At 39.9% G+C, this 60,781-nt stretch overlaps 1 protein-coding gene across 2 annotated transcripts; it reads left to right on the forward strand.

Annotated features, from left to right (window-relative positions):
* The first annotated feature begins 10,405 nt into the window (after positions 1-10,405).
* nsmfa (NMDA receptor synaptonuclear signaling and neuronal migration factor a) lies at positions 10,406-53,117 on the forward strand. 2 transcript variants are annotated; one of them, XM_077248588.1, is made up of 14 exons: positions 10,406-10,683; positions 22,707-22,765; positions 22,993-23,817; positions 25,694-25,760; positions 35,047-35,099; positions 35,460-35,549; positions 37,790-37,917; positions 39,537-39,620; positions 40,043-40,076; positions 41,425-41,495; positions 41,751-41,830; positions 41,929-42,031; positions 49,959-50,034; positions 51,603-53,117. In XM_077248588.1, exons 1-14 carry the CDS (start codon positions 10,613-10,615, stop codon positions 51,698-51,700), a joined length of 1,839 nt encoding a protein of 612 aa, XP_077104703.1. In that variant the 5' UTR covers positions 10,406-10,612; the 3' UTR covers positions 51,701-53,117. The 2 variants fall into 2 exon arrangements, with proteins under 2 accessions (XP_077104703.1, XP_077104704.1); XM_077248589.1 differs by having other exon boundaries at positions 22,993-23,751.
* The last annotated feature ends 7,664 nt before the right edge of the window (positions 53,118-60,781 follow it).

Below are 60,781 nucleotides of genomic sequence, written 5' to 3' on the forward strand. Positions count from 1 at the left end.
TAAGAGAGGGTGACTTCAGTGTTTGAGTACTTTTTAGAACCACCTTAAATATAAATTGCTTGTTTTAGAAGCTATATATTCAACCTAGGCTCATTGGAAAAACGTACCTCTACATTTTTGCAAAACTCGGGAAAAAAAACATACCTATACTGTTCATACAAATCACTGCACTTTCCAGCTAAATGACCACTAGTGGCAGTAAAACACCAACAACTTTCATTCTTTTTGACACAAATTATTAACAAGGGGCAAATTATTGATAAATACAGACTTATTTTCAAGCCGTTCCGTGCACAATATTATGTTATGACCTCAAAACACTTACCACAGTGCATGGTTTGTAAACTAATACATAACTAGTACATTTTGGATTTTGCATCACATAACCAGCTCCATATGTATTGTATTTTTGATGTATTAAATTGGCTTTGTTGCTCATTAGGTAAAACATTGCACTTTTAATGTAGAATGTGAGTCTCATGAAACAAGCAAGCTGCAATGGCATGGTTGCTACAACAAATGCATTTTTACCTCATGTTTTCTTTTATTAACACTGTCGGTTAGGTTTTAGTGTAGGTGCTGAGCTATTTTCAAACGCAACTGACATTTCACTTTAAAAGAGTCACGAAACATGCAAGAAACTATGTAATATTATTTTGCAGAAATGTCGACATAGGCACACTTTTCCAATGAGCATGAGTTGTGTATAGATTGTTATTGAAGTAGGTATAGCATTGCTATGTTGCAAACTTCTAAATGGATGTTTACTTGGACTCTGTCACCCTAATATGAAGTGGATTCAAAGTATTTTATTGCCACTTTACATTTAAATTGCGCACAGCATTGTAAAAAGCATAGCATTGTTATGTAGCAAACCACTATGGGCTCTTCTAATTTTACAGTCATGTTAAAGAACGGAGAGGCTGGATGAAGAAAGTAGTAGTTGAGTAAGTTCTGCCCTTTTAGCTGAGAGATGAGTCGTGAAGTCAGATGTACTTAGTTTATCATGGCCTTTGTCAGCATCTTTTCCCTTCACTTGCTCTGGTGTCCTAACAAGGATACGGTTCATCACCATGGATGCACAATGTTTGCTTTCTCAGTAGACTGCTTGGGACATAAAACACAACCTACTGTACTGTTCTTAATCAGAGAACAGTCCCCTTTGCACATACAGTACACACTCCCACACAACTGGACATGAAAATAACACTATGATCCCAGCTGGCTCTGTGTGCATCAAAGCATGTGTGTTTGATGTGAATGTGTGAGCAGGAAAACTAGAAAGAGATGTTCACTTACCTATGTCTGTAGGTGTGTTAATTGGTGTCTGTAATACCCACATACAGTGGCCCCAAACAGCATTTGGATGTGTAAGCTGCCCTTTAAAATGAATGTCTCACAGCATTACATAACAAGATAGGTAAACCAAATAGCATTTATTTACAAAAATAACACATCATAGCTGTTTGTCAAACTTTAGAGTTTTGTAATGCAACACATTTTGCAATTCAATTTATTTTTAAGGGTGTTTTAAGTGTCCAGATACTTGGGGCCTTTGTATATGTGAAAAAGCATAACAAGCAAGAATCCAGCTGTTTGCTCTGAGGCATGTTTTTTGCCTCCCCCAGTCTCCTCCTGAATGTGCACCCCAAGGCTTCTCGTTTTGGTAAACAGAGCTCAATAATTCATCTGTCAGCATACGGGAGAGGTGGCAGGCTTTCATTCACTCCCAGAGCTCGGCTGAGGCAGCATGCTCATCTCCCGTCCCTACCTCACCTCACAAAGTCACATTTAGACAAATGAGTGCCAGCTTATTCCAGGGCTCTGATGGGGAACTGTAAAACGAGAGATGAAGCGGACAGAGTGACTAAAGATGAGTTAGAAAGGCATTGTCAACTCTAAAGGACAGAGAGGTCAAAGTTCAGAGCAGCCAACATATTCTACATACTCTAGAGCAGGGATGTCCAATCAAGCTCCTGATGGACCATCTTCCTGCTGAGATTAGCTCCAATCCGCCCCAAAACACCTGCCTAGAAGCTTCTAAGACCCTGTTTACTCCTGGTATTAAGATGTGATTTGGTTGATGGGATCAAAGGTAGACAAGGAAAACACATTTCTGAAATCAGGAGTGGAGAGAACATTATGCTCGGTACATTTTTCGTCGTCTTCTAACCAAACTTAGGTCTTCAGCTGACAAAGTTTAAATCCCATCTGGTTAGCGTGCTTCCCATAAGGTTTACACATTAGGTGGAGAGTAGGCCTTCTTTTGTGGTTGTTCAAAATTCAAATGCCTACGACCACATGAGCGTCCGGTTGAATGTGTTTTGAACTACTGTACCTCTGGAAGTTCTTGAAATTGGACAAGCTCAAAATATTTTAGACCCCGCTTACATCTGTATTTTACATCGTCCACTTGTGATTGGATTGGATTTTTGCTACATGCCTAGTAATTGTGAAGACTTTGAGTTGCACATTCAGGTGTGTCTAAGGTTAGAGGTAAACTCTCTAGGAAAGGACACCCTTGTCAACATTGTCACCATTAGGAGTACAATGGGCAGTACACTTAAAAGGACAACTTTGTGCCTTACTTTAATTCGTTACATTTAGATAGCGCTTTTTTGGGTACTCAAAGCGAATCACATGGAAGGGGGAATCTCCTCAACCACCACCAATGTGCAACATCCACCTGGAGGATGCGACGGCAGCCATATTGCGCCAGAACGCCCACCACACACTTTCCCCTAAAAGGTGCATAACTTAGAGCAGTGGTTCTCAAACTTTTTCGGTCATTCCCCACTTTGGACAAGTGGGAATTTTCAAGCCCCACCTGCCCCCATTGTCCCAACACAATGCTAATGAAATACGCAACAAGCTTAAAATGTTCCAATTTATTGAAGTAACAAGTATTATCAGTATAGTAACAAGTTGTATCTAAATACAAACTAACTGTCTACATCAAATAACAGCAAGTTCAAAAATAAAGAAAATAAAAGTGCATCTGTGTCATAACTTGCATGACATTCAAAAATAGAGAAAATAAAAGTGCAGTTGTGTCAAAATTTGTATCAAGTTCAAAATTAGAAAAGAAATAAAAGTGCCACTCGTCATAGCATCAGCACCCCCTAGTTGGGGGCTGTGTGGACTAACATAATATTGTACTTAAAACAAAACGTGAAAAAAAAAAAATTTAAAATAGACATAACATACTGTGTTTGATATGGGATTAAAATGATGGGCAGTGTATAAGATATAAACTAATGATTAATTAATTTAATATTCCTTTGTTCCGAATCCGATCCCAGCATGTGAGCGGAGAAAACATTTCTGAATATTCCTCCGCTCGCTCATTCCACTCAGTGTCGCTCGCTCAACACAGAATGGCCTGCTGGTTCGAAAATATGTGGAATATAGGGCACGCATAAAGCTTGCCACAAAGAACCGACAAAAGTAATGATTATGAATATGTAAAAAATAGCAAGGAGACATTTAAATGTTTATTAATAAACTGGTGTTTTCTGTGTCACTGCAAAGATTTAGTTGATGATACGGACTCACCATCAACGAATAAAGATATAAAGGCATAAAAAGGAAAATTTCCTCCCGTTTGGCGCGCCCCACCTGTAACGTCACTATTCCCCACCAGTGGCGTGCACCCCACACTTTGAGAACCGCTCACTTAGAGTATTAATATGTACCCTTATGTCTTGTCTACAATTCAACTTATTTTACCCACTTCAACAAGAAATAACCCATCTGACTGACATTTACTGTACATTGACCAATCACAGTTTTCCTCCTTATCCAGGACAAGATCATGGTTCCACAAGACCCACATTTTTGGAGGTCATGAAAGTGTGTGCCAGGAATCCTGGTATCCACCTTATTTTGGAAGTCTTGGAAATCATCTGTGCCCTGAGGCTTTGGAGGCCCCAGGCAGTCCAAGGCTCCAGGGCACTAATCACTCTGGTCTGCACCATGATTCAGCTCCGGGTAACTTATCAAATCAGACATAACAGAATATAGTTGTGTTCCAGGATATTTATATCTCAAAATGTTTACATATCTTTCAAAGATTTGATGCCATGGACCTAGCAAACCTCTCAAATCAAGCAACTATCTTCCTCTGAAGTGCTTAAAGTGTAGTGCACCCGTTACCTTGCTTGCGTGCACTATTTATCTGTTGGACCACGAGTGTGTGGACTTCTGAGGATTACTTGGCTTTTTATATATATAATTATTACAGCAGAGAATGCATAATTCATAAAACTGTATGCAATTACAATACATGTACATTAGTATTGAACACCTTGCCTGTACCCCTCTCCATCTGTCTCCCACATACTTTCATGTATCCACCTCTGTTCTATTGTTCCCTCTCTCCCTCCCAGCTGTTCCTTCCCATTTCCCTCCCTCCGTGGTAGGAATCAGGCCACGTGGTCGCAGCCAACAGCAGGCAAGGGTGAGAGAGTGTAAAGCAATAATCTCCCCGCAACATGCATCATTCTCCCAGAGCCTCATGTCAGGGTGAGATACAGGCAGCAGCCAGTGCGAATATTCACATGTGAATCAAACACACAAATCATGCCACTGTTCATCACCTTACTATAGTGCTCAGCTACTGCAGTATGTGCCAAGGTGAAACAAGGAGCTGATAGGCATGAGTCTCACGTATGGTGTGAGGGCTCCCTCTCTCTGGCAGGATAATCCGGCAGGCACTAATGGTGCCCGTCCCGGTGGTGCAGCACTGATGACTTTGCTTGAGTTGTTCAGAAGAGGCCGTGAGCCTCAGACACTTGTGGAGATTAACACATACAATACTAGATATTTTTGGAAAGGACATATTTGGCATGATGGGAATAGTTATTGTAAGAACTGTGTGGGTCAGTTCAGTTGTACCCTGTCGACCTGCTTTTGAAAAGAAGAATACTGACATTCATTTTGAAAGGAAGAAAGTATTGTTAAAGGAGTCATATAATGGCATTTTTGTACAAGTTAATATGAATCTTTAGGGTCCAAATGAAAACTTTGTAATATGCTTTTGCTGATATTTTCTGAAATAAGCTGACAGGACTTATATTTAACGTAACACACACATTTCTTAATTTTATTTATTTAGAGCCTGTGAAGTTTTAAAAGAGAGATTGATTTAAGGCTCAATACAATTATTTGACCGTATCAGTCGAGGCCGGTCGGGTCAGGCTAACACACACTCTCAGTTATAGAGCAGGTTTAGCTTCAAATTCATGCACTTGTAGACCTAATGCCATAAAGGAATTGGACACTTGGGTCACTTTTTTGGATGTCATTGCCTTGTACAAAATATCAAACCAACTTGGATTTTTAAAACAAATGCTGTAAGATTTTTTAGTTAGGCTGCTAACTTCCCTTAAAACATTTAAATGTTCATAGAGTTTAAGTTTGGCTAAAGTGCTCAAATACTTTTTGGGGCCACTATAAGTGTGTTCTGAAAGAAAAGAGAAGGCATGCCAACAGAGAAGTCATATTCTCCCTCTGTGGCCAAGAAGAATGACAGTGGCAATTTGGTCATTTAGCATAACTGATCTGTATAAAAAAAATCCCAATAACTGTAGCAATATTCTTGATGATATTGACTAGACGGGGCTGTTGATGCTGGGGTATGTGTGCGAGTATGTGAGCATTTACGTTATTTGCCTTTTGTTCGTTTGTCAGTCTGAATCAGCCTGGTAGAGTTTTGTAAATGTGAGCAGTTCGACCTTCTCTGAAGTAGTCATTGTACTGCTGTCTGAAGGGTTGTTTTTCATTCTCCATACGGCTCACTACTTAGCAAAAGGGCATGGAGGTGTTAGGGTAAAGGTTTCTAAACGGTCACCTGATTACTATGCTTAAGAAATAACAATTTTAAATGTTGTATTTTCACATTTCCTAGAACAAAGCAAGAGATTGCTTGACCATATTAAGTGGTTGGTAGGGGTTACTGGGTGGCCGTTGTCCTAGGCCATTTTTACGTGGTTGCTATTTTATTAAAAGAGCCCATCCTCAAGTCTTTATATATGCAGACATATATTTTCACTTGACAAATATTGTTTTAGTTGCCTTTTCAATATAAGCATACACTTCATATTCATCAGGCTCAAATTGTGAAAGAACGGTTGGGAGGAACATGAAGAATCATTTTCACACATGAATTGGCACCTCTGAGTCCAGACCTTAAATTCATTGAAAGTCTTTGGCATGTGCTGGAATAGACTTTACAGAGTAGTGGACACTTGCATGGTCAATACAAGATCTTGACCAAAAATTGTTTTTAAAACAGTTTTTTATTGTTTATATTTATTTATATTACAATTTTTGTAGTTAGAGTTTAAATCCCACAATTCTGAATCTATAACTCGCACTTACAAGAAAAAAAGTCAGAATTGTGAGATAAAAAGCTGCAATTACCTTTTTATTTTTTATTCTCTGGCGGAAACAAGCTTTCCATCATGCGGTTAACATCATCATTCAGTTTTTAACTGAATGAACATAAGCAGCTTTGACATTCTGCCTAACCTTTGTGTTTCAAGGTCGACAGAAAATAGTACAGGGTAGGAACAGCAGTTAATGACGACAGTTTTACTTTGGGGTCAACTATTACTTTTGATAGGGTTATAAATAACTGCAAGCAAACAGCACTAAACCATAAATAACAACATTGTTGTAATGATCCATTAAGATGTTTGCAAAGCCATGGCATGATGTTGTTAAAATTTGTGGTCCTTCCGTTTTCGTCATCCCTTGTGACTAAAAATGGTCTGTAGTGACAGGTTTCAGTGGAAAGGTGGAGAGTCTGGAGGGGGGTGTGTATGACTCAAAAGGTATCCGGGGGGATCTGCGCTGGAATTATCTGTTTAATGATGTGTACATCCAGGGTTTCTAAATAAATCAACACCACTGCCTCCTCACAGTGGTGTCATCTGGTGGATGATACAGCATGTGTGACTTTTCCTGTCTCAAAATAATCACTTACTTTACAGTAAAAGGATTTGTTTAAAAAAAATCTTCTGCATCATTACCTTTTCATTACTGGCAGGGCTAGGAGTAATGTTGAATCTAAATCAATGTGAGCTGACCTACATTGCTACCCAGACTTATCAGTGTTTCATTGTCTCTCCTCATACTAATGCAGACCCAATTTGTAAGGCTCTGTCCCAAATAGTACCCTAAACACTCGTGGTCCTCCTACAAGTCAGCAGTTTTGGGGGCAAAAAGGGGGCATCAAGAGCACCCTTCTGAAGCCTAAGTCCACTAGACCGTAAGTGCATGGGATAGGGCCTAAATGTAGTCTCTCACATTAACATTTGTTAATTTAGCAGGTTGTTAAGCTTAAATTAAGCCCATAATTTGGCATAATGTTGATTACCACAAAAATAATTTCGACTCTTTCCCTGTTTAAGTTTAAGATGAAGCACTTACCATGAAAGTAAATGGGCCAACATTTGGGGGATTGTTATAATGTTATAAATAAACATTGATTCTTCTGTCAAAACTTGTGTATTATTTTAGCTGTAAAGTTGTAATTTTTAAGATTGTTTTAGGAATTACATTGTCATGGCAAACGAATATGTAAAATTAGATTTAGCTTTACACAGAAAAGGTTAGTAAGACATTTTTTTCAAACTAAACTAATATTAGTACGCATATTGTTGACATCTTCTGTCTTTACTGAAACGGAATTTAAAGTGTAAATATTGGCCACAGAAAAGGAGAGAAAATAAAGTGGCAATACATTTAAGTAAAATAAAGTGAAAATACATTTTTGTTATAATTGACACCTTGTATTAAACCTTTTAATATTTATTTAGGGTGCAATACCGCATGCAGACTTTTACCGGAAACCAATGCAGGATGTAATTTTCTGTGGAATAATGTTATATATGTCAATTTAACATCAAAATTATTTAAACGACTTGAACAAAAATTGTGTACTTTGTGGAAATAATGTATAATTCCATCAGATATGTACTTATTTCTCTAGGACATTTGCTGAAACGCTATGCTAATCTGAATTAGATCACTTGCCTGGTGTACATGATTAACAATTATTGCATTATTCAAATTAAGTTTCAAATTATGTTAAGTGGCAAAGATTAAGGGTCTCTCTGTTGCAATTATCATAACAAGTTTTAAGGATGGCTCTCCTTGCTTGTGTCAGTGGGAGTTTATGAGATTTCATGTTGCAGGAGCTCCGGCACACAATGAGCCAGTGGAGTAATGGAATGCAAGTGTTTTGGCTGACCTTGTTAGGTTATTTGTGTTGGAACACACAGTGAGTGATGGGAACAGCAGTGCCCCCCTCCAGAAATGATCCAGGTGTGTGTGCGAGAGAAAAATAGAGACTTAGTCCTGAGTTCAAATGGATGAGGGCATCCTGTCAGGAAGACTGTTTCACCATTCCCTCTTAATCATCATCATCTAAAAGAATAAGACACAAAAGCACAAATGCAATGTCAAGCTCATTTTGTGTGCGAGCATCAGGTGATAAGTTTTTTTTTTACACTTCATTTAATATTTGTCTTCTCAGAGGATATTTCTTGCCGTTCACAATGTTGCCAATTTGTTTTATTTGGATGGAAAATAAGTCTATTATGCAGAGGTGGGGAATTGTTTTTACAACATATTCTAAATAATTAATCTGTAACGCTTAGCAGTGCATGATGTGAACATCCAGTGCCGTCTGTGTGGGGATAATTAACAAATTCTATTGGCTTTATCACCAGAACATGTTGTACACAGTGCTGCACTTCTTGGTGCTGTGTTAAAGAAAGGGCCTTTTGTTATTTTCATTTCTGCTTTTCCTCCCTTCATTTGCAGTCCCATCACGCACACCAAAGCCCAGAGCTACGGATTATTTACTTTAAAAAACGGCATTGGCCATGGGGAAAACCCAGAATTCAGCTATATATTGTTATTGAATCCATCTGACTTCTGTTTCTTTCCATCTGTCGCCCTGTATGACACAGATACCCCATGTGTTTGCCTAAACGTGAAACACAGAAGAATCAGGTTTTGTGACCTCTTCAGATGACTTGAAGATTCTACTGATGCTGCTAGACTAGGGCTGCCACTTTTCATTCGATATTCGAATATGCATTCGAACATGATGTGAAATATCCGTATTCGAACTATAAATAAACTATCCGGTTTTTAAAGATGCCATGTTTAGCGCATTTTTTACAGTCTATGATTAGACCGTTTTTTGTTTTTTATTATTGTTTGCCATCTCATCCAGGAGCAGGCGCTCTAAACGTATTGTAGCGTAAGCCCATGACCAAATCAAGCGAATAATAGCCTCCCCAGAACGACAGCCCGAGCGGAGAATTTACGACCTCAACTCATCTAAAAAGTCGAGTCTGGAAATATTTTGGGTTCTAAAGCTACACCGTAAACCACTTCTTTTGATAGTGATAACCTGATAGTGAAAATTGATAACCTGCTGTTTAAAACATTAAGTCAAAATGTTTTCAGGCAGGCCTGAGTCCTGTTTATGACTGTCAGACTGTTAATAAATTTGTGATTGAATCTCCGTTACTGTTTTTTTTTTTTTTGGTGGGGTGGGGGGTGGGGATCTCGTAGAAATGCGAATATATTCGAATACATTACTTGATATTCGATAACCGTTCGAATTTGATTTTTCTCAAAAGTGACAGCCCTATGCTAGACTAAAGCCCGTGTTTTTATGCACTTGCTTATAGCCATCCTACAGCAGAGGGACGGTTTGTCGGTTGTCTGTTACAGTAAGGCTAGAGGGGCACACTGCTATACTCCAGACCTGTGTGTGCATGAGCCTGTGTGAGTGTGCATGGCGCTACAGTCACATTCATAATGTTGAAACCATTTTAAGGGATGCATATGCAAATTTTTCTTTTTTAAATTGGACAATCAAATAATCTATTTCTACCTGATATAGTGTAACCTAATACAATAACATTGAATACATTGAATAATATTTGATAGATATGGACGGACAGACAGGAATATATTATAGATAGTTTTGGATAGATAGATAGATAGATAGATAGATAGATAGATAGATAGATAGATATGCACGGACAGTGAAATATTCCACAGATAAACATTACGCACAGCAAGTATTGAACCATTATTTAAATGCCTTTAAAGCGTTATGATTCAGGTAACATATGAGAAGTGCGGTATTTCTGCGTGTGTTCCGGTCACTCCAGCTTAGTACCTGGCATTTAGTGCTGGACGAGTGGGTGGAATTGGAGGAGTGGTCGCTCCATATATGGTCCCACTGGGTTTCCTGCCTGGACCCTCACACACTACCATAAACACTCTTCAAGCCATGGTGTCTTTCTCATTTCAATGAGGAGAGAGAGAATGAGGAGGGGAGGGACGTGCTCGTGCGTGTGTGTTTTCTTTAACTAGTTGACACTAGGCAGAGGAGACGGCAGCATCCTCTGTCCCGCATCATCTTCAAATTTTGCGTTATGATATAAACAGTCCTTCATGTGAACGCCAAAGGATCCGCATTCTTATAGCAACCTGTTCCATCCTTTTTTCCACGCGTTTTATTCAATGCTTTGACATCTGGAATGTGCCGTTTTCTTGCAAGCGTAGTTTCCATGCCAGCATGGGAACTGCAGTGTCCAAAAGGAAGAATCTGAGAAATGATGCGATTTCTTCGGTGGCAGCCAAAGTTAGGTGAGTGTCTGCTTTTGTCAAGTCGTTTTGGGTCATGCACTGCATGAAGCCCATCAGCTCAGCTCTGCATTCGTACGTGTGTCTTCAGAGCTTTGCGCGCACTGCAACTGAACTTACAAAACGGGGATCTGGATTCTCATTCATGTGCGAAAAGAAAATTCAGCCGTGATATTTGTTTGAGCAGACGGGCCATTTTGAAGATAGATGTTACAAATATGAGTGTATTTGTTAATGTTTCCATGTCATGTGAATATTGAATGGTAGGCTAATTCACCCAAGATCACGTTTCTGTCATTATTTACTTTCCCTCATGTTGTTCCAGCGCTGTATAATTATTACACAGGGGGGAAACATCTGAAGTATGTCTTTAAATGCAAAGGCTGGTTACTGAAGATGTCTAGCCTCATAAAAAAATCATATGTTCATAAAAGTATAATAAAAGTCTTCTAGAGCAATAACGATTATGTAAAGGAAAGTCAGAGTACATGACAGAATTTATGAAAGATTCGTTTGTGTTGAATCTTTCCATTAAATCATTCATACTTTAATGGCTCTAAAGTCTACAATTCGCTGAACCAGTAATCAGGTAAAGATTTATAGTGTATAATAATTTTGTTTGTTGTTTAGGCCTATTTAATTTGATAGTATTTTGATGATACTAATATGGGGCTTTTGCATTCTTGACATATTCAGTTAACAAGACAGGCAAAGAAAATCTTCAGAATTTATCTTTTTGTGTTCAGCTAAAGAAAAGAAAATCATTCAGGTTTTTAAAAACAGAATTTAGATTTTTGGGTGAGCTATCCCTTTAAATAAAGGGTCCCACAACTTAATTAATATATTTATTCAGTAGGCTAATTCATTTTATTATTTACTCTTGAGTGTAGAAAAAACTTTTATTTCCTAAATGAACTCTAATAATATATATGCGTAGATGTGAGAATGCTGTTGCAAAATCCATTTTAAACTTCTATTTTATTCCAAAAGTCTGCTTGACTACTACCTTAAGCTGTTTTGTTGCTGGTCTAAGATGGTCTAGCCCATGCTGTTGGACCAGCTACCAGTCTAAGATGGATTTTCTAGCAGGGCTGCCTATTAAAGTAAACTTCTCACCTGTCCCAACTGTAGATCAAAGCATTGACACCGTCCTTCACCGCTTGCAACAGGCAAGTAGGCACAAGGCTGACTCTATCTGTCAATTATCCGTGACTGACTGATGCTGTGCCTGGTGTTTCTGTGTCACAGTGAATTATATTGTCAAAGGAAAACCGTCTTGCAGCATTGTCACCTAGAGAATGATATAGTCACCACAAGCATTAAAGCAACATGTTATTTGCAGCACGTTTTCACTATTATTCATGAAAACCCCTTATTGATTGACCACTAGTCTTGCTTAGACCTATTCTTACATAACTAGTGCGTGTTTAGCCCTCATGTGTATTACGTCTGTCATAAGATGCTAGGTGGTTCACCTTATCACCTTAATGTCTGGGCCTGGTTCCTCGGGGATGCTGTGAGTCATTGCATCCTAAATGTTCACATGCAGAATGGATTTTGATTGTTGCATTCAAACAGATAAACTCTGGTACTGTCATTCCTTGTAGATAAATGACATTGAAATGACCTTGTCGGCTAAATCTGCTGTAGACATACAGCATTCAGGCACAGATTGAGGTGATGAATGGGATGGCATTCCTTTTCCTCAGTGTGTTTAAGTGTGTGTGTGTGTGTGTGTGTGTCATTAGCCTGAGTGAGCGGCTGTTCAGTATGCAGGGCAGGTGTATTTGTGCAAACGGCTTTGCATGCTGAATAGAAATGACCGATGTAACAGAATGGTAGACAGCATTTTAAGCAGACACAACCTGTTAACGGCATGAATAGATGTACAGTTGTAAGTAATCCCATATAAACAATATATATGTAACCTACTGAGAGCTGAAAAATGAACCTTTTTTGATTAGCTATGATCAATTAATTGGTGAAAGTCTCTATTTGAATAGCTGTAGGGCAGTGTTTCTCAACCAGGGGACTGGGAACCACTAGGGGGCCTCAGCACACCTCTACAGGGGCTGCAAGGTGGCTTCAGATAATTAAAAATCAGACAAAATAAGGTTTAAAATAAGCTAAAACAGCTAACAATCAAGGTGTAACCTGAAATCATATTTGTTATTTTAATAGTTCCTTTAACACCGGCCATTTTTATGTACAAACCACGGTTCTCATGATCTTGGACTGTAATTACAAACTAGTAAAGTCATGTAATAAAAATGTTTTTCAAATGTTGTCAGTCAATAGAGGGTCTTGGAGTCCCAAAAAAATGGAGAGCCACTGCTCTGGGGTTTGTCTCTATTAAAATAAAGGGGCCACAAAACTGCCTTGAATGAAATGAAAGCAAGTTTCACTGGAGTAATCAGACCGCATTCAGACTTCAGATGTGGAACCTGTGCCCTGCAGGAAGAAACCGCACATTTGCATTGGAATTGGCCTGGGGCAGTTGTTACTGTTATAATAGGCTGTAAATTACAGTGATTTTGAGCAAAGAAAGAGGTGTTGTGCTATTGAGTAATAGTCAGCCGAAGCCAAATTTAAAACTCTGTCACTCTATGATTAGACGGCTGACAGAGAAATGGCTTTTATGTCATAAGCTAGTCCTTTTCAACAGATTGGAATAACATACACGCTTTGTGCTGACTTCCTATTGAACATCTATTGGACTGCGTGAAGGCAGTCTTTGGTAATCTGCTCTTTCTCTGGGTCATGACCACTGAGCTGTTCAAAACCAAAATCTGTAGGTGGACCATGTTCTGTGAATACACACAGGTTCAGTAGCCCCCCTGCCCACTCCGACACGCTAAAGAAAAGGAAGTATCCTGCTCTCAACCTGCACTACTCTTAAATTCTTCTCAGCTTGACCATGTTGTGCGTTTGTAGTCGTTTTCTCCGGCATTCTCAGGTTCGAACTAATAGCCCCTGTGTAGCAATAAAAAAAATAAACAAATAAAGATGCTACACAGAATCACTTCATATGGCTTATGCAATGGGTTCTTCCTGTTGGTCTTTCTTTCAATTTTTGTTCTTTTTTATTACAGTTTGTCTGAGTCATTTTTAGGCTGAATGCTTTCAGGGCTAGTGGGTCAGCATGGAGAGCCTGGTCTGTACAGTGTTTGTATGCTAATCATGAGTGATCTGCGGAGTTCCACTTGATGCTCTTCCACTCTGATTTATGAGCTAAGAGGCTGAGTCACTGGCTATGCTATCACATCGTCTCATATAGACAAATACATGCATGTTTCTATTCTGTGAATCTTTAGAGTTTTAGAGTCTTTTGTTGACACATACCTTAAAAAACTTTCCACAACATACAGAGATCCAGTTGTTATTCCTTTGCCGTTTGTAGTTTGAAACCTTAACATCTAGATTGAAAATAGGGTTAGCAGAATTAGATGAGGATGTCAATAAGGAATAAGCAGTCAGACGTGTCTTAAAATCACTGCCAAACTAAACTGTGTTGGGAAAACTTTTACATCTGTATTTTCATCTCGTTTTCCAACAAAAGATCTAAGAAGCAAAAAGAGGCGATATTGCTTAAGTCCAGTGCAACATAATCTCTGTGGCACTTAAAACAGACACAGAAAATCATTGACCTATGTGAGACCTTTTAAGGAAGCATCCCAGATATTCTCACATGCCTGCAGTATCTGAAGAGAGTCTGCCTTAATTTAAGCCTAGTCTGAGACATCGAGTGGGAAGTGAGGCTCTTTTCAGTGTGTTTTGATCCAGCACACTGCAGGCTGATGAGATCTGACTCATTGATCTTTGGGCCCTGGATAATCTGCAGAATGCTGGCATTTCAGACGCTTATAGTTTCCCAGCAAAGATCTAAATCCATAACTGTCACCCTCCTTTCAGCATATTAAAAAATTGAAAGTAAAAATAGCAAGTAAATATCAAAGCAGGGAATTTATGAAGATTTTCATAAATAGCTTTGGGGTTTTTTGTAGCACTGGCCACATGAGACATTGAGTCGACATTTAAATAATTTTTAAACCCTGCTGAAACACCTGCCTTGACCAGCTAATTTGGATCAGCTGTTGACCATCTTAAATGAAAAAAATGGCTAATTTAATGCAGACATGCTGATTTTGATACCTATCATATATCTACTCTGGTCAATACTGGTCTGCTTTCAACAATAACACACTTTAGATACAATAACATAACATACATTTTTAATTTTTCATGACACTCAAGTTTGGTAGTCTATAAAAGTAGTTCATATTAATAACTGACCAATATATCAGACAATATTTGGCAGATTTTATATTATTACCATCCGTCAATAACCAAATCCACTTGGCTGCTTATCAGCAGTGTTTATCTCTCTAGCTTATTATTAGCTACGTTTCCATCCAAAGTTGCGAATTTAATTTATGCACAAAATCAGAATGTCACATAAAACCTTTGCGATTAAAGCATCCTCCTCCCTCCCCCTCCACGTTTTCAAGAGGACAAAATTGTCAATTCCTGGGAAATTGCCACAAAATATCAGTAATAAAAATGGAAGTTGCAATCAGGGAAGAGACTGTGGCTCTCTTATCCTACTTGATAAATGATTCGCTCATCTTTCAGCAGAATTTATGCAAATATTGGCATTTCCATCCAGCAATTTTTTTATGCGATATCCCAAAATGCACATAAAATTAGGTGGATGGAATGGAAGGATAGCTATTGTCGATTTCTGACAGCTTTGTAAATGGGTTTTATTTGTGTGTGTGTGTGTGTTTATATATTGTATAAAATAATTATTCATTTCACTGAATTGTAACATTAAGTCTCTTAAGCTCACAAAGACTGCATTTATTTAATCAAAAATACAATAAAACAGTTTTTCTATATAGTCATAAACTTTATTCCTGTGATGGCAAAGCTGAATTTCCAGCAGCCATTACTCCAGTCCTCAGTGTAACATGATCCTCCTAATCAAGAAATCATTTAAATATTGAATGCTGCTCAAGAAACATATTTAGTATTATTATTATCAGTGTTGAAAACAGCTGTGCTGCTTTGGGGGCAGTTGTGGCCTAATGGTTAGAGAGTGAGACTTGTGGGTTCAATTCTCAATAACGGCAGGAAAATGTAGTTTGGAGAGTCAATGAACAGCTCTCTTTTCCACCCTTAATACCCACGACTGAGGTCCCCTTAAGCAAGACACCTAACCCCCAATCGCTCCCTGGGCACTGCAGTGAATAGCTGCCCACCACTCATGGTGTGTGTGTCCACAGTTTGGTGTGTGTGTGTGTGTGTGTGTGTGTGTGTGTGTGTGTGTGTGTGTGTGTGTGTGTGTGTGTGTGTGTGTGTGTGTGTGTGTGTGTGTGTGTGTGTGTGTGTGTGTGTGTGTGTGTGTGTGTGTGTGTGTGTGTGTGTGTGTGTGTGTGTGTTCACTACTCACTGCTCCTAATGTATGTGCAAGATGGATGGGTTAAAATGCAGAGGACAAATTCTGAGGATGGTTCACCATACTTGGCCTTCAAATCACTTCTCTTATTTTTGTGGAAACCGTTCATTGCTGTATAAAAGTGTTCATTTGATTGTTTTCTGTGAGGAATAGATTAAAATTTAACCAATTATTCACAAAAAAGCTGCAGCTTTTTTCATATAATCGTATAGAAAAAAAAACCTGCGTTAAGTTTCCAAAAGTGGGTATCTGCAGGTTGGAGTAATGTGCGTGCTGAAAAAATAACAGCGTATGAATTTTGAACGACAAGAGGGTGAGTAAACAATGACAGATTTTCTTTTTGTTGTTTTTGGTTGAACTATCACTTTTTTCAGGAGGTAAAACTTAACTTATCCAATTTAATCCAAATGCCAGAAGAACAAATCCTAGATAATACTGCACCTCCTACTATGCAAAACCATTAAATCGTCTGCCTTGCAGTTTTAACATCAATAATTGTACATCTTTGTGAGGAGGAGACTCCACTTCTTACATACTTGAAGTCAGTTGAAAGCTGCATCTGCCCCCTTCGCTTCCTGCTCTATTTATTATCTGTTAGCGGAGATGAGACCGTGTCCTGTAATTAGTCTGACCGTTTGAGATAATGCAGATTTCAGGATGACTCTGACACTGCGATTACGCCTTTGACAGTGTTGTCTCTGCTGTTATCGGAGAGAGAGAAAAGAGGATAGAGCGAGAGTTGAAGAGAGAGTGCGCTCTGGGTGAAGGAGGGTTCCAGGCATCATTAAGCCTGGCTCTCAAACCGTGGAAAAGGGAGGGTGACATTTTAATCTGTGGTCTGTGCGGAAGCGCAGGTCTCATATGCAGTGCAAACATGCTCTACAAGAACATGCTATTAGCCGTGCTGATGTTTTTACTAGCTCAGAATATAACAGAGGAAAATGTGTCAAAGAAACAAGTCAGAGGTATCAGCAATGCTTGATTGTTAGCTTGTCCCCAGGCTCATATTAAATGCATGTTATCCACTCACCTTTTAATAGTTCTCAAGGACCTGCCTGAATTAAATGCATACAGATTTTCTCTGGGAAAAAAGCCAGTAAAGTGTTTGCCTTGGAGAACTGTCTTAAAAAGAAGATGTTGCAGTCTACACAATCAGTTTACCTAAATCATTTCAAATTTAATTACAATGTAATACCTAGAGAAAGCTATCTGTTAGCTTTCATCTCACTGGTAGTTGGTTGATGTGGATGATTTGAAACCTGGCATATTTGCTCACACACACTCAGTTCTAAACAACTGATGTTAAATGCCGTAAATGCCATGTGATTAATTTAAATTGTTGCATTTTGTGTGAACAAAAAATCCAGCATTGTTTAGAATTAATCACATGGCATTTGACATCAATTGTAGAGTAGTACTGTGTTTGAGAGTGAATTTTCTAGTGTGTACATGGTTCATGCATGAATGCCTGCTGTGTATGTGAATGTGTGGAAATGTGTGAGTACCATGTCATGGATTTCATTCTCTCCTACTGTGTCCATGCTTTTATGTGCTGCTTTTGTAGAGTACACTGATAAAAGCAAAGAGAAAGAAAGATCATATGCTGTAGATGATCCTGTAGTGTTTTTAACAAACCTTATGACCTGCTTTCCTTTTAGATAGTATGTGTTAAGTGTTATTTTGCACCCCGTTGACTTTTTTTTTATAGACAAAAACAGGTTTGGAATGACATAACAGTGATTAAATGATGCATTTTCTTTAATGGGAAAAGAAAAATACCGTACAATACTGTTCAAAGTGTGGGGTCGGTAAGACTTGTCTATATATATATATATATATACATATATGTGTGTGTGTATATATAATGTTTTTGAAAGAAGACCGTATTTATTTAATAAAAAAATACAGTTGAAAAAACTGCCTAATATTGTGAAATATTATTTCAATTTATTTACAATTTAAAAAACTGTTTTCTATTTTAATATATTTTAAAATGTAATTTGTTCATGTGATGTCAAAACTGAATTTTCAGCATCATTACTCCAGTCTTCAGTGTCACATGATCTTTCAGAAATCATTCTAATATGCTGACTTGGTGCTCAAGAATTGTCCTGTGTAATATTTTTGTGGAAACTGTGATACATTTATTTAATAATTATTTGATAAATAGATAGAAATATAAATATAAAAATGAAATATACATTTAATGTCTTTACAATGTCTTTAATTGGTTAAAAGAATGGTTGTGTTTCTGGCACTGGAAATGACTACATGATTTCCACCAGTTCCCTGCATCTTCTCTGACCGCATTTCATACGCTTTCATTTTTAATGTTTCTCTCAGATCTCTTTTATTTTCACCTACCTTCTTTCTCCAACCACTTGGACTAACATGATGCATTCCTACACTCTCTTCTTGCTCACCTTCATTTTTGTTCAGTCACATGTCTTGAAGCATGCTGCCTTCCTTTTATTATTTCATCCTCACTTAGTGGCTCCTCTTTTTTTCTTTTTTTTCTTTCTCACTTTACCCATTACCCATTTTCTACCCCTCACTCTCTTTCGCTCCTTTTCCTTCCTTCTTATCTTCCTGTATTTCTTCTGATATTTTATTAATATGATAATTCCCCCAGCTTGGGACGTCAAGCTAATGTTAATCAAAGAACTAACAGAAAAAAAGAAGCAGTGTAGATGTTTTGTGTGCCTGAGCGTATGGATAATTACCTTGCATTTTATTTTAATGTTATTTTAATTTAAATAAAATATATATTAAAAAAATATATATATACACACACTATATATATATATATATATATATATATATATATATATATATATTTATTTATTTATTTATTTATATATATATATATATATATACACACTCTATATACACACACACACACACCATACCCTTTTAATTTTTTTATATCCATGAGTAAAGCTGATGGTGTTTCTGATCAAAAGAGATCCTGCGAAGATGGAACTGCACCCCTGGACAATTCTGCTAAAACTAATCAGGATAGCAGGAGACACAAGCAACGGCTTTTAGATCAGTCAGAAATCAATGTAGCTAATGAAAGAGGTAACAATGTCGTCGGTGAGAGAGAACACATCTGATCAACTGAATAATATTTTGTCTCAACATGGCTATATACGTGACATAATAATACACTAGGCTGTAGTTAGAGCTGTGCAGAAACTTGTAAATGATGTTCTTATAGTTGTCAACGTATGTTTCTGGGAAAACTGAAGTTGTGTGGTCAGCGTCTGTTACACCTTTCAACTTTTTTTGATCCAGCAATTATTAATTTACAAATTAAGCACTGACTATGTCGTTAACTATTTATACACCGTCAGGTAAAGTATAATTTACCCCTCTGCATCCCCCCCACTCTTCAGGTCAAGTATGTGGCTCTTCAGACTGAACTGGCTCTCCAATTAACCCTCTTGCATTGGAGGATGCTTGTTACGGACCCGGTTCAACACGACCTTCTAATGGTGAAACTGAATAATTTAAAGTGCTGTCACAAGTGTCATGTTGTTGTATGTTACGTCAGGTAAAGCCGAGGGCGACTGCAAGCCACCAGGGATTCCTGTGGAACGATCCCTGGTCGTGTGACAGCTTCTGTGGAGGAGGTTGCAATATTGAGATCGGAGTGGGTTTTCTGTGTGTGGGGAACGTATGTGATTATGTGTGGGCTATATATTATGTAGGGTTATTAGATGCATTAAAGGTACGAATGCATGTGTTGGTGACTGCAAATATTTCACCGTATGTGAAACAGAATAAGCTGTTGTTCGTTTATTATCGTGGCGTCAAAATGCGCTTATGAAAAGTGAACCACCAAAGTCTCTTTAGTTATACTGGCCTCATTATTAATTCAAATCTTAATCGGCTGTTCTCATTGGTTAAGTCATTTCCCATGATGCTCAGTTGGTGTTTTCGATTGTTACTGAAGATAACCCCTCAGGCCCAAACTAATTAGTGTTTTTCTTTCTGTCTCTTTGATTCCTGCTGTTTACGATGGGCCAGTGGTGACAAATATTTCCTCTGGGAAGCGTCATGACGTTCGTTTTGCAGTTTTTATCCTTCATTTCGCTCTCTCTGTCTCTGACACTCTCTTTATAGCCGCCTGTGAATTAAGTGTCAAATTAGTGCTTACTTAGATGTTCTGGTATGAATTAGGTTTTGATGATCTCTTGCGGTTATCAAGCTGATGATTTGCATCACTGTTATTTGTGAGTCTGTAATTCAAGCCAATCCAAGCAGTTTTCATATTCTAATGGAGATCATTTCCATTATATTTAATAAAAACACATGTAGACATGGGTAGTTGTCATGACATGAAGTATGACATGCTATACTCTTTTTAAACTATTTTAATTTTTAAAATTATTTATTTTATAGTTGACAAAACTGCAGCAGAACATGTAATATTATTTTATTATTTATTATTTTCTGTACTTAAATTATTTATAATTATTATACACGCAGTTTTATGGCCTCATAACTGCAAAAAAGGTGATTCAAAATGGTTAAAGTAGTGCTGACCAGTCATGTTTGTTTATTTATTTATTTTATGTGTGTGTGTGTGTGTGTGTGTGTGTGTGTGTGTGTGTGTGTGTGTGTGTGTGTGTGTGTGTGTGTGTGTGTGTGTGTGTGTGTGTGTACTGTATATATATATATAAATTTTTTTTGTTGATGTCTTTTCTATTATGCCTTTCTCATTTCTATTTTTCCATCCTCATTCTATATTTCTGTTTGTCCCTTTTTCACCCTTAAATCCATCATTCTCCCACATTCTTCTTCCCGGAATGGAAAGATAAAAACGCTACATCTGAGTCTGTGGGTGGCACTGAAATACAAAGCAACCAATTACATTTACACGGAGAGTGTGTCTCTGTTCGTCCTCCTCCTCTCTCTTTCTCCCTTCCTCTCCCCCAGTCTTGTTTTCCCACCTTTCTTTCTGCCATATGCCCTCTTTTTCACTGTCACATGCGTTTCCACATGCCTGCCCCTCATTTCAGCCTTCACACTGAAGAAGCTGAGACACATTCTCAAGTTTGAAGAGTCCAGCTTTCAAACCTCCCGATGCAGACAGCTGCCGCATGCAGAGCATCACTCATATCCTTATGAAAAGCCTTTTATACCCGAGGCTGGTGTCAGATTAGTAGGTGACATTAAGAGGCTAAGAGTAGTCCGCACTGAGCCTGTCATTTCTCAAATTAAAAAAGAAGTGAGAGAAACTGACAGCTGGATCCGGAAGCAGGAGGAGTTCGACACATAAGGAACCATCGTCCATCTAGACTGTATCTAGAAGGGCTTTCACATGTTCATTTGTGGGAAAATGCGGTCATCATCAGAATTCAGAAATCTAATTTTTTTGCTCTTTTGTACATAAACAAGTTAAATGTGCCAGATGTGAGCTGGGAAAAGTACAGTGACATCACACGTGAAAAGGATATTATTTTAAATAAATTCTTAAAGGCACAGCAGCAAGTAAACTCTTGTCAGTGTGATTGCCTCTCACGGTCATGTTCATGAAACTAAATCATGATTGTTTTAACACAGAAAAACCTGGCTAAAATAATAATTACATCAAAATAAAAGGATAACTATTGTGATATAATGTTAACATGTAGAATATGCAGCTGTATGCATGTTGACTTTAATGCTTGCTGGTATGCTCCGAAGTTCTCTCATAAAAGAGACATCACGATGGGGTCAATTAATTTAGGATTTAAGTACTGAAAGGATTGCAGTAAATGCTAAATATGATCAGCTGCTGACAGGGTCATGGGATTATGCTGTGCGGGATTACACTGGTGATGCTTTAGTGGTTTTTTAGCCCGATGATGACTAAGCTGATTTTGAGGGAAAATCTGTGGAATTTTGTTGAATGGATTTAATATGGTGAAATGTGTTAAATAGAGCTGAGAGTACTAGATTTTTCTACTGTTTTTTTTTAAACTTTTGTTTTCTTTTTCAAATGTGTATTTTTTCCTATACATTGTCATATGATCTGTCAGTCAGTAATGATACTAACTAAAGTTTCAGAAACTCTAAAGGGATAGTTTACCCAAAACCTGATAACAGACTTTACTAAGCCTCATCATTCCAAACATGTACATACTTTTTTTTTTGTCTTTCTGTGGATCACAAAATAGGATATTTTGATATAATTTTTTTGCTTATGCAATGGAAGTCAATGGGCACCATAACTGTTTAGTTCAAAGCATTCTTCAAAATATCTTCGTTTGTGTTTCAGTAGGTTTGGAACAACATGAGGGTAGGTAAATATTGACAGAACCTTCTTTTTTTTGGGGTGAACTATCCCTTCAAGTACTCAAAACTCTTCTGTCTGATTTAGTGAGTTCATTTGTTGGAAGATTCTTCAGACTGATTTAATCCTGTACTTGGTTTAGGAGTCTTTTTGAACGATTCATTAATAGAACGGGTCATTTGCTCATGACTTCGCAGCATGTCGTGCCTAACACCATCCTTCAGCTGTGACTGTATTCACAATGTGGGACTGCCAATGACCAATCTGTGTGTGATTTTTTTGCAGAGCAGCTCGTACATTTGGAGAGTACCTTCACACTCATCCTGAGAACCACAACGGATCAGGTTAGATATCTCCATTCCTCTTTATTTCTTGCGGGTTTTCTCTGTTTTTTATCTGGTCCATTTAGAGCCTGTGGTGTTCTCAGACATCAGGCTTATTCATGTTTCATGAGCCACTTCTTGATGTAGCGTGTGTCGTCTCATCTGTCTTTTTCTCTGTGCATCTCTTGCGGTTTCTCACTTGTCCCTCTTTATTTCTCTCTGCATCTGTCCTAATGTTTGATTTGAAGATCACTTACTGTCTGACACCCTCGTTGGCAACGACTCTGATTCCACAGACAGCCTGTGTGCACAGAACAACAACTTTCACAGCTACACCCTCCAGGGCTCCTCCATCGGCACCGACCCAAGCTTGATCAACCCCGTCGTGGGCCTCCTGGAACCGCCACCACCGACAACTTCCTCCAAGAGCCGACTCTCCCTAGAGCGCAGCTTCTCGGCAGAGGAAGACCAGCAGAAGTGTGTGGAGTGCTCCCTGCAGCCTGCCCGGGTCTATACCATCACTGGAGAGAGCGGCATGCTTGGAACCAGCCGGGGAAGCAAGGAGAACCTGGAGCTTGAGGTCTTGAAAGAGGGGCGGGAGGCCTGTCATGCCCAAGCACTTGCTCAGCCCTCTACGTCCTCCAACTCGTCATCTCCGACTCAGCGCCACCACCACCATGGAAGCGGAGGCGGAAATGGAAGCGGAAGTGGAAGCGGAAGCGGAAACCACCATCACGGCAACCACTATCATGGCAATCACCAACATGGCGGAACCAGTGGAAGCAGCCCCAACCAGCACATCTCTGGTGCTGGAACGTCGCACCATCAACACGGGGCATCCCATCACCACCACCACCTTTCCCAGCCTCTGCAGAGCTCAGTCAGCGCACACAATATTCGCGGCTGGGGGGAGGGAAAGGACTGTGGCCTGGCGTGTGAGTCCTGTCCCGGGGCTCCGTCACGCAGCCAAGGCTCCTTGGACCTGGAAAGCAGCACCCGAGAGGCAGGCAAGCAGCGCCGGCCACCACTAGAGCGGATGTGCAGTGTGGACCGCATGACTGGGCTGGAGAGAGGTGAGAGGGGGAGAGAGGCAGGAGAGAGAAAGAGAGAGAGGCTCTGGCCGAGGGGAAGGGGTGGGGTTCAGCCAACAACGGGGGGCGTCGATGTGTTCGATGTGCCGTGGTCTGTATTTTTCCCACTCTCCTGTGTCTCTCTCCTCTCTCCTGTGTGTCTCTTTTGTGCACTCTCCCTCTGTGGAGTGGACCGTGTGTGTGTGTGTGTGTGTATGTGTATGTTGTTGCTGTTGAATCTGCACACAGTGGCCCCAAAAAGTATTTGGACACTTAAACTACACTTAAATTAATGTTTGGATGCAGGATTTTATAAATACAGAGGTCTCAAAATCGAGCTTGCTAGTGGGGTTCGGGGGCATGCCATCCACATTTTAAGACATTTCAAGGTCAAAAAATAGGTTAAGAATAGCTTTAAATAGCTTTTTTTTTATGGGCAGTAGCATAAATTATTTGTCAATTCCTGCTCTTCCTCTCTCATCTCCATCACCTTTTGTCTTTCTATCACGTTCTGTCTTCTTATCTTGCCCTGTATCTCTTCCCTTCCCAAAGCTGAGTTTTGACTGATGCATTTTCATCTGTGTCAGTGAAGAAAGTAAACATAGGGTCAACTGATATTTATGTTTCATGAATAATTTTCTTAGACAAGTGAGCCCACCAGGAAAACTAGGTAACTATGTTTATTAAATTAATTCACAATATCTGGACATTCATTATAAATCTTACGCAAAGTATGATGAAAATGGCTTTTCAATTCAAAATGGTGAAATTTAGTTTAGTTTTAGCTAATTTCATCTTTTTGTCCATTAAATGAAGCATCATGCTGGAATTCACAGTCAGCACAGTAGCTTCTGTGAACATAAAACATTCATAATTTGATTAGTCATCTCAAACACTTTTACACTGATTAGAGCTATTTGATTTGGTTATCATGGCATTGTGCAATATTCTTGCTGCACCAAAGTAGAGTTATTATTAGGCAATTATTTCACATCCTTTCTTATATACACCTTGGAAAAATACCTCAATGGTACGGCCATGCAACTTAAATATTATACATGTTAACATGAGACTATGTGAAGTAATTGCTTACCAACTTTGAGCAAATTCAGGAACTTTCATCAAGTTAAGCGAGTAGTTTTCCAATAGTCTTGAATCAGCAGATAGAGATAAACGTCTCTTTCTTGTTTGCGTACATTCATAAGGTATGACAGTTGAAAACCTGACACAAACAAGTCGTCTGCTACTGGATGTCTTTACCTGGATGACATACTCTTGATGTACTGGTAACAACCCACAGATGAATCATGGATGGATAACTAGAAGTTCAGTAGTCTAGAACAGCAGACCTATCACAAAAATGACAATTTAGACTACTTTACAGCTCAAATAAAACACTTTTTTGCAGATCTGTTAAAAATGTGAGCTTCACCTTTTTTACTGGCACTATTAATTTCTATTGCAAGTGCTGTTTTTTTGTGCTTTTATTATAAAAAAAAGATCAAATAAGTGACAAGTCAACATGATTTTCTGTTCTAATCAACTGAATTGAGTTTAACTTGAAAACTTTTATTTAAAAATATAGAAGTGTCATTAGATGACAAAATTATCAAACCAAGTGACATTTATTTTTTTTGTAACGTAGCACAGTGTCACTTTTTATATATTTATATATACTATGATATAGTTGATTGTAATAACAAAAATAGCTGAGAATAATAAAGCTAGCAGTGAAATTCCTGCATTTCTTCTGAGTGAGTGTGGCTTACGCATCCAAATACCTTTTGGGACCACTGCATATGTTTGTTCAGTTTGACACAATTCATACATTCAGATGTATCATTTCAACCATACTAATGTGGTCCCTGTTTCTAACCAGACGATAACAGTTGGTTCCCTAAAGAGAACATGTTCAGCTTTCAGACTGCTACCACAACCATGCAGGCGTGAGTACTCACTTCATTACACACTCACACACACATACACTGAAGTTTGAAACCTATATTGACCTCATGTACAGATGGCACAACAGGTGTATCGCCACTAACTCACATTCATTTGTGACATTTACTGTCAAACTGACTCAAAGAGCCGACAAGTACACGATGACCAAACAGACTTTCTTCAAATGTGGTTGTTATCTAAGCATTCTGTCTGTCTTTCTCTCTCTTTTTGTCTGCCTCGCCTCTCTGCTCTACAGGATTTCGTGAGTATCTCTTTTGTACCCTTTAAATGTCACAAAATGACAGTATGTGATATCAAACGCTAGCTTCTGCACCACGGCCCCCACCTTCCCTTCAGTCCCACTTCTTCAGCTTTATTTACAATACTCAATCTTTGAAATAAATGAAAAGAAGCATTTCTATCTGAACAGGATTAGATGTTTTCTGAGGATCTCTGAGGTATTTTTTTCTGTAATTGCTCTATAATTTTAAATTGTGTGAGAAAAACACCAACCTGTTTAAAATCACACATTACGTCTATGAAACAAACATTTATTGAATCTTCTCAGGGCAGCTCAGAGGAAACTGCCATTTCAGCGCCATCAAGATGATGAAACTGAAGAAAAATGATTTTACCTTGATGTATAAAAGAATCACATTGCGCTTGGTTTGAAAACCTGAGGGAATGATTGATGATGTTGCTTTAGTGGTGTGTAATGCAGCGATGCGTTTTGATTCAGGAAATAGCTTCGAGAAACATTTGATAGGCTGGTAATGATAATTCTGATTACCTCAGCAAGATACAGAGATGTGGTTGTCTTGGAGGATTTTGTAATGCTGACAGATGCTGATGCTGATCATCTTTTGTCTTGAGTTGATAATCTCGAATTGTTCAGTTCCCCACGGGATAATTTGGTTTTGTGAATTATAAAACGGCATGTGGATTGCAGGTGTGTGAAATTGATTTATTTGCTTATATTTTATTTACTTAATTAAATCTTTTATTTAATTGTAAGGATAAATTGAGGCTCTGGATTGAATTTCAATCCATAGGTGATGCAGTTAGTTATGTTGGAAGAAGGTCAAGATATTCTCTTAGCAACACATCAACAAAAAATAAACAGTCTTTTGATTTTCTGTGCTAGCCTGTGTTGGCAAGAGTCCTGTTCATACTCTGTTCATGGCTTCATTTGCCCAGAAGGAGCTCTTCCTGATTAACCCCAGGCTAACACTGCCCCTTCATGAGCATGGCTCTAACCTCTAACCGCACTCAAGTGAGCCTTGCCCTCTGCCATTAAAGCTGTGTCACCTCCTGGCAGGGTTTTCCGGAGTCTAGCAGAGAGAAAGAGGAGAAAGAGTGAGGTGGAGTCAGCCCCCGTCATCCAGAGGTACTTTGTTGAATCCCTGTCATTTATCGCTGCCTTTATTCCTGTCAGACAGAAAAAGATGTACTTTGGCAGTACATCCCTATCTATCTATCTATCCATCCATCCATCCATCCATCAAAAGGAGGTGTTTATCCATCCATCCATCCATCCATCTATCCATTACATAAAAGGAGGTGTTTATCCATCCATCATCCATCCGTCCATTACATAAAAGGAGGTGTATATCCATCCATCATCCATCTATCCATCCATTACATAAAAGGAGGTGTTTATCCATCCATCATCCATCATTACATAAAAGGAGGTGTTTATCCATCCATCGTCCATCCATCCATCCATCCATTACATAAAATGAGGTGTTTATCCGTTCATCATCCATCCATCCATTACATAAAAGGTGTTTATCCATCCATCATCCATCCATCCATCAATTACATAGCTGTTTACCCATCTATCATCTATCCATCCATCCATTACATAAAAGGAGGTGTTTATCGATCCATCCATTACATAAAAGTAGGTGTTCATCCATCCATCGTCTTTCCTTCCTAATTCTTTGGCAAGAACCGCCTTAAGCCCTCTAGCCCCTAATTTGCTGTGTTGGGTTGAGATGAGACTCAGATTCGAACAGTTAGAACAAACCTTAACATTTCTTTTTGTTTCGCAGTCACAAACCACCTTTTTAGTGTTGTGTAACTGAGGTATTGACTGAATAATGCAAGTTGAAAGGAAAATGCAGCTGTTTTAACCTCTATTAGAAAAATAACCAAGCCACTGTAAACATGACCACAAGAGATATTATAGACATTCCCAATACTAAACAATATCACTGATGTTTAGGTTAGGTTATTAATCAATAATTAAAATGTTCTGTGCTTTTCGAACTACACCATAGTGCAGCTTCTGCCAACCGGTTATATCATATTAGTAAACTGTAATCCTAATTTGGCTAGTTACCTGCTTTTTCAGCAAATCGGTTATGACTACTGGATGAGCATTACGTCAACTAATTAATATTCATGAGCCATGCTTGTTCATTAACCAATCCACACACACATTTAATCATTTAAGCCTCTTTAAAGCCATGGGGAAAAGAGCATATATTGCAGAATAGTACAGATTATCATAAAGTATATTGATCTGATCTATTAGCATATTCTTCATATAATCAATAGAGTTGTTGTTGTTTTTTTAAATAGATTGTTTGGCCTTTGTTTTTTAGCCATTATGTTTCATTCAAAGTCCTTTCTAAGGATCAGGGATAGTTGAAACAGGACCAGATGGTCATAGTATCACAGTAACAGATGATTCAGGAGTGTATTGTTGGACAAGGGTGGTGTGATGCATCTCTGGAAAGTCAACCCTATGAGACAAATGATAGACTGCAATCATACATTCAGGAGAAGGAGGGAAGGACAGAGAGATAATGAAAGGGAGAGAGATGAAAGGAGGAGAGTGAGAATCTGAATGAGTGGAAGACGAGGCTAGCATACGATTACATAATCAGAGTTGCTCCTGTGGGTGGGGACGAATAGGAGCCGGAAAGGTCATATTGAACAGCAGTCTAGAGCAGCCAGCCAGATGAAGTACGTCGAAGTACGTTGTGACCGACTAATAGGAATCTAGCTAGATAGGCCAATCTACTTTCAGTGAAACTATACACATTGGCGTGCAATCATTTGCAGAAGCTGCTCAGCCTCGCAGCGTGGGTATATAATGAGCAGAAGGTGCAATTGCACTTCAGCTTTTTGCTTCAGAGCGAAGTACTTCGAATGATGTCTACAGAGAGTGAATCTACGAGCCCGTCTGGACCTCTCCATCCTGGTGCGGGTGTTACAGCACAGCAGCGCGAGCAGTCTTTCTCTCTCTGATTCTCCTCCGATTCATCTCCTCCTCTGGAGTCAGAAGCATCTGAGGTCGCTTCGAGTCATGTATGTCCCCGGTGTGCTCAACCGTGTAGCCGACGAGCTATCACAAAGCTGTGCTCCCGGGAGAAGGGCGACTCCACCCCCAGGCGGTTCAGCTGATCTGCAGAGATTTCGGGGAGGCTCAGGTAGACCTGTTTGCCTCCTCAGAGACCTCCCACTGCCAGCTGTTTTACTCCCTGACCGAGGGAACACTCGGCACGGACGCACTGGCACACAGCTGGCCCTGGGGCCTCTGCAAATATGCGTTTCCCCCAGTGAGCCTACTTGTGCAGATGCTGTGTTAAGTCAAGGAGGATGAGGAGCCGGTCCTTCTGTTGGCTCCCTATTGGCCCAACCGGACTTGGTTCCCAGATCTCATGCTCCTCGTGACAGTCCCTCCCTGGCCCATTCCTCTGAGGAAGGATCTTCTGACTCAGAGACGGGGCACCCTATGGCACCTGCGTCCGTACCTTTGGAAACTCCATGTCTGGTCCCTGCACGGGACGCCGAGGTTCTAGGTGACTTACCCCCAGAGGTACTTAACACCATCACTTCTGCACGGGCGCCGTCCACAAGAAGTGTGTATGCCCTGAAGTGAAACCTGTTCTTCTCGTGAAAAGACCCCCGAAGATGTCCGATAGGGTCTGTGCTTTCCCTCTTGCAGCAACTGTCTCCCTCCACCCTCCATATCCTCTCGGGACCTTTCCCTGGTGCCTCGAGCACTTCAGGATGCTCCCTTTGAGCCTTTGCAGTCAGTTGACTTAAAGCTTCTTTCCGTGAAGACTTTGCTGCTGGTTTCACTGGCCTCTGTCAAGAGGGTAGGGGACCTGCAGGCATTTTCGGTCGACAATTGTGCCTAGAGTTTGGGCCGGGTGACAACCACGTAGTACTGAGACCCCGGCCTGGCTATGTGCCCAAGGTTCCGTTTGCGCTCTGCGTTTATACATTGACAGAACCCAAAGTCTCAGGACCTCAGACCAGCTCTTTATCTGTTACGGAGGCCAGCAGAAGGGAAAGGCTGTCTCCAAGCAGAAGATGGCCCACTGGATAGTGGATGCCATCGCCTTGGCTTGCCAAACACAAGGCGTGCCCTGCCCGCTGAGGTTGCATGCTCACTCCACGAGAGGCGTTGCATCCTGGGCGCTGGCACGTGGCTCCTTGCTAACAGATATCTGTAGAGCTGGGTGCTGGGCAACACCTAACATGTTTGCTAGATATTATAGCCTATGTGTAGAGCCGGTGTCCTCCCGTGTTCTCACCCTAAACGGTTAGAAGCAAGAGAGGTCTGGCTCTGTCGGCTTGTTGCACCCTACTGTGCACCCTTATTACTCCAGAGTGAAAAACCTGTTGAGTCCTCCAACAACCTCGGCCCTGACATGGCGGAGCTGCTCCTAAGGCGAGCTTGTGTCTTTCCCTTGGGCTAAATCCCCCAGCATTCATATGTAGTACAACATTCGGGCTAGTCCATATGTATTTCCCACATAACTCTTTGCAGAAAGTGGCTTCAGCAGCGTCTAACAGAAAGGGCATACTTTCCCAGTGTTATCCAAAGTCTCACTGTATGGGTTATCACAGAACAAAAGTGACAGATTCACTCTGTATAAGCCTCCTCCTATCGTCCTTCCAGGCAAGAAGGGGTAGAGGCTTGTACAGGGCGCTGGATGGGTTGCACAGGCTGCTGGATGGGGTGCAGCTGCTGTGGCGCTTTGGTAACGATTCCTATTAGTCGGTCACGACGTACGCTGAGAGTGATCGACTGATAGGGAACGTCTCGGTAACATATGGTAACCCTCGTTCCCTGAAGGAGGGAACGGAGACGTTCGTCCCATCACCACACCTGCTGCTCCCCGCCGGGGCGGTCAGCTTTTCAGGCTTGGCTCCTCAGCAAAAAATTGAAGTGCAATCGCACCTGCTGCTCATTATATACCCGAGCTGCGAGGCTGAGCAGCTGATGCAAATGATTGCATGCCAATGTGCATTGGCTTGTTTAGTTTCACTCTAAGTAGTTTGGCCTCTCAATCGAAATTCCTATTAATTGGTCACGACGTACGTCTCCATTCCCTTCTTCAGGGAACGAGGGTTAACATATGTAACCGAGACGTTATGTTTAACGATAAGGTTATGGATAGGGTTAGGGTGTAGTTGACCTTATGAGTGGAGTTATGTTTAGCGATAAGGTAATGGATAGGGTTAGGGTGTAGTTGGACAATTAATCTTCACCCTTTATATCCAGCAAGGGGATGCTGGACGTCAAGCTTCACCTATTGGCTTTGCAGTGAGCAGCCTCTCCAAAAAAAGGAAGTCATATGGGTTTGAAACAACATGAGGGTGAGGAAATGATGACAGAATTTTCATTTTTGGTGAAATATTTTTTTTAAAGGGAAAGGGGCATGATTGAGGAAATAGAATTATTTAACAGCGTGAGAGAGGGGGTGATGAAATTAAAGAGCTAATAGAGGAGCAGTGATTTCAGACATGGGACAGAGAGAGTGAGAGAATGCAAAGAGACAATGGTGAAGAAAGGCTCTGACTCATCCTCAGCTGCGGGGGCGAGGGAGGTTTCTCTCTCTCTCTCTCTCTCTCTCTCTTTCTAATGCACGTGGGTGTAAATAAGCCGAAAGACAGACAGAAAAGGAGATTTCTCCAAATCTCCCTCCTCTCACAGGTGGGCACAGCTCTGTCACATGTGTAAACAGAGCCCTTTTTCTTTCTTCCTCTCCTGTTTCTGCTTCATTCTTCCTGTCCCCTCATTACTTCCCTTCCAATTAGTGATGATCTACAATGTAATTATATCACAAAACAGGACACTTTTAGAAAAACAGAAACAGAGTCTATAAAATTACATTTTCCTACACAATGCACTGGCTAATGAGGATCTGCTTCCCCAGTGCGCTAGCCATGTGTGGAACTGCATTTCTGCCACAAGTATTTTTTTTTTCTTGTTTGAACAAGGACTATAAGGCCCAAATTATAAGTTGCGTCCCAAATGACTTACTATGCACTTATATGTGGTATAAAAGGTTATTTTGTCATCCATCGGAGTCTGATAGATAGCCCTTCCCATTTGGCTACTTATTTAATTCTGCGACTGTTGAGTGCAAGAGGTCCAACATTCCACATATAAATTTTTTTTCCCAGTTAAAAAAGTATATCAACTGGTATAAAGTTCCCTTTTTCTTGTTGGAATTTTCAGTTTGAACACACTACTTACACTGTTTATACTACAAAATTGCTTAGAATAGTGCATAAATATGCAATGAAAGCAAGTGCTTGAATCTTGAAGTGCTTCATGTGTAAATGGAAATGTTCTGAAATGTGTTCAATTTATAATGCAAGTATGCGTTACAATCTGCATTGCCAAAATGGGTGCTATAAGTGTGCATTAACATAAACGGTCTTCCTTTACAGTCAGTCTACTCATTCAGACTGTTGTTTAGTTGTTAAACGTTCAGCAGAATTCTCATGAAATTCAAATTTGTTGCTAACAAATTTAGGAGTAGAGTTGCTCTAAAGAAACATACAAATCTAGTGTTACATTCTGTCAAATCAGATATCGCCTTTGTGATGAACTTGCTTCTTGACAGTTAAAAAAAGTATGCATGTAATTACGAATACAGTACAGATATACTACATCTGCGAGTTGGCATTGTCCATGTGTCTGTGCTGGCGTTCACATATTATATACTTAGTTTTTTACGTGACCTCACACCCTCACAAGAATTCCCACATGGAGGGCAAAGCAAGGCTTTTGTCTGCTGCCAGACAGTTATTTTTTTACCAGGTTTTTACTAACTACTAATGAAATTAGACAAATTAAAAGACCAATTTTAGTATACACCTTACTGTTGATGCATAATTTACATATTAACCATTTTCCCATAATAAATCATATGCAGAAAATGCTTAATGTGGATTAACACAGTATGTTTTATTAAAAAACTGAATTTGATCCTCCAATATCACTATGTACAGGCAAATAGATGAACCCAGATAATGAACGCAATGCGCAAAGTTTCATCTTAAGCGTTTTCCCATAGACAGCCTTGATAGAGAAAACAATCTGCAATTTGGCGCGTTGCGTGCATATTCTGGGCTCATCTGCTTAGAATAGTAAATATACCAAACCTGTATATGGTATATTATCAAGGTGTTTACTGAATTTGATCTCAATATCACTGTCTCATTTGATCTTAATATCACATCACAATTTTAGGTAAATTAAATACTGTGGCAGGTGCTGTAAATGGATCAGTTTTGAAATTGTAAAATTGGCAGTATATTCACATGTTTTTGTTTTTCTTCTTTTGAGAGGTGATTAATTATTTGTGGCTTGATACAGATGAAAATTTGTCAGGCCTGTGATGCAGTTATGTGGATGTTCTACCCTAATGGTTTCTGCACCAGTCATGTGACTAAAAAATGATGAATAACTGGCTACCTGGCTAATAAGCTAGCATTCCATTAGCATTCCTATTAATTTCAATGCCATTTTGCGCACTTTGAAATCTGCATCTAGAAAGACTGTGTAGAGTCTTTTTAATGCTTAAATATTTTGTCATCATTTAGTAATATACCAGCACGGGCGCTAGTTGGTTTGAAATGTGCTGGGGAAAGAGAAGTATTCGGAAGTGCATTTTCAGAAGTGCTGGGTACAAACTTGTCAAACTGTGCAGCTTCTCTGCTCAACCTGTAAATAAATCCATCGATCCACAAATGTTGTTTGAGTTCTTAAATGGTCTAGTGGTAGATCTTTTGCCAAGCGTGTCAGATTTTTTTTTTTCTCTTATCAAAACTGAATTTGTTCATCAGTGGTTGCAGTCTATATCAAGCAGGGACACGTTTGTGTCCATTTTATTTTGTGATTTCACCGTAATGAATAGAGAGTCTCCACAACAGCGATAGATTGATGCGCGCGTCCGAGTGAAGACTGCGCGAGCCACAAGAGAACAACTGTATCCATGACACTGATCGCCGCGGCAAAGACTACTCAGCTTGATTTCAAAAACAAAACATTTTAGCGCTAGATCTCTTATTTAATAGCGAATTAAATTAATGCTCTGCTAGTTAACTGGAGATGTTATATTTATTTGTATTAGGTACAACCGTGCCTCAATGTTTCAAAAAGTGGTGGGTACAAAATGACTCATGACGAAATCTGGTGGGGATGCGTACCCACCGTCCCCACCGAAATCGACGCTTATGTATACCAACATGTAGCTAGCATCAATTCAAACACACGTAGGCTACTAAATGCCTCAAAACTCATATTTTGATTTGATAGGTAATGGGACAGACATTTGGTAACCATCTACAGCCACAGTACCACAAGAACACATTACATGTAGGATATGTAAAACAGGACATCATGCTTGTAATGTGTTAGCCTAGCATTAACATCAGCATCTGCATACTTGCATAGAGTATGTTTTTGACCTAAGAACGCTTCTGTCTTTGTCTCTGTCCCCTTTGTCCACCCCTTACTAGTGTTTCAACCATTACAATTAAGTGTACAGTTCTCATGGATATAAGAGCACAGTTGTCATGGGTGTAGGGGTACAGTTGTGTACAGTTGTCATGGAGTAACAGTCGTGTTGGAGGTGTGGGACAGACTCTACTGCAGTGGCATTTTTCCCTGTCTGCTTTCTTAGTCACCTGGAGAGATGCCAAATGGCACAAAGAAAGTACACACTTGCTGGTTCAATACTGCACACAAGCAAGGACGTCTGCTCGAGTCTCCATCAGCCTACGTGTTGCAAATATTTTAGCGAAGTGCGAAGAGCGAAGGGTTTCATATGGCCTTCAAAATTTGTTTGCTCTTTTGAATAACCCAAGGGAAATCTCTTCACGTCTTCAAGCGCGGATATGATATGATTTATTGAATGCCGAGCAAAGGGTTTTTGGTGTAATGTTACACATATGCTGTTGATGTTTTCTTGTGGTCTTGATGACATGATTTATGCTTTCCACTTTTTTCTGTCTTCGACTAATTTCTAGGAATTTCCGGAAGCATTTAAGAATGGTGGGCAGCAGAAGAATGAAAGCACAAAGTGAGTCTATGTGTGAATATGCAGTGTGAATGATTGCACAGCTCCATTTGTGTTTGTTTCATGTGTTTTTGTTTGTGCATGTGATGCATTGCTTTGCGAATGTAGGTTAGCATGTGCATGTGTATATTGGGAATGTTTGTGTGTTTGTATGGAGGATGATTGACAGTTTTGTGTCATTGTAACCAATAAAACAACAATTGAGGATTGGTCGATTTTGCTTCTGTGTGTGTGATTCAAGTGTAGCAAAGGACAAATGATTGTTGGTGTGTTTGAGTGTATTGAATGTGCTGCGGCCCACAGTCTGTGAGGATCATGGGGCGTTGCGTGCGTGTGCGTGTGACCATCTCTCCACTTCACTAGCATTTGCAGAGCGCAGGGCGAAGAGTTTCAACCGATCCTGGAGCGATCCAACCCCTGTCAAACAAGACTCCCTACACGACTCAAAAGACAGTGAGTCCACCTGTACACACACAAACACACACACGGACACTTACATGCCACTTTGACACACTTAGGGTTCCCATATGTCAAGATCACAATATAAAATTATTGACAGAACCAGTTAATACTTACCGTTCAAAAGCTGGCGTCAGTACGTTTTCTTTAAAATGTTTTTGAAAGAAGTCTTTTATGCTCACATGGCTGCATTTATTTGATCAAAAATACAGTAATTATACTAATATTCTAAAAAAAATATTACAATTTTAAATAGCTGTTTTGTATGTTACATATTTTTCAAAGGAATGTATTCCTGTGATGGCAAAGCTAAATTTTCAGCATCATTACTCTAGTCTTCAGTGTCACGTGATCCTTCAGAAATCATCCTAATATGCTGATTTGCTGCTTAAGAAACATTTTTTTATTATATTATCAATGTTGAAAATGGTCGTGCTGCTTAATATTTTTGTGAAAACCATTATCATTTCTTCAGGATTTTTGTATGAATGGAAAGTACAAAAAACAGCTTTTATTTGATTTTTTTTTCTGCACTGCAAACATCTTTTACTGTCACTTTTGATCAATTAAATGCATATTTGCTACAAAAAATCCTCATAAGCCTTCTTGGAAGTTCTGGCAGACCCTATGGAACACTTCTATAACCCACACATACACAGTCTCACAGTGACGTCCCTCCCCTGCTCTTGATGCTGATCTTGTTTGTCTGTCTTCCCTTGAGCGTGGTTCTGTCCCGAATATGTGCTCCTCTCTTTCTCTCTCTGTGAGTATATGTCCTGCCTGGAGCGTCTGAAATCTGGAGATGTATGTGTGTGCACACTAGAATTCTGTGTCAGCATGTTTACTCTGTGTGTAGTTTGTCTTTGGAGTTATTTTTGTCATCATATTTATTCTTTACACCTGTGTCTTTGGGGAGCCTGATGAACGATTGCAAACATTTGACTTAAAGTTGTAATATTTGTATGTTTGCTTTTCTCTGTCCATTTTTTCTCTCTATAGCTGCCTGGTTTTCTGTGGTGCTGGTTTTCTAATGAAGTTTTTTCTCTCCCTTTTACTGTATTTCATACTACTGACATTGCTGTCAGTCATTTACAGTTTTATATCTGTAACTCTAATTAGATATACTGTATATCTAAATGGACTGCAGTCAAACAAGTGATTCAGGATTGAATTTATTTATGTAATCATAAGTAAAGTAAATTTTACAGTAAATTCATGAAAAGCATCTTACCTTCTTGCCTTTTTGGCTGTTAAAGGGATAGTTCACCCAAAAATACTGTCATAGTTTTCTCACCGCATGTCATTTCAAACCCACAATTTGTAAAAATATTTGTGGAAAATGAAGGAATTTTGATCTGTTTACTCAAAGTTGTCATGAATTCAGACCAGAGTTATTTTAGTATTATTTACTATTATAGTATTTATCAATATTTTGAATTGGCTTTTATTTTTATATTTTCAGTTTTGATTTTCATTTTAATTGCTTTTTTAATTGCAATTAAAAAAAATATATTTATTTCTACATACAGCTTTCCAGTAATTTTTTTATTATTAATACAGTTTAAGTTTTATTTATATAAACAAGTTTTGTTTAAGTTTGTAAAGTTTTTCATCTAATATTTGTCTTATTTTATTTCAATTAGCAAAAATTATTTTCAATAGTTTAAATTTTAATTGAAATTTTACTTGACTTGAAATGTTAAGCAATATGAAATGTAGATAACGTCACATGAACTATTTTTATGATGTAAAAGTAAAAAAATATTTTCTGTCGGGTTTGTTTTTGATGTTTTTTTAGAGCTTGACAGCAGATTATCCTTCTGTGGGATGTCCTCAAAAATTCTCTTTTTATGTTCCACATAAAATATAACAGCATAAAGGTTTGGAATAACATTTTTGGATGAACTTTTTCTTTTATCAGAATATGACTCCTAACATGGAAACAAAACTAAGAGTGAAAGTTCACATCTCAATTACTGCAGTCCATGTAAAACAAAATAATAATAATAATTAAAAAAATACTATATACATATATATATACACACACACACACACATTTACTGTATCTATCTTTTCTTTTTCTCTTTATCTCAACCTTTCTTTTCCTCCACCACTATTTTTATCTTCTCATTCATCTCTTGTCACTTTGTTTCTTTCTCCTCTTTGTCTTTATTCTGCTTTGCCTGTGTCCATCATTGAACTGTCCATCTCTGCTGTGTTGTGTGGTGCCACAGGTGGGGATCTGCAGACCACCTGCTGTACTCCAGACGAGGGCGGATGTGAAGACATGGACTGGGAGGAGGAGAGAGAGATGGAGAGACTGGCATGTGAGGGGGATGACTTCATCCCTCCTAAAATTATGGTATACATTATTGTTTTTTAATTTTTTATTGTAATTTAGTTTTTATTAAAAATATTTCGTTTTTATTTTTTACTTAGTTTAACTTAAATGAATAGTTTACCCAAAAAATAAAAAAAATCCTGACTATTTACTCACCCCAAGACCATCCAAGATGTATATGACTTTCTTTCCTCAGCCGAAGAGAAATTAAGGGTTTAATAAGGAGAAATAAGGAGTTTGAATGATACGAAATCCATACTTAGGCAGCTTCAAAGGGCTCCACATGACCCCAGCTGGATAAGGGTCTTCTCTAGCCAAGCAATCAGTCATTTTCAGAAAGAAAAAAAAAACGCTGCAAAGCAAGTTCACGACCTCTCACGTGTATGCAAGTTGAGAAGGTCATACGTGACGTAAACAGAAAGTATTGTTTACAAGCGTAGAGAAGGAGCCTTGTCCAAAACAAATGGTTGTTGCTGTATATTAGTTTTTTTTCATTGTATTGTTAGAAATGGTTTGTTTCCTGGATGTAAACTTCTCTTGTAAACAATGGCGCCTACGTTATGTGTAACCTTCCACACGTGCATACATCATGTAAGAGGTTGTGAACTTAAAGAGAGCTGTCAGTCAATAAATGGGAAAACAAAGTAACTTGCATTAATTATTTGAAAATATTGAAAATATTTTGAAAATTATTTGAAAAGTAATGCAAGTTACAAAAAGATATTTTGTTGTAGATTTTAAAATAATGAGTTACTTCACAAGTTAAAAAAAGTAATCTCGTGAACCGGTTTTGTAGGGCTGGAGCAAGGTGAGCATTTGTAGTTAAAAATTATATAATTTAAAAAAGATTCTGAAAATGAGCAGTGTTGGTAATGCATTACAGGTTGTAATTATTATTATTTACATTATTCCTTTAAATGAATGAAAAACAGTAAAGTGCAAACTCAAACCTACAATATTTTAATGTTAAATATCACAAATATATTATGTTTTTAATCTCACTTTATTAGATCAACATCACATTTGTTTCCTTTTTTTTATTTTTTATTTATTTCATTTTTTATTGCTGAAGTAAGAGTTTTGGGTCGTCTACTGTACAGGTGATTTACATTTCCTTTGACCTGAGGCTTATTCATTACACTTTTGGTCTGAAATGGTCTTTACATATGCTAGAAATAGAGCTTTTTTGTTATTAAGAAACAAACAAGCAAGCTTAGCCCAGGTGAGAAAAAGTTATGGAAATATAATAATACATAAAACGTAATTAAGTAATGCAATTAGTAACTTTTTTAGGGAGTAATGCAAAATTGTAACACATTACTTTAAAACGTAACTTTCCCCAACACCAAAAAATGACTCATTTCACTTTGTTCTTCGCTGGGGTCATGTGGAGCCCTTTGAAGCTCCCTAAATATGGATTTTGGCCTGCCAAAAATGATCTACGTTGAGACCCATTCACTTGCATTAAATCCTGGAATGTTTTCCTTCAAAACCTTAATTTCTATTTGGCTGAAAGTCATGTGAATCTAGGATGGTCTTGAGTTAAATAATCTTGAATTAAACTATTCCTTTAACAACATTTAATTAAAAATCTTTCATGTAATTGATCATTTTCATTTCTGTGATTTTGTATCTTTTAGCTGATCTCATCGAAAGTGCCCAAAGCAGAGTATGTTCCCAATATTATTCGAAAGGAGGATCCTTCTATTATACCCATACTCTACGTAAGTCAAACCTGTTTTTACTCTGCATCAATTAGTATGACATGACACATCATCCAAATATTACAGGTAACATCAAGTTTTTATATCAAACACTAGATATTAATTTAAAGGTTGCGGATTTTTGCCCTTGAAACATATTGATAATGCCCTGTGCAATAAAGACAAGGTACTGTATAGGATGAGATATAGCTGGACACGTCGCAAAATACTGTCCATTTGTTAATAGCAAATGACAACACGTCCTCAACTGAACAAAGAAAAGCAGGAGCCAGTAATGTTATCTAGATCGGACGAGTGCATATTAGAGATTAGTGAAATTAAGCATTATACAAAGAACATTTTCCCTTTACAATTAGTCCTGCAATGTCGTTAAGTCTTATCTGTGTATTTGTAGTGATTGCTTTTATTATTTTTATCTCCAGGATCATGAGCATGCCACATTTGATGATATTCTGGGTATGTAGCTTCATGTGTGTATTGTTTGTTGTGTGTTTGATGTGTACTTTTTTGTGTGTTTGAGCACTTTACCCCTTGCCTGGTGGTTTCAGTGTGGAATGACGGTGGGTTCTGTATTGATTTTTGCACCAGCCAGCATGAGGAACACAAAAACAATTGGATTCCTGATAAATGACACTGGATCAGAGAAGCAGCAATATTTTTTAGTGACTGTTTTATAACAGTGTAGGGATCAAGTTTTCAAGTCACATAAAGTCAGATAATAAATCATAAATGAAACTGCGAATGTGAATAATTATGTTAATTATATTGTTGATCTTTGTCTATTTGTTTGTGCATGCAACATATAAATATAAAACATTTGCTCATTATTAAAAAAACACTTAAGGTCCCATTGGTTAACGTCATATAATGCATTAACTAACAAATGTATCGCTCGTTGTTAAAATTTTTTTACAGTATTTATTAATCTTTAATATTATTTAATAAAAATACATTGTTAGTTTGTGTTAGCTCAGGTCCATTTAATAATATTAACAGATACAACTTTTGATTTAAATAATGTATTGGTAAATGTTGAAATTAAAATGAACTAAGATTAATAAATATGTTAGAAATGTTTTTATTGTAAGTTCATGTTAACTTATGTTAACAAATGGAACCTTATTCTAAACTAATATTTAAGATGAAAGGGACTATAATATAATATGATGTAATATACAATGTAATATAATATAATAAAAAGGTGAACCTCAGGAATAAAATAAATTATTAAAATAATCTACTCAACTCAAATTTTATTCATAAAGCACTTTCGAAACCATAAGAATGGCCCAACGTGCTATAAATAAATAGCATAGAACTCTAAAAAAATTTCAAACATAAAATAACAATAAATCACAACAACAATCAAGTCATCCATTTTAAAGCAAATCACTCACATTTATCAGACCTAATCAAACTCCAAAAGCCAGACGAAACAAGTGAGTCTTTTGATCAATTTTGAAATTGTCCATACTTGACTTGATAATTTTAATTTAAGGGTTTACAGGAAAATCAATATTCCAGCAATGCAAGAAAATTGTGGTTACATGAGATTTTGCTTATTGTCTTGATGTCCAAGCTGTTATATATTGAATAAGATAACAGAACGGTGACTTTTACATTTAAAGTAAAACCAGGGTAATAGTCGAATCCTAGGGTTAGATCTGGTTTCGTTTAAATTGCCATGACCTCTCCCCAATAAGTGAACATTTATAAGTCCTTAGACATTGTTAACGTATGATCACGCATGTAAATATGACTAGCAGTGCTGGTCATCCTGATAGTGTGTTTGTTTTTTGTGCAGAGGAGATTGACAAGAGACTGACAGCCTACAGGAAGGGCTCAAAGATCTGGCGCATGATGATCTTCTGTCAGGTAAGAGAAAAACAAGGCCAACAGACACACACAAAATGACAAGAAATGAGACTGCAAGTGCACCAGAGCGAATCAGCAGTGTCTGGAGGAATAATACTGCACTACTGTCTCTTCAGTTTGATGTTGTGTGTTCAGAGATTGAGATTGAGATGAATTCACAGGTTTCTCTCTCTCGGTTCAGAGGGCAGTACTGATCTCCTGTTTCTTTGAGTTTGATGTTATGTAAGGTTTCAAATGTGTCGTTTTCTGTCTCAGGGTGGCCCAGGACATCTGTACCTGCTGAAGAATAAAGTGGCCACTTTTGCCAAGGTCGAGAAAGAAGAAGACATGAGCCAGTTAGTGAGATCCACACTTTTGTTTCTGTCACACTATTCCTTCAGTGACAGAACTATTATCAGAGGGATTTGCTTGTGTGTTTGTGGTGTACATGCAGGTTTTGGAAACGACTGAGCCGGTTTATGAGTAAAGTTAATCCAGAGCCAAACCTGATCCACATCATGGGCTGCTATGTCCTGGGCAATCCGAATGGAGAGAAGGTACGACAAGTTAAGCAGCAAGTCTGTAGTGTTGACGTAATGCTTGTGCTTTGAGTTTCTGCATTATATTTAGAAATGGTCCCTTTGGGGCCTGCAGTGGCCATGTTCAGCTTTCATCTCTTAAGACACACACATGCACCAACTCCATCTCTCCATTTTTCTATATAACACCTCTCCGTCTGTCACCATCATGCCTGACAGCCTTTTCCCCTCAGTTATGTAACTTAAAATAACTCTTTCCTGTCCAGTATATTTTAAAGATCCAGAGCTATGTTTAAGCATTAACAGTCTGTAATTGTCAAGTTTGTTATCTGTTAGGTTAGGTTTTTTAAAGAATTAAATACTTTTATTGAGATAGGACCTTTTAAATTGGTCAAAAGTAAAGACTTTAATAATATTGCAAAAGTTGTCTATTTCAAATAAATGCTGTTCCCTATTGGTCAGTCACTACAACGTAGGTCTGATTGACCAATAGGAATCTCGCTAGAGAGGCCAATCTACTTCGAGTGAAACTAAAACAAGCCAATACACATTGGCATGCAATCATTTGCATCAGCTGGTATATAATGAGCAGCTGTTGCAATTGCAGTTCAGCTTTTTGCTTTGGAGACAAGATTTCGATGCTGTCTTCAAGAGTGAATCTGCAAGATTCTTACAACTGACCTCGAGAGTGAATCTGCAAGATTCTTACAACTGACCTCTTCACTTCGGTGCGGGCGTGACGGAACAGCAGCAGGAGCAGTGCTTCTCTCTTTCTCCTTTTTTTGTTTTCATTCAATTGAGCAAAACAAAAAAACCTGTTATAACAGCTGGTAAGGTGCGCCTCTTAGAGCGCTCAAAAGCTGTTTTTACAGCTCCTAAGACCAGCAGGAGAGAGACAGCACACTGACAGATGCACATTCCTGTCTGTGTTTGCGGTGACTGTTCCCCTGCGTGCCTCAGCACCTGTGAGAGCAGTTCCTAAAAGAGCTTAAACAGACAGTTTGCGTCTTTTTCAAGATGACGTTCTATCTGTGTGTTTCTGGATGCGGTCGTTACCTGGGGTCACGGGATGGTCATGATCGCTGCCTCGTGTCTGGGCCTCAAACACGCTGAGACAGCATTCAAGGAATAGTCATGTACCCATTGTGGGAAGATGACCATTTCGGAGCTGCGGTCGAGACTCTCGTTCCTGAAAAGGGGCGGAGTCCCCGTGCATCTGCCTTCGTGAAGTAACACGGGAGACCTGAGGATCACGGTGAGCGCGCTTCCTTCGAGGAACCAACCCCCTAGGAACCCTCATCCCTCTCACGCTCCGCAGCCATTTGAGTTACCAACCGAACGTGCTGGACTATCCTCGAGATGTGTACCAGTCGTTTCCTTTGGTGCTCCCTGCGACGACCAGATGTCGATCGCTACATCGGAGGGTGGGTCAGACATCTCCGCGGACGACGGCTCGGAGCCGCTGCCTCCTCAGGGTGTGCCAGCGGTACCCGAGTCAGACCCAGAGAAGATGGCCATGCTTTCCCGGGCCGCCAACAGGATCGGGCTCGAGTCTAACCCTCCAGCTTGTCCAGAGTCCTCGAGGCTGGATGGTAAGTTGGGGTGGTGCGCGCTGGTTTTCAGCAACCCATCCCAGTGCCTTTCTTCCCGGAAGTGCACGAGGAGCTCAAGGGGACGTGGACGGCACCTTTTACTGCCAGAAACCGTCTCGTTGGCTCCTCCTCCCTCACCATCCTTGATGGCGGGGCAGCTAAGGGATACATGCGTATCCCGCCAGTGGAGCGGGCCGCTGCAACGCAGCTGTGCCCTAACTCCACTTGGCGCGGAGAACCGTGTCTTCCTTCCTTGGCTTGTAGGTTCTCGTCGGACCTATACCCTCGACGAGGCTTACAAGGCCTGTGGGGAAGCTGCCGCGCAAGCCATGGCGTTGCTGCAGGTCCATAAGGCCAAGGCACTGAAGGACCTGTACGAGGGTGGTCATGATCCACAAGTTCTTCAAGAACTTTGTGCCGCACGGACCTCGCGCTTCGTGTTGAAGAAGGTCACCGTGTGGTCAGTGGGTCGTGCGATGTCCACCTTGGTGGTCCAGGAACGGCGTCTCTGGCTGTGTCTGGCCGACATGAGGGAGACCGACGAGCTCCGGTTCCTTTACTCCCCCGTGTCCCAGACCGGCCTCTTCAGCGACGCGGTCGAAAACTTCCCCCAGCAGTTTTCAGCTGTACAAAAGCAGACAGAGGCTATCAAACACATTCTGCCACGGTGGTCAGCTGCTTCCTCTACCCCACCGCCCGCGGCTTCTCAGTCTTCTCGTCGCTGGGGGTGTCCTCCTGCTTCTGCCCTTGCTCCCACGCCGCAGCAGCCTCCACCTAAACAGCACCGTGGAGCCAGTTGCAGGCAGGCCGCCCGGCCCGTCCAGGCCCCCACCAAGAAGGGTGGAGATGGATGAAACTGCTCACTAGGAGACGGTGGCCTCACCACTCCATTCCCCGGAAGAGGGCGGGTGGAAATTTTTATTTTCCGCCGCTGACCTCAAAACCAGCGGTACCCAAATTCTCAATGATAGAGCAGTTTCCTTCATCTCTGGGTCTGAAGAGGGCCCGCAGAGCAGTGGGAGGAGAGAATCTTCACCACTCTCATCCGCCTCTTCTGTTGCCAGCGAGCAGCAGTGTGCGGTCCGAGAACGCCACCGAGCCGCTTCCTGTACCTCCTGCCCCGTGGAACCAGGTAAGTGTTGCACAGCACACTTAGACACCACTACGAGCCGCCTCCCAGAGAGAGCCTCCCGAGCAGTGTCCCTGTGTTCCACCTCACTGCCCCACTCCGGGTACGCGTACGGTCCATTTGGTCCCGCTTGTACGGTCCCTTCGAGGCTGGTTAGCGCTCCCCACACTGTCTCGCTGGCTCATTCGGACCATCAATCGCTATGCGATTCGGTTCGCCCGGCCTCCCCCCCAAGTTTTGGGCCATCCACTCCACTACAGCGAGAGCAGCTGATGCCCATGTCTTGCGTGCGGAGATCACAGTCCTACTGGCGAAGGACGCGATAGAGCCAGTCCCTCCAACCGATATGAGGTCAGGGCACTACAGTCCCTACTTCATTGTACCCAAGAAAGGTGGTGGGTTAAAACCAATCTTGGACCAATATCAGACCGCTTCAGCACTGGCTTCAAGGCCGAGACCTGAGATGGCAATCACACCGGCATGCCGCCAGACCTTCAGCCCGTGGTCAGATCCCTCGTTCCTGCGGGCTGGAGTCCCCTTGGAACAGGTATCCAGACATGCTGTGGTATTCACCGGCTGGGGTGCCACGTACAACGGGCATGCAGTGTCAGGGGTGTGGACGGACCCCCAACTGCATTGGCAAATCAATTGCCTCGAGTTGCTAGCAGTACATCTCGCTCTGAGCCGCTTGAAAAGGCCGCTACAGGGCAGGGACGTGCTGCCTAAAACCTCCTCAACCCCCCTCCATACCCTTTTGGGACCTTTCCCTGGTGCTTCGAGCACTTCAGGATACTCCCTTTGAGCCTTTGCAATCAGTAGACTTAAAGCTTCTTTCTATGAAGACTTTGCTGCTGGTTGCACTGGCCTCTATCAAGAGGGTAGGAGACCTGCACGCATTTTCGGTTGACGAATCGTGCCTAGAGTTCGGGCCAGGTGACAACCATGTAGTCCTAAGACCCCGGCCTGGCTATGTGCCCAAGGTTCCTACCACTCCCTTCAGGGACCAGGTAGTGAACCTGCAAGCGCTGCCCTTGGAGGAAGCAGACCCAGCCCTGACTTTGCTCTGTCCCGTTCGCGCCCTGCGTTTTTACGTGGACAGAACTCAAAGTCTCAGGACCTCCGACCAGCACTTTGTCTGTAACGGAGGCCAGCAGAATGGAAAGGCTGTCTCCAAGCAGAGGTTGGCCCACTGGATAGTGGATGCCATCGCCTTGGCTTACCAAGCTCGAGGCGTGCCCTGGCCGCTCAGGTTGCATGCACACTCCACGAGAGGCGTTGCATCCTCCTGGGCGCTGGCACGTGGCTCCTCGCTAACAGATATTTGTAGAGCCGCGGGCTGGGCGACACCTAACACATTCAGTAGATATTATAGCCTATGTGTAGAGCCATTCTCCTCCCGTGTTCTCACCCTAAATGGGTAGAAGCACCGAGAGGCCCAGCTCTGTCGGCTTGCTGCACCCTACTGTGCACCCTTATTTCTCCAGAGTGAAAAACCTGTCAAGTCCTCCAACACCCTCGGCCTGGACATGGCGGAGCGTCCTTTCCAGGCCCTTATACGCTGAATCCTTGAGAACCGGATCTGGGCTGGGTTCCATATGTGTGACCCTACGGGGATCCCATATGTATATATTCTCCACGGCTGCTCCTAAGACAGAAGCCTGTGTCTTACCCTTGGGCTAAGTCACCCATTATTTAATATGCAGTACAACCTTCGGGTTAGTCCATATGTATTTTCCACATAACTCTTTGAAGAAGTGGCTTCCGCAGCGATCTCCTTCCTAAACAGAAAGGGCACACTTTCCCGGTGTTATCCAATATCTCACTGTATGGGTTATCACGGAACAACAGTGACAGATATACTCTGTGTAAGCCCCCTCCTATCGTCCTTCCAGGCAAGAAGGTGTAGAGGCTTGCACGGGGTGCTGGATGGGGTTCAGCGGCTGTGGCCTGAACTAGTGATCGACCGATGTATCGGTTTACCGATATTTTTCCAGATATTTAAGCATTTTCCCATAATCGGGAATCGGTTTTGTAATATCGGATTTTCCGATAAACGCCGCCATCTTGTGGCCGTTTTGAGAATTCCGCCATTGCAGCCCACGTCTGAGGAGATCAGTCAATAACAACTCTGTGCACAGGTAAAGTATATGTTCTACTTGCTTTGCTTTAATTATTCAACTTTATTTAACATAACAGACATGCATGCAGAAATGAGATTTGAGACATAAATGCCTGATATAGTTTATTTATGCAGCTTGGTTCTAAAAAATTGAGACGAACTCATTGAGCCACGTAGCGTAATCCGTCATGTCCTTCCCCAATAAAGACGTAACTTTACATTAATTAAATAAAACAGACATGAATGAGTGCATGTTGAAAATAAAAGCGCTGAATTTAATTCTCTATCTGTTGTATTTGCTCACCATTAGTCTCGAAAAAAAAGTTCGTTCATATTGCTGAGCACTCACTGGGTTGATGATCAGGAATGCTCAAGCACGGCCACTGAATGAAACTTTTGACAAGATTATCTTGTTTAACACCCTAGATTATATTATCATTTACTACATAGCAATTATTTCGCTAATACACATCTAAATATACCGCTTTGTGGAAATTAATTATTTATTATCTGCACGCGCGATCGCGGTTGAGTAACGTATAGCCTAATGTTATAGTTATGTGTAAATGCATAGATAAACAGCACTTTGTCATAAAGCATTTCATGATCTAGACCGACAAAAATATTAATAATAATTAATAGCATACTAGTTGGAAAATGCAATGATGTATATGCTGTTTTGTTTTTGTTACTTTCCTGATGTTATAGGCTATTCCAGCTAATATTATGCAGTGAATTAATATTACCCAGTGAATTATTCCTCACTCTTAGTTTAAACCTATTAAACGCCACATAAACCTTCTAAAACTGTTTAAAATGAATTACATTTCTGCAAAGGTGATATGACTCCCCTGTCAATTATTTTTTCCATATGAAAACATTAGACTTTTAACATTTATTTTGCCTATTGTTAACATTGTTGCTGCTGATGCTTATAAATGATATGTATAATTTAGATATAAATTATATAATGTAATAATATAAATGTTTTTATTGTAATTTGATTAGTTTACCATTTATGAAAACAAATAAACTTATCCAAATATGTTAGAATAGTTTTTGTGCTTTATTTTTTACCTCATCAAAGCTTTTATTTTTAAACAAAGACACTTAGTAACAGTGCACTTTATTTTTTAGACTCAGACCCCTCTATTTATTTGTGTATAAATATAAAGGTTTTTTTTTGTATGCAAGGAGGGAGTGATTCTGATAAATAAAATGGTTTGTTCAGTTCATTTGTGTTGTAATAATTGTGCCAAAAACAGAAGTATAACAGTAAATAAATATCGGTTCTGCATAGCGGTTATCGGGCACATACACATGCAAATAATCTGTATCGGTATCGGTTATAAAAAATCAATATCGGTTGATCACTAGCCTGAACCCCATCAATTGAACCCCTGCAATTAAACTGAAGTGAAATTGCAACAGCTGCTAATTATATCCCCGCGCTGCGAGGCCGTGCAGCTGATGCAAATGATTGCACGCCAATGTGTATTGGCTTGTTTTAGTTTCACTCGAAGTAGATTGGCCTCTCTAGCGAGATTCCTATTGGTCAGTCAGACCTATGTCTCCGTTCCCTCCCTCAGGGAACGAGGGTTACCATATGTAACCGAGACGTTCTTTTGAGCTTTCTATTCATAAAATAGTCCTGAAAAAAATTTATCACAGTGTCCACAAAAATATTAAGCAGCCAAACAGTTTTCAAAATTTAAAATCAGGGTTATTATCGATAACTAAAATTAAAACTTAAACCATTAAAAAGAATCGTTACATTAAATAAATATTAACTGAAGTAGATTTATTATTATTATTATTTTTTATTTTTAACTAGCCCTCATCTCTCATTTTCTTTTAGTTTAATAAAATAACTAAAACAAAAATGAATAAGAACTATAGACATTTTTTTTATAAAAATGACAAAATTACTAAAACTGTAACTAAAATTAAATGAAAACTGAAAATATAAAAATAAAAACAATTCAATATATTAATTAAAACTGTAATAGTATATCAATAATACTAAAATAACATTGATTATAATAAGAAATTTTCTTGAGCACAAAATTAGCATATTAGAATGATTTCTGAAGTATCATTGCCTTGCCATCACAGGAATAAATTATATTTTAAAATATATTAAAACAGAAAACACTTATGTTAAATTGTAATAAAATGTCACAATATTACTTTTTTACTGTATAATTGATCAAATAAATGCAGCCTTGATGAGTGTAAGAGACTATCTTACCAACTCCAAACATTTAAATGATAGTATATGGATCACGCAGACTAGTCGCTGTGTGTCACTAACATCTGATCTGAAACTCACTTAACTGTTGGAGTTGCGACTTGAACGCAAGTCTGCATGTGTCCTTTAGGGTCGGCCTTGACTTTCAGCTCATTCCGTCTGTTTGGTGTTATATGACAGGAGCCCGGAGATTACGCCCCAATGACACATTCATGCCACCCTTGGAACCTAATGTACAAATGCGTTTCTATGGAGACGGGTTCGACCTAAATCTCATTCGCCATGCGTCATTGCGCAAAAGGCGCCACCGTTCCTGAGAATTGCGTTTGCGTGCGTGCTTGTGATTAACACACGGATGACTGACTTGTGTGAGTTCGTGAACGCATGCTGGGTTATCTGCCAACAGAATCTGGCCTTCGCAAGAGCATTTCTATGTATGTTGATCCCAAACGAGAGCTCTCTGAATCTTGCACCATTTGTTTGTGGCATCCTCCTTAGCATTGTGGTCATGTTCTCTTCTTTATTCGCTCTGTAAGGCACTGGCTTCCTTCTCAGGGTGAGCCGGAAGAGAAAAATCTGTGTCTGTAAATTCATCTTTAATCTCAGTCTGGGCTCTGAAGCCTCTCGGAGCAGTGCATGGATCTTACGATCTTAACTGGGTTCTTTTGAAGGTTCCTGTTTGCCCTTCCTGTCGCCCGTGTGAGATTTATCCAGGGCCATAAAGAGAGAGACTGCCATTATCCCTAACTAACCTCCTCGAGTCAAAGAGCGAGTGAAGGAGAGAGTGAGAGAGCTGTGTGTGGGGGAGGAAAAAAAGGGGATTATTAATGTCTTGGCTTATCATGTGCCAACAGCTGTTCCAGAAACTGAAGAACCTGATGAGGCCTTATTCTGTCAAGTTTGAGTCACCGCTGGAGCTCTCTGCTCAGGGTGAGAACGTCTGCATGAAACTGCTGAAATGTGCTTATGCTCATACTCCTACACGGATAAACGCACACAAACAGACTCTTTCTGGCATGATTTGAAATCTAGTGGTTGTTAAAGGGATAGTTCACCCAAAAAGGAAAATGATCCCATGATTTTCTCACCCTGAAGTCATCCTAGGTGTATATGACATTCTTCTTTCAGACGAATACAATTGGAGTTATTTTAAAAAATGTCCTGGCTCTTCCAAGCTTTATAATGGCAGTGAATGGGCATCATTTTTTTTAAGTCCATGCAAGTGCATCTATCCATCATAAAAGTGTCCCAAACGGCTCCGAGGGGTTAATAAAGGCCTTCTGGAGGAAACATACAGGTTTAATGATATAGATGCACTGCATGTTATTTAAAGAGATTTTTCACCCAAAAATGTGAAATCTTCATGTCTGACGAAACTTGTACACTGTTCTTTTTTTTTTCATACAAAAACTATTGTATAGCTATTTTGTCATTTACTCACCCTCATGTTGTACATTACCTGTATGAAAGTTTTGGAATGGCATGATGACAGATTTTACCTTTTTGGGTGAACTATGTCTTTAATGTTTATCTTCACTCACATTCCTTTGTTAATAAATTAAGTTTACAGGTCTCTTTTTTACCTGTCCTGGGCCAGCCATACCACCCTCTCTTTCAATAGCTATGTTTCAATCCAAAGTTTCGAATTTAACTTATGTGCAAAATTGGAATATCGCTTAAAACGTTTGCGAATAAAGCACCGTTTCCATCCAATGAGTCGAAGAAAACAACACTTCCTATTAAACTGGTGCTAAATATCACTAAGAAAAGTAGGAGAAGCCACTGTATATAAAACTTTTCGTATATATATATAATTACTTAAGTGTGCAGATGGAACGCAATAAAGGCGGTCATGTTATCTTGCTTTCGGATCCCAGACAGCAACATAGTGTCGGCCCAGATCCTGCCACATCTGGTACGTGTTGAATCCACATGTACCAGATGTGGCCCGGATCTGGACCGACACTATGTTGTTGTCTGGGATTCCTGCTGTTTGGGAACGCAGTCATGTAAGACAGTTCTGGGAGGTTATTATAGCGAACCATTTTAACGACAGACTTTGCTCAGGCATTTCAGAATGTCCAAAACAGCATTTCAGATGCTGTGCAACGAGATCGGTCCGCTAGTTAGTTCATGCCGTCCCATCGCTCAGTCATCGAGTCACACAACTGTTTTGATGCACATTGGGGAATTTATTCTGCAAATGTGTTTCCATAGTAGTTTATGCCCATGTTTTCTTATCAGAAAAAAATATATCCGTGATCCCAAAATCCCCATAAAAATAGGTGGATGGAATCATGCTTTCAATTTCCACTCTTCATTCTCTACCACTTCTCTGTCATCTCTTTATCTATATTGTCTCTCTCTGCACGCTGTTTTCCAATTACTGCCTTTGAGAATCTATATGGAAGTCTCTGTTCATCATAGAGAGACATGCTCACATTGAATTCGCCAAATGTATTCCAGAATCATATTTCCTCTCTATTCCACTCCTTTAGGCAAAGAGATGATTGAGATGTACTTCGACTTCCGCCTGTTTCGACTTTGGAAAACCCGGCAGCACTCAAAACTCCTCGACTATGAAGATCTCTTGTGACCCCGCGCGGGTCAGCCTGTTGCATTGCGGGCAGGACGTCCCACTGTAAAACTCCATGCTACCAGCTTTCATTTCGGAGAACAGGAGGAAGAGGAAAACGAGTGGAGACGGTCGCTGTGTGTCGAGTATTGTTTTTTTCAGCTCGTCTCTGCGGACTTCAACCACCCCCCGAACGGTAACACACAAGAGGCAAAAACAAATAGCAAATGATTCAAAATGCAAGAGAAATTCGGATACGTGGATGTTTCGGTTCTCTAATGGAGAAAAGTGGTTTCTCTGGTTGACAAACAAGTTGTCGACTGTTTTCTTTTTTAAAACTAACATATCGCCAAATGCTATCGATCACTAGCCGAGAGAGTTGTGCTTATGACAAAGTCCTGCGTGCATTATCAAGCCGCGCTGAAACTTACCTACCAGAACACAGAAATTGTCATATATGAAATAACAGCTAATATATTGATATACATACAGGATATACATCTCATGAATATATAGAGTAGCTATAGTCATTGAAATAATATAAATGTCAATGGTACACAAATAACTTTTTCAGTGTTTATTGTTGTGGTCTTTCTAATGAACTATTTTGAATAACTCAGGTTTAAGCCTTTATGAATATGTTAATTACTCCCCTATTCAGATGTGTGGAAGTCATTTAGGTGGAAAGAATGTACATTCTGCCAACATATTTATATGTGCTTGTTTCATAGGGTTAAGGAATCTTTCATCACTTTTCGTTTTCGACATAACTCGTGTCTCCTCATTATATGCCAGTATCTGTCCCTCCATTAAAAATATAGACCCATTGCAAAACACAATCATACGTAGTCTCCAAACTGGGAAATCGTGACTTCCAGTCATAATAATAGAAACTCTGACCTCAATATAACCAGGCATCTACACCAGGTGCACCTGAAGCGTCAGAAGGGACATAGCATTACAGGGAGACATTACAGAATTGCAAAAATAAGCGCTTGTGTCAATGTGTTCATAACAATTAATCTGTTTTCATGCTCGGTTTGATTGCTAAGTCTGAACCTGTCAGTCTTTAAAGATATTATTTGGCTCCAAATGGCAGTATATTTAAGCCATCATCGTGTGTGCATCCATTAGTACAGTACATGCAGTAGCTGTCAAAAAAAGAAAATTGATGTCTAGTTCACTTTTTTACTCATGTTTTAGTTTTAGCACCAAATTTTTTGTGGCATTTCCATCTGTATTAAATATACACTACCATTAAAAAGTTTGGGTCGATAAGATTTTTTTAAAGAAATTAACACTTTTATTCAGCTAGGATGCTTTAAATCGATCAAAAGTGACAGTATAGACAAAAAAATACCACAGTTTCCACAAAAAATCTAGTAGCGGCTGCTGAAGATTCAGCTTTGCCATCACAGGAAAACATTTAATTTGAAAATATTTGAAAATAGAAAACAGTTATTTTAAATTGTAATAATATTTCATGCTTTTAACTGTATTTTTGATCAAATAAATGAGCCTTGGGAGCCTTCTTTCAAATACATTAAAGAATCTCACCGACCCCACATTTTTGAATGGTAGTTTATGTTTACTAAATAATATGTAAATGATTGCTGTTCGAATCTACAAATGAGGCTAGGTTGCTTTTAGAGCAAATTTGAATCACACTTGACTGCATGTGACCCATTTTTTGACTTGGATGTGTTTTCATGTTGTCAGCAAGCAAATGGACTTGGGTTCACATCATCGGCTCTAGTGTGAAAACAGCCTTATTTTTTCTCTACATTTAGTCTGAAGCCATTGGTGTAGTGGGTCATGAACAGGCATTATTTTGAAGGTCACTATTGCCTTATGGGGCGGGATGGTATTTGATGGCCATACCTGGACAATAGAACGATTTAGACCGTTTTATGGCAGCTTGCAGGTGTAAACTCTATGCATTCTTCTTCTTCCATTAGTAGCTTTCAAAGATTTTGAGCAACTCGGGAGTTGATTTTCATGTGAATCTTTATGAATGTTCTATTGTACTCAGCCAATAAGCCATACACTCTTTAGCAAGTTGCTCAGACTGATGACTCTTTGATGTGGATGGCTTCAGGCACTCATGATGAACTTCCAGCTGGTTGAATGATGGAATCTTCCATTGTCTTGCTTATAGCATCCACAATGCTAATTGGCAACTCCTTTGGTGTTGTTCAGGCAATCTTTAACTTAATTGATAGACAGAATGAGGTCTTGCCCCATGGAAATAAGTGAAGCAGTCAGTACTCTGTGCGAATTGGTCTTAGATATGAGAATGGGAGGAAAGGAACTCCAACATGCTATTAGAACGTTACCTTGCCAAGATGTGCGACATCTGGAATGCATCACATTCAAATTTAGAGGTGATTTAGGGGTGTTTAATGTTAAAATACCTAATCACTATAGTTAAATGTGTTGGCACAACTAAAAATAAGGTTTATTTCCTAGAAAAGTGTAAACACTGTTGGGGTTGAGTGCGGGACTAATCTGTTTTGGCCTGGCAAAACGGGGGGAATTAGAAAGGGTTGTTGACATACTTTTGGCCATGTAGGGTACATTCTTAATCACAAATGTTGTGAAATATTTTAGCATCTGACAGGGACAATTTTACTTCATGCGTATTTAAATGTTAAAACATTTATTTTGCATCTGAGGGGCAGTTTACACAACACCATTTTCAACTAAAAACGTAATGGAAAAAACGTTTTGGTCGTTCATTTACACAACAACAGTGTTTTGGGGATCTGACAACTCAAACTTTTGAAAACGGGTTTCAAAGTGCAATTTTTTGAAAACTATTGTCTCCATGTAAACTACAAAAAACATGAATTTGTGAAACAATGACTTCATGCGCATACATATTACTTGTTCGGGGCGCTTAGTGTTTCTTTACAAAGTGACATCGCCAACTACTGGCCTGACAGCGTGCATAATGCAGCACTTTTTATCGTTTTCGTCAATGGGGATCGTTTTGACAACGTTGTTGTCCGTACATGAATAACGCAAAGGAAAAATTTTTCCGTTTTTAGTTCATCATTGTCGTGTAAACGTAACCTTATGAAAATGCACACATTGAATGGACATCTTGGAAACGTACATGTACTATCAAGATACATATCCATTCATACCCCCGTTTTAAAGGCACATAAAGGGATCCAATATGGCGGACATACACAAAAGCTAATGAAGAAAACCTTTAAATAGTCTTCAAAGTTTCCACTTCCACTGGTGTGTGTCTGGATAAAGAATACAGTGGGGTTGTCTTATCACAGGGGACGTTGCCCGTGGTCGGTGCACTCAGATAAGCACACCATTTCCCCTAAAGGGCTGCACCCCAGCCAGAAAATAGGCTGCAAATGAATTGGACTGATCCTTTTTTTCAGTCCAATTCCAGTCATTATGGGGCCATCTGTGACTCACAGTAGGTGTCAGAGAGCCTGGCATGTCACAGGGAACGAGAGCGAATACACATTCACTATTCTACAGACACCAACATCACGTTAACGGGAACATTTGGTGGCGAGAGTGAATGTCGTCTTGGGATGTCCAATATGAACAGAATGCATCAAATGGAGGGCAGTCATATCACATGCATCACTCTTATCACTTATAACCCCCGTCCTGAAAGAATGTTTGCACATTAATTCATTTACTTTTTAATGAATAGTGTTTTAAAGCTGTGTCAATGTAGCAATATATGTAACTCCTCTATGATGTTAATGTTTTGATCTTTATACTAATTTATTATACTTATTACATATTTATCCTTTTATTTTGTACTTGTGCTGGGCAGTAATAGCAGTTTGTGCAAAGCTTTCTTTTAATTATGGAATAATCTTCTGTACACAAAGCTTTGGCAATGTCTTTAAATTGATCTTTGTGTTATATTAGCCTTTAAAAAGGATCTACAAGTAACACTTTATGAAAAGGGTAAATTTCTCAACATTAGTTAATGCAATATGCACAATAAACAACATTTTTACAGCATTTATTAATTAGTGTTATTTTAGTATTATTTATATATTATTGTAGTATTTATTAATATTTTTATATTTTGCTTTCATTTTAGTTTAAGATTTAGTTTTTTTGTATTATATTTTATCTTATAATTTTTAGTTTTATAATTTTTAAGTTTTAGTTTTTATCATTTAAGGCCCTTTTTCAGTTATTACAACACGACTAATTTTCAATTTTCAAATTTTTATTTTTTCATCTAGGCCTAATTTTTATATTTTATTTAAACGTTTTTTAATGAATGAAAATTATTTTAATAGTTTTAGCTAACATTAAAAACCCTGTTATAAATCTACCTTAATTATATTAATTTTAATTATTTTTTAATTAAATACAATAAATTAAGCAGCTCGTAAACATACTGTATAAGTAGGAAAAACTGAAATAGCCTGTTAAACATTAAAGTATTATGCAATCATTTAAGAATTTATCCTTATTTACAAGCTATTTGGCATAAAGGGTTAATTTATAAAATGTTGCGAAGAAACTGTCCTACATTTGATCTTACTTTCATAATAGGGCCTACATTAACTACAGTAATGTTAATAAATTCAGTCTTATTGTAAAGTGTTACCGATCTCATTTTATGCCAGCTTGCTTGTACTTGATGTAACAGATGTAACAGAGATAGCTGATCGAAGGCTGACAGGAAAAAACTCTCACCCAAATGTCAACTATGACCCAACTCCTAATGCCTAAAAAATTGGTTGTAGAGGTTGATTCTAAACCAGCTAACCAACAAAATCTGCATGTTTAAATCAGTATTGTTTGTTGACATTGTTCGACGTGCATGAATGGGCAGTTTCAGCTGTCGCTCTACATGATCAGAAGATTGCCTCAGCTTTAACAGTGTTTAGCCATCTAATGTATTCCCTTTCTTGTTGGGCCTAAACTAATTAACGAGTTCATTTTCCCATAAAATCTTTAGGATATTAGGTTAAACTTATTTGGCTTGCTGTCCACTGGAGAGGGGGTCGATGAAGCAGCTGTAACTCGAGCTCTGATATAGCATATAGGTCTGATATACCCCCCAGTGGCTAAATGTAGGACCTGATAATTAAAGGGCAAGGTACCTAAGATGAAGGTGGAGTTTGGGGAGGTGGGGGGAGACTGGAACAGCTGATAATAGGGTGAGGTAAGCGGTTGCTTATATACTCTGGCTGTTGATTGAAAGATTAGATTGGCTCACTCCTCCCTAACTTACGTTTAGGAAATTCATTTAACGAGTTCGTTTGCCCATAAAATCTTTAGGATATTTGGTTAAACTTATTTGGCTTGCTGTCCACTGGAGGGGGGCTCGATGAAGCAGCTTCAACTCGAGCTCTGATATACCTCCCAAAAGTGTTGATTAAATATTTGGGACAGCAAGTTTAGAATAACTTAATTAAGAACTTAGGAAATATGGGATGCCTAAGAGCTTAAAGCACGTTACCCCCCAAAAAGAGTGGAAATTTAAAACTGTACGGAGCATGGATGAATGCTGCTGCGGCAGTGATGTTAAATGGGGCTCCTGGCTGGAATGCGTCTCCTTACTATGCCCACCATGTGGGGGTATGAGTGGAGCTCCGGCGGGAGCTGTGATTTAAAAGAGAGTGCCTGCGTTCGTTGTGGAGTGAAACGAACGACATGGGCTTGAGGAAATTTGAATGGGGTACATCTCACCGCTGCACTGCTGCGGCAGTGACTTTCAGAAATTACTCCTGCGGGAGTATCTTGGGACTGGAGGTACGAGGTTGGAGAACGCCCTACCGCATCCATGACATGGAGCCCTATGGAGTTAGAGAACATAGGGCCTCCGGATGTTACAAACGGGGGAGGAGGTCCTCGTCCCTAAAGGCAAACGGGCCATCAGTATCTAAAGCGAAAACTCCCTGCGCAGCAAGAGGGAGCCTACGGTATACGTGGGAAATGCAGAACTACCGTCCTTCTGACGCAGGGCCAGGATCACATGAAGACACGATGGCCCGTCGCATTCGAGGGACGTACGATCCTTGATACCTCCAGTCCTTTTTCAGATAGGAGGGCCCACACAGCGATCCAAACGGGAGAGTCTCCACGGTTAAAAAACATGGAGGATCACACAGTGATTCGGAAAGGAAGGGCCCCCACGGTGCCCGAACGGAAAGCTCATGCAGCGATTCGACCGGGAGAGCTCCCGCTGCGATTCGAAGGAGAGAGCCCCCCATATGAATAAAAAGGCGATCAAAACGGGAGAGCCCACACAGCAAGTCGAACGGGAGAGCCTATGATGTATCTGAACAGAAGAGCCCACACGACGATTCAGATGGGAGACCCCACTGTGGAGTGGAATGTCACGCACATCTGAAACGGGAGAGCTCTCACTGCATCCAGATGAATACACGCCCTGCAGGGCTAGGTAAGCGGGGAGATGCGAATAGTAGGGAGAAGCGGTCCGGACTCAGAAGGATGCTAGTGTTTTTGTGCTTGTCTAATGTTATGTAGATCTGAACGAACATATGTTTCGAAGGCGTGGGACGACCATCGACCTAGCATTTTGATTTGGTGATCGGAAAGGCCCCTTTGTGCTGCTGTGGTGGCTGCACCTATTCGGAAGGAATGTGAAGAGAACTGTTTGGTTGGGATGCCGAAACTGTTGAGGATGGATTTGAGGTTCTTTTGAAACCAATGTCTGGAGGCAGGGAGGTTTTTATCATCGATGAAGAGAGGATCGAGAGAAGAGGTAATTTCGGATTTCCTCTGGTAGAGAAAAGTTTAAGGACTGGTATGGTTGGATAGGGGTTGGCAAATTGAAGATGAAAATTGAATGACCATGTTTCAATTGATCTATTTTGCTTTGTTTGATGTTGTAATGTATGGTGTCGTAGTTTATTATTTGGAGGTCAGAGAACGTAGGATGGATGGATGGATTGAAGTTTGAGTTGGTGGTAAATTCTGAGACTATGAGGAAACCAAAGAAAGCCAAATTGAACATGGCTTCTAGGGTTCTTGCTTTGTTGGGAGAAAAAAGACCTGAGCGGAGAGTGGTTAGGCAGATGCTAAGAATGTCGATGGTTAAAGGTTGTCTAGAGTCTGGACGAGGGGGATTCGTTTTTTGTAAACCTTTGATGAGGATATCTGAGGATTTGAAATGTTGGGGCACTGTTGGCCATGGAGTAGCTTAAAAAAGAAATTAATTCCGCTGAGGTAGACTTTGATTGATCCTGGTTTAATTAAACTGGTGTGATGGAGGTATGTGACGAAGGAGGATATTGAGAGGAGGGAAAACTCAGGAAAAACCATGTTGTGAGCTCTGTGGAAGTTTTTGAAGGAACCCCAAGCTGTCCAGTTGGTTTGAAGCGTTCTGGGAGAAACGGCTTGTAAGATGGTATTCATTGATAGGGTATGGAGATGACTGAGGGGATGGTCTAGAGGAATATGCGGTCTGAATAAGGTGGAACTGGAGTTGGATCGGAGTCTGCTTCCGGAGCCAATGTTCTGAATTTCTGGAAAAGAAAACGGGATAAAGCATCAGCTATTTGATTTTTGTGACCTGGAATATGTTCAGCTTTGATGACGAATTGATGACAGGCAGAGATCCAAATGAGGCGCCTTAGAAAGGGCATGATTTTGAGCATTAGAACGGCTCTTGTTGATACAGTGAACAGTGGCAGAATTATCACAGTGGAACAGGATGTTTGTTGTTGACCATTCGGATCCCCATAGATAGGCTGCTACTACTATGGGATATAGCTCGAACAGGGCGGTCAAATCAACGGTTAGAGGTGTATTAGTAAGCTCAGGAGGCCAGGTAGAAACCTTCAAAACCTTTGGAGGGGGCAGCGTCAGTGAACAGGGTGATGTCGCAAGGTCAGGACAAAAAGTCGTCGTAGAAGAAGGTAATCCCGTTCCATTGTTTGAGGAACGTGATCCATAATTTCAGGTCTGCCCTACATGGTTGGGTTAGTGAAATTATGTTTTCTAAAACAGATGCTGAGGTAGCGAGGGTTAGCAGATGGGAAATGAAAGGCCGGCCTTGGGGAATTATGCGCATTGCATAATTTAGGTGGCCTAGGAGAGAAAGCAGATCACGCTTGCTGCAATGGTTAGCTTTCAGCAAATTAGATCGCATAATCACAATCGCATCAATTTTTTCTTTGGGGAGAGAAGCTTGGAATTTGACAGAGTCTAGGAGGATTCCAAGAAATTCCAATGACGTAGAAGGGCCTTCGTTTTTTTCGAGAGAGAGGGGAACTCCTAGTTTAGAAAACACTGTTTGGATGACGGTTAGGTGTTTTGCTGGAGGGGAATTACTTGAGATGACGAGGAAGTCGTCGAGGAGATGGATGAGGTATGGGATTGCGTGGCTGTTTTGTAGAATCCAGCAGAGTGCTTCTGAAAGCATGTCAAAAATTTTGGGACTGCTTTTACAGCCGAAAGTTAGCCTTACTGCGAAGTAGTGTTTTTCATGCCAACGAATGCCGAAAAGGTGGCAGATATCTGGGTGAATTGGCATGACTTTAAAGACTGATGGCCATGGCCACGCCAAGCGTAGTGTGGGCTGAGGCTGGAGGTGGTTCCATGGTGACTGCTGTGGAGAGTGAATGGGCTGGCAAGCGGATTGTACCTGGAGAGTAAGTGTTACTGTTGAGAAAATTAGATAAATGTTGATCGGAGGGTCCCATTACTGGCTGGTGTCCGAGATGGCTGGCATGGGCTGAAGTTAGAGGAAGGGGAGGGTTTGTGGGAAAGAAAGGTGTAGAAATCCTACACCTACAAGGTGTAGTCGCGTGGTTATGACACAATCGTTAGCCTATTTTTACAAAAACAGCTTCTACGGGGCCATAACGTAAGATTCAAAGTAATGGATCCTTTTATACATTGTCGTGTTTCTTTAGAAATAAAAAATTGGACAAATTAAGTCTTTGGACGCCTCAGATGTAAAGTTATTCGCTGTCAAAGTGACGCCAAAATGAATGGGAGTCAATGGAATGCTAACAGCAGGTGAAGTTCTGCTACAATGGCGGGCCCCGCGAGGCTTCAGTTTCCGGCTGATGGATTACCCCCTTGCTTTGGATCGGCGTGTTGAGATTGTGTGGGTTCAGGACG

Source organism: Siphateles boraxobius, unplaced genomic scaffold (genome assembly GCF_051911475.1).
Source record: "Siphateles boraxobius isolate OS27281-9 unplaced genomic scaffold, OSU_SipBor_1 11, whole genome shotgun sequence".
Taxonomy (NCBI): Eukaryota; Metazoa; Chordata; class Actinopteri; order Cypriniformes; family Leuciscidae; genus Siphateles; species Siphateles boraxobius.

Bases quoted from the DNA above. Each gene is read 5' to 3' on its own strand.
- nsmfa (XM_077248588.1), top strand. From the start codon at position 10,613: ATGGGAACTGCAGTGTCCAAAAGGAAGAATCTGAGAAATGATGCGATT. The intron at 35,100-35,459 runs GTGAGTCTATGT...CCACTTCACTAG, and splicing joins CAGAAGAATGAAAGCACAAA to CATTTGCAGAGCGCAGGGCG. The intron at 42,032-49,958 runs GTACGACAAGTT...ATGTGCCAACAG, and splicing joins GCAATCCGAATGGAGAGAAG to CTGTTCCAGAAACTGAAGAA.